Source organism: Enoplosus armatus, chromosome 9 (genome assembly GCF_043641665.1).
Source record: "Enoplosus armatus isolate fEnoArm2 chromosome 9, fEnoArm2.hap1, whole genome shotgun sequence".
In the NCBI taxonomy this organism is placed as follows: Eukaryota; Metazoa; Chordata; class Actinopteri; order Centrarchiformes; family Enoplosidae; genus Enoplosus; species Enoplosus armatus.
Window position 1 is genome coordinate 24,318,345 of NC_092188.1, and position 70,629 is coordinate 24,388,973.

Here is a 70,629-nt window from a genome sequence, read left to right on the forward strand (position 1 = left end):
CAGGATCCCGATGGAGGTGTGGGACATGTCTGGGGGGCGCGGGGGGGTGGGGGGGGGGGGGGGGGGTCGTCGCAGTCCTAACAACAGTAGCAGCACTAAGGGGACTACTGAGCTGTAAACTGTAATCAACTCACAATCAAGGTGCATGCGTAAAGCTAGCTAGTTCCCAGGCCGGTGCGCTTCTTTTTTTCTACCCCTCTGTTTTGTCACTCAGTCGGATTGATGAGGTTTTATCCCTCTTATATACTGGCAGTGAGGCTGAGAGGCGCCTCTTTAGTATGAAGGGGGAAAGCAGGAAAGTTCAAACATCGGCCGGCTGAAATTTTGCAGTCCAGCCTGAATGTGTGTGGGGATTAGCCGTTAAAGCTACAGCAGGCAATATTATTGAATTATAATTTTGGTTGAAATAACATCATTTTTACCATTGCATGTCAATTGAATTGAATTTCTTTTAAAAAATGCGTGTCTGTGAGCACCTATCTGTATTTAGCCTTTTAAAAAACTGGACCAGGTGTGAATCCATAACGACAAATAATATTGCCCACTGTGGCTTTAATCGAGAAATCGCCTCCTCTACATTTCACTCAACAGTCTATCAAGGAACTTGTAAAAATATCCAGGTGGTTTAGCAAACCAAATTCCACAACACTGTGATTTTCAATAGATTTCGCCTCTCATCGCCTGTGCCCATAAAATACTATATAACTACAAATACACGCTTGCTTGAATAGTGACCTCAACTAATTTCTGCGTTCTTTGTCACCTGAGTTTCAGCTCATTGTTTAGCCGTCTCTCATTGTGTTATTTCGGTGCTGTTTTCACCGGAAAAGCTCTAAAAATTAAACTGTACACTACCTGCTCGGCACCAAACAGCGGACAGACACAGTGAATAACTACACGTCAACTTAAAAGGTGATGATATGTTTCGGCTGCCCACAAGTGGCCAGGAAAATCCGTTATTGCAGGTTTAACATAAATAATAACACAAATGCATGTTGGGTGTGGTTAGAGGTGCAACAAAGAGTACTCCTGACAACACTCAAAAGTAAGTGTTTGTGCGTTTTTGGTTGTGAGTTTGCTCGATTAACAGGCGTGTCTCGCCCCGTCACAGCCGTGGTGTGGTGGCCGGCGCTTGGCCTTCGGGAACTCACAAAGATGGCGGCCAGAGGTGAACACAAATCCAAAGCCATCAAATGACCAGTCCGTCCAACCTTAACCTCAAACAGCTCAGCAAAAACCACTCATGTTAACAGTCTCATTTGATACTCGCGAATAAAAATGATGATGATGATACAGTATCATGCCCCCCCCCCTCCCCCCCCCATCTCCTCTGATTGTCTACAGCATAGAAATCCCAAACTGCACATTTGCAGCATGAATGCATACGCAGTTGTTACATTCAAGTAATGCCTCCCAGCACGCCACAGACTTGTAGTACGGAGGGAGGTCAAGTATATGGCCAGTGCTGCTCTCCAGCTGAGCTTGTTCCATTAACCCGTAGCAGAGTGCAGGCAGTTAAGGAGACAATAGGCCCTGTAGCCCGGCACATCAGGAAAGTCGATACCACCAGGGGAGACCGGGGAGACACAAAGCCAAGCATCGATCCAGCAGGAAGCCCAAGACTAAGCGTTACTCCCCACCTGGACTTGTCACAGTGACAATGTCAGCAGCTGGAACGGTCTCCTGTGGTCCATCATATGCCCAAGACAACTACAGGAGGTGGTGATAAAGGCAGGTGGAGGGAGATGTTGTTGATGTGGGGGGTGTTTCATTATGCTGGCCCCTTAAGAAAATAGCATTTTTTTTTTTTTAACCATGAAAACGTGTAATCATGATTCACAGATGACTGAAAATAGTCGGTTTTATTTATATAGCCCAATAACACGACACCCTTTATCCTTAGATCCTCAGTGAGTACCAGATTTGGCTGGTGACATCCGGCTACACTTAATCAATGCTGTGAGGCTGTAATTCCAGATTTGTCACTTCCATTGTGCTCTTTTTAATAATTCATATATTTATTGATTTTGCCTTTAAAAAAAATGTGCCGACAGCGCTGGCGATTATTGTCGCCATTAATTGCAGCTTCAAAACTTCGCAACTTCCCGAAGCCCAAGTCAAGATATACTGAGCTTACAGCGTTCTAAAACAGAGAAAAGCAGCAGATCCTGCCATTCGGGAAACCGGAGCCAGAAAGGATTTGTCCTGTTGTGACGACTGATACGATCAAATGATTTTCAAAATGGTTTATTGGCAGATTAATATTTTGGTCATCAATTAATCTACTAATCTTTGTCGTTTATAGCACACTCATCATATCTGATGTATAAGCAGCTAATGAATGCTTGATAACACATTATGACATAGTTGTAATCATATATAATCATATGTCTTAAATACAATTTTAAAGCTGCTGTACCATATAAATGATGGCCGCTTCCCTATTTTCATTTCAAGTAGGGGATCCTATGTACCTCTAATGGTTGAGAAAATGAACCAATCACCTTTCAGGGCCCCCCCCCCTGGATCAACCTGTTCTCAGGATATGAAAAAAAAAAAAAAGAGATACCTTAAAGCAAGAACGTGCGTCCCGCGCCCCGACCGAGATAGAAATCTAATGGCTTTCTTATATTTGTCACATGGCGGCATGTGTGCAAATCTTCAGCTCCAATGACAGCACTATTACGTTAGGTCACACTGAATCACACCAAAATCAGTGTCCTCTGAGACAAAGGGGGGGGGGGGGGGGGGTGGCAGGTGACAACGAGATCTATTTTCTCTGGGCGCATTGTTTTCTGACACTGCATGTGAGCACGAATACGCTGAATGTGTGTTATCACTGTGATGTGTTTTACCAAATGCAGCTGCTTTAAGTCTAACAACACGGAATCTTTCCAGAGAATGAAACCTGCTTGTCATCCCTTTCACCGAGGAGTGAGCGATGTTGCAGCACTGAGCAGCAGCAGCAGCAGCAGCAGCAGCAGCAACAGCAACAGGGGGAGTTTATGAAAGTGAACTGAGAACACCCTCCGAATCGCAGGAACGCCACCGCCTTCTTCTTTTTTTTTCAACAGGGGAAGCAGATTGTTTAAACTCGCTCTGTATTTCAAACAGGCAGACACAATGCTGCCCCCCCCCCCCCCTTTTTTTTTTCTTGACATTCCATTAAAGAGGCTGGTTTGCAGCTTCCACGCAGAGGCGAACTGTAGCTGTGCTGCAAGAGAAGGAGGAAAGAAAGGGGGTGGGGGGTGGGGTGGGGTGGGGAGGGCAATGCAGGTGGAGAGTTAGGGCTAGATTCATACTGCCATCTAGTGTCGGCTGAGGCATCAACAGGTGCTGTCCATGGTGCTGACCGTGCACACAAAAATAGATCCGATTAGTAGTCCTCCGAGGGGTGGGGTGGGGGTGGGGGGGGGGGCAATCATTACATTGTGTATATATTCAAGGTAGGTTGCAGCTAAAGCAGCCACAGCACAAAGATCACTGCTGTTCAGCCGAAGGCCAGGCCTTCCAGATTTGGGCAAAAGATGTTCCGATATATTAGACGAGCCTAATTGCAGGATGCAAGGATGCCTCACAGCCTCTTCCATGTGCACGAGGAATACCAACCACCCGCGTGCAGACAGCTCAGCCGCCCCCCCCCCCCCCCCCCCCCAAAAAAAAAAAAAACAGGTTGAGCCTAATAGATTGTAGAACTAATTCATCCCTGGTTCAATTTGAGGCCAAGGGCTATGTGCAGTGCAGTCCATAGAGAGATTATTTTGCATTTGTTGCCTGCGGTGAAGACTTGGTGGTGGTGAGAGTTAAAGTAGGTCATGTCATGTAGGGGATACCACTGGGATGCAACAGTGTTTGTTGCGGTACATGCAACGTGCAATGCTGTCTGTGCCAGTGTAAAACAGAGAAACTAAATCCTGGCGTACATTTTAAAAACTACACATAGCAATTTATTCAGAGGGGTACGCCTCCCCGGCCACAGGCTGGGAAACCCGATATGACATGTCACAGGGACATTTGAGCAGAGGATGATGTCTACACCTGACCTCTTTTTTTTTTTCTAGTACTATAGTCAGGTTGACCAACACATTGCTTCATTACAAGGTACATCATGGTCCCCAGAGGATAAGTACGAGTGTCTTCGGTGACCCCTGTGCTTTTCCTCTAGTGCCGACATCAGAACAAAAATGAACTTGCACACAAAGAATATCAAAAGTCAATGCGATTTGGTTTACTGGTAACATAATACTTCCCTGAGGATGACCTCTATCCATTTTGGACACTCCCTGAGCTTTTGTTTAGCACCCCCCCCCCCCCCCCCCAGGCCAAAAAATAACCTTTACAAATGAAGCAGTTTTCCAAACGTGGAAAACACGGTAAAACATTTTGACTCCTAGCTTGTAAAACGATTAACTGTTGCATTGCATCAATATTCAAGGATAAGGGTGGCAATATTATACACTCCATTCATGTTTATTCATATACTATATTTACTATTGTTAGCACATTTCATGAAAAGCAATAAAAACTGACTCCCCCACTCTGTCCGTTGCACTTAAATTGACCATTGGGTTCCTAATGAAGAGGTAAATCTTTAAAAACGGATTCCATTTTTTAAAAAAGGCTCACTATCCTAAAACTGCTGGCCACTGTAGTTTATAGCAAACGTCACTCAGACAGCAGGAATACAATGCATCTGTCGGCGACTACTTTCAGCGGTGGATTCGGCACATCCGGTGGATTCTAGTGAGTATTTGGGGCAGCAGGACGGTGATTGAGTCAAAATAAACCGCAATGCCCGCGTTCACGGTAAAGAAGGAACGTGTACCGAAATGCCGAATATCATTATGCTTTCAGGTTAGCAAGATTTATTTGCAAAGGAAAATGCAATGTAAAGAGCACTTCTGACAGGGAGTAAAAGAAAAACTGAACTGGTGATGTCAGTCATACCTTGGGTTTATTTATTTGGGCGGGGACAGAGCACGTTGATGAACATCAGTATGCAAATACAAGATGTGAACATGCAGGAGTTGCTCATTTACATCCACAGTCCCTAGGCAGGTAACAGAGACGGAAAAGATTGCAAGTGACAATGTACAAATACAACTGTACAACAGCGATGGGTTCAAACACAAAAGGCCTTGTGTGTAAAAAGTTTGTAAAAACAAGCATTTCTCATTTGCACATCCAGAAACAAATGAGAAACGTGCAGTTCTTGATCACGTTGTTTCTACTTGCCTTCTGTTACTAACTACCCCAATAGTGTCATAACGTAAAAGGAGGATTGTCTAATCGAGGAACATTTCGATAGAGATTGTAGGAAAGTTCCCACTTCCATTCTGCACTTCGGCACAAATGACCCTTTATCAGTTCCATCCTGTGGATCCCTACCGGAGTGCGATAATATCTGTGCAATATTTACCACATTATTATTCATGTTCAAAGGGATAAGCCTGCTAACCTTAGACTATATATATATATATATTTATATGTATATATATATATATATATAAATGAATTCCATACTGCACGTAGCCTTTGTCAGGGCTTTGTGGCTGCCCAGTGTCTCATTGCTCTGAAATAGATCACAGCAGTTCAGCCATACACTGATCCACAGCAGAGGCACACACACACACACATCACCATCATTCTTTTTGACTGGGGGGGGGGGGGGGGGGGGCTGTGTTTTTCTGAGGTCATGGAAAGATCAATGTTGACTCCATGGCGTAATCATCTGAGGAATAAGATTAGCATATCTTAGCGCCGATTGAGTTGTCTCACCGGCTGCAGTGGGGAGGGGTGATTAAGGATTGATTGTCCCGGCAGGAGCAGTTGTGAAATTCGGGAGACAAGGATGGAGAATGGAGGGGGGGGGGGGGGGGGGGGAAGGAGAGCAGAAAGACAAAGAGAGGAGAAATAGTTTGACTGCCTCTGAATGTGGCAGATGAAACCATTTTTTTCTTTATTCCAAATGAATAACCATTCTTACTCATAATTATTTAGAGGTTGTAGTTCTTCTTGATAACTATAACAATTTGTTAATAGGAAGTCTGACAGGGCAAGAAACACAAGCAGGACAGTTCAGGGCAATAACTTTATAGTTACCTGAGGGAGGTTGGTTACAACATGCCTGCTCGTGCTTCCTGCCCCAGCAGACCTCCTTTGACTCTGCAGTTTGCTGCTTAATCTGAAAGACTTGTCTTTGCAGCAACTCCATTTCAAAATCTCCTTTTGAAACGAAACAGAAAATTCAGTGGTGCAAAATACTTTCCGCCTCAATCACTGTAAACTTGTACTTTACTCGAGCGTTTAAATTCTGTGCCACTTTAAACTTCTACTCCACTGCATTTTGGAGGCAAAAAAAAAAATGGTACGTTTCACTGCAACCCATTTATGTGACAGGTTTAGTTATTAGTCGCTTTGCAGATTCAGATGAATACAAAAAAACAGTGTGAGATATACATTCACTTATATATATATATATATATATATATATATATATATACACTACTGGTCAAAAGTTTTAGAACACCCCAATTCTTCCAGTTTTTTATTGAAAGCAGTTCAAGTCCAATGAATAGCTTGAAATGGTACAAAGGTAAGTGGTGAACTGCCAGAGGTTAAAAAAAAAAAAAGGTAAGGTTACCCAAAACTGAAAGATAATGTCCATTTCAGAATTATACAAAAAGGCCCTTTTCAGGGAACGGGAAACGGGTTAACAACTTAAAGCTGTTCTGCAGCAGTGGAGGTTGATCGAGCCTTGACAGTTGGTGCTACCAATTCCTACAGGTGTCCCAACTTTTCTTGATTACTTACAACCCCCTCTGTCTGCATAAAAGGAGTGTTGGAACACACAGTGGTACCATACCCTCGTGAGCATTATTTGAACAGTACTGTACTGCAGAAAGTGGTGTGTTGCTATAAAAATGGCGAGGAAAAGGCAAGGCTTCGAGCTGCAGGCTTGCCTGGGCCATGAAACACCGCCAACGGACTACTGAAGACTGGAAGAAGGTGTTGTGGACTGATGAATCAAAATTTGAAATCTTTCGGTTCATCACGCAGGATTTTTGTACGCCGTCGAGTAGGCGAAAGGATGGCTCCTCGGTGTGTGACATCAACTGTCAAACATGGAGGAGGAGGCGTGATGGTCTGGGGCTGTTTTGCTGGATCCAGGGTCGGTGACTTGCCAGTCTCCAGACTTAAACCCCATCGAGCTGGTTCGGGATGAACTGGACAGAAAGAGTGAAAGCAAAGCAACCTACAAGCGCCACACATTTATGGGAACTTCTGCAACAGAGCTGGGAAGAACTTTCTGACAAACATTTGATTTCCACAGTAGAAAGAAAAGCCACGAGTGTGTTCAGCTGTTATATCTGCCAAAGGTGGCGACTTTGATGAGTCAAAAGTTGGCCACGTTCGTGTCTTTATGTCAAACTGGGAGCTACGATGAGACGAGGTACAACCATAAAACGAAAAATTATTTTTCCCCTGAAATTTGATTCGGCCAACCATTAAGCTTTCCTCAAAATCCTCACAGAACATTTAGTAGCTGTTCTAAAGCTCACACCACCGTACCATGTGGTCTCCACGAGCAGCTGGAGTTTACCAGTTGTGATGGATTAGTGGGTCAACCTTCTTCTTTTTTTTTGTTGTCTTTTTTTTAACCACTTTGAGGACTTCTTGTTATTTTTGCCGTCATGAAGAAATGATTGACGAAGATCTCTTGGCTTTTCAGATATTTTTGAGTGTGCGGAGTTCCTCATATACAATAAAAAAAAATTGCCTGAAAGTTTGGTTTTTATCAAATATTAAATGCCTTGTGCTAAAAGGTTAGCACTCTGCTAAAGCTATGGGAGAGGGTGGCATGTAGCAATGCTGCCGTCCTACTCCTCAATCAGTTAGCTTGACGAATACGATGAGTTTATAGATAGAAATGATGGCCACGGCTGTAAAACAACAATACCCAAATAATAATAAACCAGAAATATATACGTAGACCCCTCGTATAAACACGCCTGTTAAACGTCATGGAAATGCTACTTGTGAATTTTGTTTTTCTGGGTGGATTTATCCTGCGCTTCGCCTTGCTTTACCTGCTTTGAGCTAATTGCCAGAAGCTGGCCTGCCCCCATCGGGAGCAACTTGAGGCTCAGGCGTCTTGCCCGAGGATGCGTCCCTTCTACAAACTTGCTCCGTCGCTCATTCTTTATTGTCTGGGTGTTTGTTCATAAATATTCATAAACGAATTCCAACCTCTGACTTTAACTGTCTCACAGGGGACAGCAAAAGGGGGGCTCGTCCAACGCCCTGTGCCAGTTGTTGTCAGAGAATATAAAGAGCCCATTACTGTGTACTGTTTGAGTCGTTGCGAATGTCATTAACTAACCCCAGCCACATCATCAAGTCCTTGACACAACCTCAAAGTGCGTTTTTTGTGGCTCTCCTGTGGGCTAAAGGTTACATCACGTTCATTTACTGCAGCTATTACCTGCTTGTTCGCGCCCCCCCCCCCCCCAGCTGCCATTACATTTGGCTCAGATCATCAGAGTGTGACTGACAGATGCCAGCGGTGATTAGATCCAGCGGATTAAGGTGGGTGCTTGCTGCCTGAAATACACCTCTGCAGCTCTCAGATGTCAGCCATGAAATGAGACAGACACTCCAAATGAGGGAACAGCTCAGGCTAATATCCCATTACAAATGCTGTTTACTCCGGGTGTCTGGATTTAGCCTGGCTGCCCATGACTGTGTCTGGCCAGGCTGTGTGTTGGGAGGAAGGAGCCCTGCCAGAATCATTTCCCCTTGAAACCTAAAGAGACATTCCCAACGTTCGAAGCAGAATGCTCCATATCTCATCCGGGCCAATTCCCTGTCAGTAATGTCTGAAATCTTCCCCCCCTAAACGCAGGCTGAGAGGCAGTCACAGAGTGGCGCCTTCTATTGCTGGGGAGTGGCAAAGTGCCACAGAGGCTCACCTCGCAGCCAAAAAAAATAAAATAAACAGCAGATAACATTAATTAGCGAGTCCTTTGTCCTTGTGCCTTTGGACGGCTTCCTCTTCCTTTATGATGAAAGTGAAAGCTCGCCAACCGAGTTCATCATTGAGAGAACATCACACTTTTGGATGTCACCGTGATGGCAAACAGCCTCTGAGTGCACAGTGATTACTGCCCAGTTAAAAAAAAAGGTTTCTGACACCCTGTGACAGCGCCACCTCCATGCTGCACCTGAACTCTACGCTCAGACATTCGCAGCATAACAGCGTGAGATTGTGAAGTCATTTGCAGAGCAGCCTCAGAAACAGGATACCGTTAACAATGATGAAAATCAACATTTTGATCATGTTTACTGCTCGATGTCGGCAAACGGCGATTAAACGTCTGAAGAATTGACCGCGGCGTCTGTGGTTGCTCTCTGAACATGCCGATGATTTTGCTGATTCTGTAGTGGAGCTTAACATGTTGTTGTTGTTGTAATACTAGTGTTGGCCACAAGAGGCTGAAGTGCACCATTACCCCATGTTCTAAATAGGGCTAAAAGCTAAAAGATGTTTTCCTCCAGCTCAGTTTTTTTTAATTTCTCCATGAACTCTACACACGAGGTGTATATATAATCATGTATAGTCTTTCTAATGACAAATATCTTTATCACAAATGATTTGACCGTGACATTTTACTTGCCGTGGGTGCCATCAATTCTGGAGCAGTAAATAGATGATGTATTTGGGATATCTTAATCTTATATACTATATGGTACTATATGATACTGATGAGTAGGGGTCTTCAGTTTACTGCCTGGCTGGAATTGTATGGCCAATATGGAACCGGCAAACTTTGGGGGGGGGGTCCTTTAGTTAAAGTGAGAAGCATAATTACAATGCATTGAAAGAGCGAGCTAAAATTGGGTCTTTGTAACGCACGGTGTGCAATCATTACTGCGTTTCACACGAAAGCACAAGGTGCACTTTCATCTGCAAACTAAATCAAGTTTAGCTCGCTGCTTGCTTGGATAGCTTGGGTCATATTTTTTCACACCTTACCTACGCACAGGCGATCCGGTTTTGGATTTCTCCCCCAACAGCATGTACTGTAGGTCTGATGCTGTCCCCTGCAAAAACAAGAAAGCGCTGTTCAGAGTCAACTATTGCTGTTCCTTAAGCATTTCATTCATTAAATAAATAAACAACGCTTATTAACCTTACATGGCCTCCTCCTCCTCCTCCTCCTCCTCCTCCAACGGCATGGCTCACACCTCTAGGATGGGACTGCCGGACCCATAACAAACAAACAAGAAATGAGCCGACTGGCCTCAAGCGTAATTCCGATTGGTCTAAAGCACATTGGCTCTCAAAGTGAGAGTCCTTGAGGGAGAAGCAGTATGGTTTGTATTAATATTCCATTCGCTAGACGTTAGCGTTAACGTATAAGAATGTAGATTCTGATCAGAGGTTTCACCGCACTCTTTTAGAAATAGGAGGATGGTTTTGTTCTGCAAGAATAAAGGACAACAAACAGTGATTTGACATTTTCCGGATTAATCCTCTGAGGATCATCAATATCCATAACCAATAAAATGTGTCTGCTACTTCTTAAGATACCCTATCACGGACCATAGAAAAAAACGTGTCTCTGAAAACAACAGGGGATGCATTCACGGTCCATACTTTGGACATTATTTACAGGCTCAGAAGAGCCTCCTCCGTCAAAGTGCCTTGCCTCAACGCTGCCACTGGTAGTATTCATAACCCAGACGATGAACAGAATTTTTAGTCAACAGGCGAGTGAATCCAAATTCTGAATGATCAGGCAGCTGGGGAGATGCTAACGCTAATGCTAGGTGACCAGGAAAGAGGTTAGAGCAGCTCTGCGCAAACAGCCAGAGGTAGGAAGTGACAGCTGGATTTTCCAGACAAAAACGACACATGCAACCATGGTAACAGTACAAAATAAAGATGGTGACATGGTGGTACATAAATACATTTTTACTTACAAAAACTTGACTAAAATGTGAAAATACAAAAAAACAATACTGCTGAATATACCTTCTGGCCACCAGTGGCAGCATTGGCTTTAATTAAATAGGCTTTTCTGAGTAAATCATGTTTTTTTTTGTTTTTTTTGCACCCACCTGGTGTGGCTTTTTTAACTGATGAATAGCTAACCACAACACATTCTATGAGTTGCTCATGACCGAAATGCCCAAATTATGTTGACGGTGTGTAACATTTAACTACATACGCACACGTTTGATCATTCTTGTCAGTATAAGTAGCCGTGGTGGTCAACTTCTAAATGGTAAACGGAGGACGTTTGCATGCCGCCGTTTTACCTTAACGGACAAAGCGCTTCACAATTTGGCCCCTGGGGGGGGGGGGGGGGGGGGGGTTCAGTTGCCTTGCTCACGGACACGTCGACATCTGATCCCACAGCTGCCCTGTTGTCAGTGGCTTCTGACAGTGATGCAAATTATGTTAAAGTTCAGGAGCAAACTGCTGCTTATTTTGTCATAAAAAACGGATATAAATCACCGGCGGGTGCACTGGCTCCGGACATGTCCGCATCTGTTTGGTGGCACTCGGGAGACGGCGGCTCCGACGCGTCCTGCCAGACGCAGAGCGTGTTGTCTGTCAGGGTCCAGGCCCTGTGCGTCTGCTGTTTGTTGTCTCTGCTGCTGTTATTCTCTCTGCAGTGGCGTGATAAGCTGCTAGGAGCTGATCCACACCTAGCCTCTGTGTTCAGGCTGTTTGTTTTTGATCGTGAGTCAGCCCCACCGCAAGGACGAGACAAATGCACAGCTCTGACCCCTCTGACCTCTCAGATAACTGCCTCTTGCCCACTTCCCCTCTCTCCTCTGCCGCTTTTTTTCGGCGTACACTATAAATACTTCTTCTGATTGGGTGTTTGGGGTTTTTTTTTTCTCGTCTTCTGTCTGACTTATGATGAAATAGTGTTGCCCGTGATGTATAGTCATGTAGTTTGAGTATATAAGCTAGACACCCTCCCCTCTTCTTAACATTTATTATCATTTTAGTGATTATTTTGTGTTGTGCTTTCCTTTCATGTTCTGTCATGGTCTGGTTTTTCGTCACATTTTTTTTAACTATGACGTGTTGATTGCTTTTTTTTGCTTAGTTTTGAATTACGAATGCATTTCTTCTGCATTGCATGCATACATGACCCACACTTATGTGGACTTTGTGTCCGGGACTGCCTTGTTCCTGTCCCAAGTAAGCCAGCATTCTGACCCCCAAGCCAAAGCTAATGTGCAAATGCCTTGCAGTACCTGCTAAACCTTTTTTTTTACAAAAACATCTTTAATGTTAAATATCACATCATCATCATATTTCGACACAAGCAGCTGTCCAAGGACCTTGCCTGAAAAAAAAATACAGGAATGAATCAATTCAACTAATTGATTAAAAGTGGGCGTGTGCTCTTGAACGACTTCCTCTTCGGCTCAGAGGGCGCGCGCTCCATGAACTAAAGATATTGTCAACCATTTCACAAAAATCGCAACCCCAGCATAGAGAATACTGCTTATTTTGAAACCATTTTGAAACCTAAGTATAGTAGTATATATACTTATATACTGAAATGAGATTTTTTTCAATCATTGAAATTTGGCTGGGTGGTTACATGGACTTTAATGTCCAATGATTGGTGTATGACCAAAATGTAGCTGGTTGTAGGGCTGTACCTGACTCGGATTCGGCTGTTCAACACGAATGTTCGACGCTTTGTTCCTTTATTGCAACGCTTTATTGAACTGCCAGATTTTTTTAACGGGTTTCGGCGGGGGCGCTCAGAGTGACCGCAGCGTTCAGTGACATAGTTAACAAGCCAAGTCAGCCCTCCGAGCTGATGTGAGCTAACTACGCTAACGACGGATCGGAAATGTTCAACATTTTGAACATAGCCAGAGGCTATATCGTATGAAGTTGCTGTGAGCAACCGACTGATGATGTGAATCTTTGACTTTCAGAATCAGAAATACTTTATTGATCCCCGGGGGGGGGGAATTATACAGTACCGGTGCTCCCATTCAAGAGTAGAAAGTAGCATAAATTAAAAAATAAGAGTATGCACAAAAATAAGAAATAAAAAAATATACACATTTACAATACCTAAGTGAAAAAAGTAAAGAATAAAAATAAAAAATATATACAATAACAATGTATATATATATATATGTATGTATATTTCAGGGGGCAGCCCTAGCTGGTTCCAATAAATGTTGTGCTAACCGTGCAGTACTCCACCACTTTTTAATGATATACAAATGCACAAGCCTTATATGAGCCGGAGCATTTCCTCCACATTCAGAACAGCACTAGCTGTAGGTCAACAGAGTAAAAATATTTACGCCGTGCAGGTAGATGCAGTTCGTACTGAAGTCAAGCTTTTTCTGAGTCATCAACAGTGTAAGCAGCGGCACACCATCAAAGAGTAGAGCTCTCCTGTCTTTGACTTGTACGTGGTAAAACATCACAAGTGGAAAAACCTACATTCGGAACCGCCGGTTGTCCGTTCAAATAGAAGACACAAATACATACAATTAAACATTTAAGCAACACCATGTCTCATTCCTCTGTGCGACAGTCAATAATGGATGAATCAGACACTGAAATGGTGGGGTGGGAAAGGCTGACAGCATGGCAATGTCGCTCCGTTTTAGCCTTTAGATCAGCCAGCATGTAACACAAAGTGACAGGCAAAGCCGACTCCAAAAATCAAAGCCTCCTTTAGCTTCCACATTCTGCGAATGGAACTATTTGAGTGGCTTAGAAAAAACTTCAAAGCCGGGGAGAAGGGGACTTTTTTAATTTCAGATAAGGCCCCGGAGCTGAATGTGAACTGCTGGAATTGTAGAAGTTCACATCTTAATCGACGTGACCAGCTGAATTGAGGAGCGAAAAAACTCATCTTCCGAGTCCTGTTTTTCTTTCTCCCTCTTCCCCTTTTTTTTTTTTTTTTTTTTTTTTTTTTTTTTTTTCAAATTTGTATAATCGAAAGATGTTGGCAAACCTCGGTGGGTAGAGAGAGACTGAGAGAGAGAGAGAGGGTATTGATTTAAAAAGAGCTTTGGTTTGTGCAAGATACATTTACTTTAGTTAAAATGCAGCGGTATCATCGCCTCCATTGATTTCAGTGTGACGCCGTTGTCATTATCAAGCCAAGATAATCTCTCCTAAGTCGGCCTTCCTGCATGAGCGGTGAAGTCAGTAGCTTTCATTGTATTAGGCTATCGACTGCAGCTTGTTCTGCTGTCTTCATGTGTGGCGCTGTGTGTGTGTGTGTGTGTGTGTGTGTGTGTGTGTGTGCGTGCATTGCGTGCACTGCTTGTTCTAACCCCACTTATTTCTTTCCTTGTTTGTACCGAAGGTCTGACTAAGGACCAAAGGCCGCAGTCGCACAAACACACACACTGTCACCACTGTTCCATATAAATGAGCCCAGTGAAGCAGGAATAACAGGTCTGCCATACAGATGGGGGGGCGAGGGGGGGGGGGGGGGGGCATGTAGAATATGTTATTATAAGCTTTTATAACTCCAAAAGGTGGAGACATGTGTATCTATAATCTTTACACCATCTTTGTAGGATTGAATGGTGGCTGTAAAGAGTTAGTTGCTAGTTGCCGTGACAGACGATGAAGCCTGTGGACAACTGAAACTGTGTCATTGCAAACAATTTCGGTGGTGAGAAAATTGGCACTGTGAATTTTGTTTCCGTCAAATCTCCACGGAAACGTCTTGAACCACTTAATATGCAACATATATATACTCTTATTTTCCAAACCCTTGGCTAAACACATTGCTCATTGCTCTCTTTAATGAAACCTCCAAAGGTCTAACAAAATGCCGCTCGGCCTTGTCTGTCGGACCACCCACTTTGATCCAGACTGAAAGTTCTCACTCCGCTCTCGTCTCGGATGTTTGTTTCTCTCTGCGCACAATTACGTATGTCACGGTACGGAGTTTTTTTTTTGTGACATCACAACTAGTTTGGAAGCCGGTCCTGGTCCAGTATGCGTCCCACACGTGTGAGCTTCCAGCGCGAATGGACTTGGACAGTGAAGTCGGAGACATCTTGTGTCCAGCGCATTTGCATATTCATAGATTCTGGACTTTTCAATTAGGGTAAAGGAGCAGATTCTTTAACCAGTTCATTTAACTTGTGGAAAAAACATATCAGACACAAAATAATAGTGGTATTTTATATATGTCTGAAAAAAAAAAAACATAGGGATCTTTGAATATCTCAACAACTATTGGAAGTATTGCCACGAAATGTTACGTAGACATTCACGTTCCCCAGAGGATGAATCCTACTGACGCCGACGTGATCCCCTTACTTATCATTTAGCAGCACCGTGGGGTGGACATTTGACTTTTTAATCTAGCTCCGCCCACCAGTTACGTCGCATGTTCAATTTCTCCTCAATAACTTGGTCTACGACTGAATACATGTAAAACGAATGATATTAGCTTCAGTTGTACTTGTGTGTTTATTCCCCAGGTTCGTCTTCACACCTCCTCCTGCTAGCCTCCAGCCTGGCCTCCTGCCGCGGGGCTCCTGCTCCGCCTTCCACCAGTCCGCCTGTCCTGCACCCTGCCTATGGTTATAATTGTAATATATGCATTTGGGGCACAACTTCCATCTAGTGGATATATGCGTCCATGGGGGTCCATGGGGGTGCACTACACTATAGTTGAGCAATCACACCTTCATACTTATCGGAACTAAAACTCATTGACATTTGGTACAACAATCTACATTGCCACCTCTTTAGACTAGACTCAATCGCCAAAAAGCTGTGTCAGTCCTCTTCCAAGGAAACTGCAGTTGAAGGCTGTTAGCACGAAAGCTTCTATTTAGCTGCTTCTCCTTGGTGTAGACACAATGCAGGGCACAAGAGCACGGGCCGTGCGTTACAGCGCAGGGACTATTACCAGAAGAAGGCAAGAATAAGAAGAAAAAGCAATAATGAGAGCACATCAGTCGGAACGGGATGTTATAAACTGGAAGGGAAGCCGCGAAGCAAACGCGCCGAGAATGTAACCATCTTTTTGCTGAAAAACAACAACCAATCAGTTGTTCCCTCTCAGACTAATTTCATTGGACTCCAGTGATTATGGGCCAAAGAGCTAATTTCCTTTGTGAAAAAAAAACGCTCTCTGCTTCTTAAGCAAACTAATGGCATGGGCAAGCAGCCACACACAGGCATTAGGCGTAGTTAACAATGGGTAAATATTTCTCCGCTGCTCAGGATGGAGCGAAAGGGGGGAATTGAGGGCTGTGCTGCATGGCACAACCACAGGCACGGTGGAAATGTCATTTTAATTAGTAAATGTTCATAAGAGATGCTCATGACTTGTTCAAAAATGTAATCCTCAAGTTCCTCTCTCTCTCTCTCTCTCTCTCTCCACCTACAATTCATTTAAAAAAAAACAATATATATCTTTTACTAAATAATTACAGGATTCGGCAGGATTTTGAGACTCCATTGTTTTCAGAAACGGCAAAAATGAATTTATTATTAACGGGTTTCACGATAAACTGCGTTGTTTGTTTTTTTTACATTGCCAGTTTCATCTGCCTCATAGAGTGAGAGATGGTGAAAAGTACTGAAATGTTGTTGTTGTTGTTGTTGTTGTTGTTGTTGTAACATGCTGATGATGCTGGGACAAGAAACCCTGAACTAACAAGAACTGGTTACACATATCCACCTAAACTGGAAGGATGGTGAACTCCTTGAAGCATCTGGGTATGACGGACTCAGCCAGGGACAGGTTGAATAACATTGTGAACACCGGCGCTAGTCGGTCAGCGCATAGTCTGAGGACCCACCCACTGATACCTGGTCTGGTCCTGCTGCTTTCTAGATGTTCACACAGATTTGAAGGCCCTCCTTAGGTGTGAAAGGTAAACCCATCCATCCAACTTCTGCTTCAGCTGCTTTTGCTTGCTGGCTGCCGACGGCAACAAAGCGAGCATAAAAGTTGTTTAGCTCACCTGCTTAGAGATGCATCGGTACTTGACAAGGAGGGTTTGTAATTTGTGCTTCTGGGATTGTCCTCCTGGAAATGTCCCTTTTTGCCCCCTTTACTGCTCTTTTTACCTTGTAGGCCTCTGCTTTATAATTGTCCATGTTGCCAGACTGCAGCTTTAACTTGTAGGGCTGCAGCGATGTGTGTTTATGGCATCTCGGATTGGTTCTGGTAATCCATGGTTTCTGGTCGTGGAATGATTTAATTGCAGTTTTGGGTACAGTTGCTTCTGTTTTACGAATGAAATCCACCACACACTCAGTGAATCCATTGATGTCGTCGGTGATGTTGACGGTGGGGCCCTAGAATGTTCTCCAGACTGTCATGTTGTGCAGACTGTAGGGCGGCCTGGCCATTTCCTGAACTCTCGCGTCACTGGGGGTATGCGTCATAGTTTGTTTACATACTTTGACCTCAGCAAGATGGCCACACGTGGGCAGCAATTCCACTCTGTAGCCATTTTTGAACATCAACCAGTGACCCAGAAGTGTTTTGTGGCACAGTCAATATGTTGATGGACCTTCTTAAGGTTAGCCTGATTGAAGTCTCCAGCAGCAATGAGCGCAGCATCAGGACTACTGGTCTGCGAGCAGTTAAAGTCCTTCCCTTTGTGACTTTGTGGGGATTCGAAACACGTAACTTTATCGTAAAGATGATTTGGGACAATGGTCAATGCAAACAATGAAGTCAATAGACATTAAAGTCTGTTTAAGTTCTGTAAAGAAAGATCAGTTTTTAGTCCTTAAACTAAGGAAGGGAGATGTGGTATTTTGAGCGGTCAACCAATCAGATGTCCCGATGAGGTAATTCACTTATTATGTACATTGTTGATGTGTTGAGGTGAAAATAAAGCAGTTGTATCCTGTACGTTGTTGGGGAATTTGTGTATGAATGAATGAAAATACGATAAGAATAACATGCCTGACTTTTGCCCACATGAGCACCCACAACAACGGTACATACATGAGATGTGCAGTAGTCATACCATCAAACCACACACTGTGGAGTGGCGGGTTCCCAGTACTGACACCGGTTCCATCCAGAACGGGTAACCAAGGCGATTCAAAACTGGTAATTAAGTGACTCAGTTTGTCAGACCAATTTGTAGGACTTTCAAATGAGATCCAGTTTGGGACCGATGTTGAAGCAGTATTACCTCAAAACAACAAACTTGTCTTCATGTGGGGAGTTTTCTGGGTTTGCCGCCATGCTCTGCCTCGCCTGCGGCTGCTTAGCTTGTTTCATTATGTCAGAGTGTAGCAAAACAACCCTGTAGCAATCATAATCCTGTAGTCTGTGGCAGTCTTTGGAAAACTCCAAAGAAAATTCCATTCCTGTGCTTTCAAAGACGGGCTTTCACACTTCAGAGATGGCTGACTTAGTAGCTGCAGGCGAGGCGCCGGGGAACCCACACAGCATCCGCACACACTACAGAGGAGAAATAATGCGGTCCTCTGGACAGACGGAAAACAGTTTTCTTTGGGGGGGGGGCGGCTTTGGAGCTGCAGCACGAGACACAGGGCAAAGTCCTTTAACCTTGATGTAATCGCCTGGAGTGACGGAGCCTCTCGCACGTCTCTGAAAGCGAACCGTGGATTAGTCTGCACCCCGGTGTGTGGCAGAATCTGCCCTCCGAAAGGCTGCCTAATCGTCAGAAATATGTGTTGCTCTGAGATTCTGCCTTGGCGGTCGAGTATTCAGGAGGGCTTAAGTGCTGTAGGCTGGAGCTCGTCACAGAACTACTTACCGTCAACATCTGAGATTGCAGAGTTGTGAATAAGATCAACGTGTGCGGTGTGCACATGGCTGCTTATATGCAGAGCGTCCCAATGGCTTTCACGAGTGTAATTAGAATTCAATCTATGTACAGTACACACACGCACATATGCACACCCACACACGTATATATACCATCGTCAGCTCTTGCTTCTCTGCATCTTGTGGTGTCTCTTAATTCCGCCCCCCCCACACACACACACTCTATCAAGCAGTCTGCCATCCCATCGCTCTTCTTTTTCCTGGCCCCGTTGATTTGAAGCATGCATATTGATTACATTTCCATGTGTCACTGAGGCCTTTACCTCAAATTGGATCAACAGGTCAAAAGATTCAGACTATGTGTGTGTGTGTGTGTGTGTGTGTGTGTGTGTGTGTGTGTGAGAGTGAGTGAGTGGGTGGATGGTGCTGCTGCTGCTGCTGCTGCCGTGGCATGTGTCCCCCCCACATCATTTTGTGAATACAGATAAACACTGGCTTTGAGACAGCGCATTTCATACACAGATTAGCCTTCAGCACAACACTTCTACTGGCTGAGTGCATTTCTCTCAACCTGTCGTCAAACAAATTCTCTGCTGAAGGTAAAAAAAAAAAAGAGAAAGAAAGAAAGAAGAAAAATCAAGCTCTCACAATAAAATGCCTACATGTTGTCACTATAAAGAAAAAAAAGTGTTTTATGATTTATTACAAGTCATGCCACTATGGGGGAAAAAATGTTGTATTGCACTTTGGCAAACTAAAGGCACTCTGAAGCTGGATTTACGGTTGCTGCAGTGTTGCTCAGTGGCGTCATTGCTCACGTGCATTAGGCTACGAGTAAGTTATCGAGGGCGCGTGCTCGCGCGCCTCTGAACGTTTGTAACTAGGCGACGTGCGGGACACGGCATTTCAACATGGACGCCTCTGAAACTAGACTGGCCGAGCAGGTGCGTCATTTCAAGCACCTCCACAACCCTTCCACGAGAGAGACAGCCACATGTCTCTGAAGTCATGGAAGGGAGGTGGGGGGGGGCAGCTAGCCTGTCTTTGTCCAAAGTTCAAAAATATACCTAACAACACCTCTGAAGCGCACTAATGACCACACTGAATCATGAACTGTAACAATTCGTGGTTACATACCACAACGATTTTAACAAACAGTTTATCCATCGGCCCAGGGGTTTCCGGCCGGTTGCTTAGCAACCTCACAGTGTATCGACAGGACTCGCGGCGTCCGTGTTCCCGGCTGCTGCTCACCAACAAACAGTTCCAACAGATTCTCCTTTTCTCTCTTTTCGATTTGTTCAATTTGTTCAGCCAGGAAATCAGACCGACATCTGACAACAAGCAGCTTTTGATGGTACATAAACTGGCATAACCAACAGTAAAGGCAAGAGCAATGTCTGCAGGCTACTGTAGGGCCCCTAAAAAGAGAAATTACTGTACAGTTACACAATTAGGTTTTCAGTCACATAGGTAGTCATCAGAATGTCTGTATACAGTACTGTATAAGCTGTGAAGAGATTTCAGCTATAGTCTGTGTTTCAGTACATGATGGTATGTCTTTTGTACTGTTTTTATACTGCACCAGAGAGGTTACCCAGGTTCGGTTCAGTTGTGGTATTAGTTTCTTTTGGTAATTTAAATTGCAGACTGTTATTTTGTGCAACGCAAAAGTGAAGGTTCAAAACTGTTGAGCTATCTTGCTGAAGAACATCTTGAGGTTCACTTATTGCTTTTTCCACGACTCTCAATTGCATGTCGCAGTCTTAATTAGCGGACACATTGTCACATGACCTACGTGGAAAATGCGAGTCACGTGACAACAGGTGGTCGCATAATGGAGGACGGTGAATCCCCGTCTCAGTTGAACAAGATGAGCTGTGTTCAAAAATTGCCTGATAACGTCAGTGTGTACAGCGTTACACTGCAAACTAAAGGAACGGTTAACCAGCAGACTGCTCTCAAGTACTCAATACTTCCTCTCTGCATCACATGACTGTATCACATGACCGGTCCCAGCTACCGTTGAATGAAAATACTTGAAAATGTACAATGAAAATGTGTTAAATGTTATATCTACGGTACATTATATACGTTGCACCTCTTAACGTCCTGACTCTCCATCGTTCGTAATTATTTTACTGCCATTGCACAGTCTGAAGACCGCAATGTCGGTCAAAGCAGATGACCCCCCCCCCCCCCCACCTAGAGTCTTGGTTCTGCTCGAGGTTTCTGCCTCTTAAAAGGAAGTTTTTCCTTGCCAGTATCACCAAGTGCTTGCTCATGGTGGGAACTGTTGGGTCTCTGTAGAGTATGGTCTAGACCTGCTACCGTTGTTTGTTTGGTTACTTTTCATTGTATTGATCCATCTAATTAAAGGGGGTGGGGGGGGGGGGTCAAACTCTCCTTAGGGTTCCAAAAAGGCTTGGGCCACCCCTGTTGATACACAGTAAAATTTGATGCTGGGTTCATTTTTTTTCCCCAGGAAACCAGCTACTTGCAAGACCCCGTGATCTATGACTACATTACAGAACGTAAACGAACCAGCGGAAGTGGAATAAAAGTGCATCTGCATCAGTTGTGTCTGCAACTTAAAAGACTATCATTCTCTCCTCGGGAGTAGCAGACAGCCAGGCACTGACGTCAGCAGCACTCAGTCCGCTGGATCCCCACCACCGCTCTCTCCGGGCCTCCCAGTCTCCTGAAGTAACACTGCTGCCGGCCCGCGCAAAGCACTCACAGCATGCGGCGTTTTTCCAAATGTTTTAGTGCTCTTACGTCCAGCGGATGTGGCCATCTGTCGGTATCAGCCCGCTGCCCTCTCAGAGGTCTCATTATGTTGGTCGTGGTGCTGAATATCAAACCAACCGCCGTGCCCGCCCGCCGGAGCCACCACTGAGCACAGGTGTGCGCGTTAGCATGGGAGGCACACACACACACACACACACACACACACACACACACACTCATTTGCTCACACACTATTAAGCTGTAAGGTCACTCAGTAGAAAAGCAAATGCACACGAATGTCTTTCGTGAAGTAAATGGAACTTGAATGAATAAGCGCAGAACAGTGGATCATTAAAGTATAACACATGCTAATGCATTTTAGACATTTTAAGAACCATACTAATGGTTTTGCTTGTTTATCATATCTAGTCATTTATCATATGAAATCACATTTACATTACCGCTGACCTTTTTTTTTTTTTTATGCAGTACTGTTTTACAATATAAAATATTGCATAATTGTTTTGGGGATATTTTTTGCCATTCATGGTTATAGATCATACTGGAATGACAGGAAACATATTATGGCTGAATGGAAGGAGTTGAAAACATTTAAGAAAACTGGACACTATGGTAAACTATGATATGTTGGTATATATATATATATAGGATATACTGCTATTACTATTATATGGTACTGTTATACGCCATACAGAGGAGTCAGTTTATCTGTATAATATTTTAAATTGTATACATTTATTGTTGGTTACCCTGTGAATGGATTATTAGTAAATGAGATTATGAGATTTAAGCTATTTATTCATTTTGGAATCACAGTTTTTCATATATAACCTGGATAGGTTAGTCACCTACATGGTTTGCATATACACATAAAGCTAATATTCCAAATTGCAACTGTCAATAATAATGTCAATAATGTCGTAATTTCTAAAACAGCTAGGGCTGCAACTAACATTTATTTCCATTATCGATCAATATGCCGATGATTGTCCCATTGTCCCAATTTCCCAGAGCCCAAAGTGTCGCCTTCAAATTGCGTCTTTTGTCCAAACGACAGTCCAAAACCCCAAAAGACTCTTCAATTACTGTCATAAACGACAAAGAAACGCAGCAGATCCTCACATTTAAGAAGCCGGGACCAGCAAACGTTTGACGTTTCCGCTTGAAAAACTGACTGAGACGATTTATCGGTTATCAAAGTAGTTGGAAACTAACTTTCTTTCGATCGCATAATCGAATAATTGAGCAATCATTGCAGAAAAATTGTATGTTTTCATAAGCTCATTGTCATCGATGAATACCTCTGCTCTGCATCTAATGTGCATCCATGATGCTCCCCATCTCCTGGTGACTCCTAACATGTGCTGGAGCTCTCGTAAATATAGGAGGCCTTCCCTAAAATTGATAAAGTTGATAAAAGGGTTTTACGCCGCCAGCTTAAAGTGGGAACAAAACATTCGCCATTCTGGGAATTTGTGTCCATGGGGCGGGATGAGATTCAGTGTCAGTTGGGGGCCTTGTTGATGACATCAGCAGCAGTTGAGAAGAAAGTGTTGGCGGAGGGAAGTGTTTCAGAGAGTTTTTTGTCTGGGATGGGAGGGGTCAGCCATAATCTTTCCTTTCCCGCCTCAGAGACACGGAGGTGTGCAGATTTTTGGAGGGATGGCAGTTGGCAGTCCGTCACGCTCTCTACCCTCATCCCGACCACAGGTGAGCCCAATAAGGGTGGTGTCATCCACAAACCTCAGAAGCTGACTGATGACTGGCGGCGCAGCTGTCGTCGTCTACAGACCTGGTGGAGGTGGCTCAGCGCAAGGCACTCAAATGACTTCAGGCCAATGAGTCTGTAGTCATTAAGTCCTGTGGTCCTTGGTTTTTTTTGGGGGGGGGGGGGGGGGACAGGGATGACGGTGGAGGTTTGGAAGCAGGCTGGCACATGGCATGTCTCCAGAGAGGTTGTGGAGATGTTTGTGAACACCAGAGACAACTAGTCAGCACAGTGGCTCAGGGTGGAAGGAGAGACCAGAGTCTGGTCCGGTCTGCTCTGCGGGGGTCCATACCACTTACACTTACAGTCAAAGACGAGACATGATGGTATTTATAATATGAAAGAGCAACAGAAATGAGTCTCAGTTACAATTTTATGTGAGAAAAAGAAGTGTTTGAATGTGAATGTTTCTTTTAAGTCCATTTAGCTTCATGACAGAACTCCCGCGAAACATTTGCAGAAAGCATTCCAGTTAGACATATTTTCTTGTATTCAAATGGGAGTTTATATATATACGACCAAGGATGCTGCTGTTCAACAGCCCCTCTGTGTGCGTGGAGAAGTGATACTACGGCTTCCCGGAGAACTGCAAGGTCAATTAATTGCTTCTTATTCAGGCCATCGATTCCATAAAGTGGTTTGGCTGAAAAGGCAATTTCAGAAACCGATTCTGACAGTTAACTTTGGCTCAACCTTCGAGGCAATTTAGAGCTGTTTAACATGCGTCAATAGGAAATATTTGTCTTCATATGAATGAATTGCATGATGCAAGAAATCAATATTTGTGACTTATCTTTTCCCCCTTACTGTGTTTTCCGAGACAAAGAGATCACTGGGGGCTGGAAGCTTTCTCTCCGGCTCTGACACGTTCTCTTCAGTCGCCATATTTGATTTTTTTTAATATAAGAGCTGAAAGACAATCCCAGGAAGGATTTGAGACTGCTAACCTGGGGGAAGCTTTGCGGCAGGGTGCTTGCTTCGCCATCCCCAACATCCCTCTGCCTTTAAGCATCTGTCCACATGGTGACGACAGTGTGATACAGATGAAAAGTGGAGCTCGGGTTTGGATTGTTCGTAGCAGACTTCTTTCGCCAATGAAGGCCGAGTGAGACAGTTGAAAGCTGTGGAAAAAGCTAAAAGGCCCTACTGTAATTGTGCAAGTGCAACTATCGAGGTTTCCGCCTGTGATGTGCCCAAGTCATACCCTCCCCCGCCCTCTCTATGCCAAGTAACGGTTCAAATTGAGTTCAAGTATCTTGTCACTCAAAAATGAACTTTAAGTGATCAATACGGGTCCAGACTTCGCACCTTTAAGACTGCCAGGAAGAACAGCGTGTGGTTCATCAATAAGCCCTGCACTGAAATACGACATACGCCCTGTCGCTCCAGTTGCTCCATCGTGTTTCACAGGTCATGTGGGTTAGCAGAAGGTTTGCTAAAGTTAAGTCTAACCACTGCGCTTTATGCCCTCACATATTGTTATCCAATAGCTAAGACGATGTTCAGAGGTTGACCTTTTATGGGTCTTCGACACCGCGAGAGCAGGGGGGGGGGGGCGAGGGTACCCTTTTGGGGGTCTTAAGTCTTTGTTTGGTCTTTGTAGTTTGGAATTATTTTTGCTTTTTGTTTACTTTAATTGCTCCTCTCTGAGATCGTCTCAGTAGCCTCCCTCGGGTAAGAAGACTCCTCTCCTTGAGATATGCCGACAGTAGATCATAATCTGGCTTTAATTGGTGAGTGTTGATGAAGGTTGCTGTGTTTATATTGCAGTGTACAACATGGAAGGACGTGTTGATTGGGTTCAGTTCGGTTGTCTGATGATTTGCTGCCGTTGCGTTGTGTTTGGAGCTAAGGTTAAAGTTCTCTGAATGCTTGGGGCAAATTCAAGCATGTGGACCTCCTCCAGCATTGATCTGTTCCTTCAGGATCTTGCCGGAGTACCACCAATCTCCAAACACCCACTGCACACAGATATTTCCGTTGATATCCGGCTGGCACATAGTCAGTTAGATGATGGACTGGTTATTGATTTCTCGTGAACTGGGTGTGTGTGTGTGTTTTGTGCTTGTGGGTACCGGATGGACACACTCGCAATAGCCTTAGAGAGCCGAACCTATACAAAATAGAACATACTGTAACTCCAGATTCTATGAGTGGCCTATAGGCACAGCCCTCTAAGGCTGAAGACTTTTAGTCTAACTTATGTCCACTTACCACGTGGCCCCCACCTCTCCCTCGTGGTCTCACCTCGTGGAAGTTTAGCTAAAACCAGACAATCGGCTCCCAATAGCAGCTTTTTCTTGAGCTACTTAAATGACCCAGAGGTCAGAGGGCTGCGCCCTTTAGGGTACGTAGCTAATGTTCGCGCCTGTTCAATTTGAAAGAGCAACGCGGCCAATGGGGAAAGTCCCAACACTCGACCGACCAATGGTGTGACTTCACCACTCACTCACTCACTCACTCACTCAGTAAGTCACGGGCGGACTTTCGTGTCTATAGGGCTGGCCCTCCGCTTTGCTGCAATCCAGCCAAAAATGTCAGGTCAGGAGATCTGAGATACTCAGATTCTTCACCTGCATTTTTGACTGCATGCACCCAGTTAAAGTTTTGTATTCCTGAGCTATAGATAATGCCTCCAAAAAATTTTCCTGCCTCTGAGGGGCCAGGAACTATCAGGTTGGGTTTGCAGAACTAAACATCCCTAACGGAGAGAAGCTGATATAGGGAAAAACTCCTGACAAATCAGAAGAAAACAACACTAAGAATGAGAGAGGGTTGAGTGATGGAGAGAATAAGCACTTCTTTGCAGGCTCCCCTTCCACCTCTGCAAGTCTCCTTTCCAGCACCCATTCAAACGGCCCTGTGCAATAAATTAAAAAAGTCAAACAATGATCTTGTTCTTTCACACAAAGCCGTTGTCTTTTAATCTGGTATCTGGTCCAATCTCCCGAAAAAAAGAAATTGTATTTGAGGTGGGGCTGCTAAATCTTGGAAGGCTATCCCTATGCTATCACATAATAAAAAAACTACGCTGAGAGTCTCCACCGCGCTTTGGTGTCACTTACTGACGAGTTGCTTCTGTCCTCTGTTGTCTTTGTCGGAGTTTGACACACACACACACACACACACACACACACACTATTTACAAGCACGAAAAGCAAGCAGGCGAACCAGACCAGAAGCGTCGTGTTCCGTCTGTCAATCAATCTCCGTTTCAGTGCTTCTTCTAGCTGCTTGGGCAATGTTGCCAGGTTGGTTCAAAAAATGTAATCGTTAGCCAGAAATATATAATATCAATATTTGGGGCCAAATTTTGTCAACCCATCCAAGCGCAATTTTTTACCGACATGAAACCATCCTACAGTCACCTAAACGCTCGGAAAATCGCCATATCTGGCATTTTCAACTTAAATTTACGCACACACCACAACAAAAACAAAAATGGATTTCGCAATTGGAACGCCCTTAATGGACCACAGGGTATTGTCCCTCTGTGCAGACATGCGATCCCACATCGCCTGAGCCTCGTGGAGTGTTTTATGTCCTGCAGAGGACTGAGGACTGAATATCAGCCACGCCAGGCAGATAATATCAGCCACCCAAACAAACAGTCGCTCATTTTGTGGTTGTTAGTACTTGTAAAGACGTTTTTTCAGTAGCTCCAAAGAGATTGTGAGACATGTGACACATTGCCACAAGGAAGGATGCAGTGGGGAAACAAGCATTGAATATGGGCTTATATATATATATATATATATATATATATATATATATATATATATATATATATACAACTAAAACCTGATTATTAGAAATAAAAATAAAGCAATTAGGCTATTAGATATATGCAAAAGATTATGGAACAGGTGGAGTAAGCAGCCAAAGTAGATATTTTAGAATCAGGATCACTATTGTATGATGATTAGTGATGTCAAAGAAATCCCACCTCTGAACTGGACCTACTGTATGTGGCAGAGTGCAGTGCATCCCGGAGGCGGAGTACCAGGATCAGTCCAGGAGCTGGCTGCATAATGACACTGATTACACTGCGGCCGCCAACTCGGTGAAAACCGCGGCGCACATTCGCAACCTTTGTCATTTTCTTAGTGAATGTCTCAGCCAACTCAGTTGTGAATCAAAACGGCGAAAAGGGAATATTTTTGTATTTAAGAACTCCAAAAAGATGTCATTTTTGTCATTCCCGGAGTGTGAGGGGTTCCCCAAATAGCGCACTCCCACTTCCGCTTCTCTGCTCAGTTGCCACCTCCCTAAAATGTGCAGCCTGTAGAGCAGAGTCAGCAGATTAAGGCTTTTTTTTTTTCCATTTCATCACGTGACAAAAAACGGCAAAGCTATTTAAATAAATGTGGCAGCGTAGTTCAGAGGCAACAGTAAACAGTAAATGTGTTTTACCATCGATATCAACGCAGGGCTCTCTCATGCATAAATATCAGCTCTGCCATTATCCCCGCCCCCCCCCCCCACCTCGTTGTGGTAAAAAGTTTGGACAAGATAAGGAGGCTGAGAGATACTCAATCTGAAAACATGTTCACATGGCATTGCACAGAAAAGCAGCACATGGTGGCCCTCTCCTTTGCCCATAGGACTGAAGAGCGAGCGGGTCAGAGGGAAAAGACAGGTGGGAAATAATAGAAAAGATATGACTGACCATCCAGGCAAGGGGGGGGGGGGGGGGGGGGGGAGTGCAGTCAGAGAAATGGGGATAAGATACTGTAGGAGAGGAAGAGAGAGAGAGAGAGAGAGATGTAGCGGCGGCGGCAGAAACTGTTTGCTTGAGAGTGCCTTTTAATCAGCAGAGAAAGCACCGGCGAATTGGATAAAACGTTATCTGGGAGCTGGAAAAGTGGATGTGGAATTTATGGTACATTATGTTCCCGCTATAAACAAGTGCTCCGCGAATTTCAGCTCGCAGAAGTCATTCATCACGCACAGCTCAAAGCGGTTCCCTTTCCTTTCCTTTGCTTTCTTTTTTTTTTTTGTTTTGTGCAAGCCGCCTGGAACCGGGCCCAGACCGGTTTTGAGGCTCCGAGACGCACGGAGCGCTGCAAAAAGTTTGACGGCGGGAGAAAAAAACAAAAAAAGGCGCTTTTTCATTGTTCCAGGAGAGATGGGGTTTTTTTTTTTTTTTATCTGTGATGAACATATGGTATTATTTGTCTGAGTGGACAAAAACGCTCAAATGCACACAGACTTGGTGGTGCTGTCAAACTGGGTGTTCTTTGGGTGGGGTTACTGTTCCTGGTGGATGTGGGTTCGCGCGGATTGTTCAGCGTTTTAGAAAGTGCCAAATGAGGAGGTGACGTCATGACAGCTGCCCAATCTGCCTCTCTGTCCCGCTTATCAGCCACATTCCCACTTCCCGGGGCCCCTGCATCCCTATTAAGCTACATTTCCATTGTCTCCACCTGTCCTCCACCAGATGCCCTCAGACCCTCCCCACATCCTCCTGCCCACCACTGACTCATTCCCCCAATCACCCTGTCAGTACATATACCAGCCCCCCCCCCCCCCGCCTTTGCTTTCCAGCCACCTGAACCTGAGCCCTAATCTCTGTCTGCCTAACTGCCTGTGCCTTTTACCCGTCCTGCTCCCGTTCACCTGTGAGCCAAATGCGGGGCAGAGAACACTGTATCAAGTGACTTTTTCCTATTTATGGGGTGGCGGGCAAATGGATTTTCTCTTCAATATGGTCAAGAAAGGAATTCCATGCTTTGAAGAAAGTCTTTGTGTGTGTGTGTGTGTGAAGGTCACAGGGCATGAGACCCCCCCCCCACCCCCACCTACCTATGCTATAAATGCATAACAGCCCCCAACAGGTCATTTGAAAGACTCGTGTATTGGCAAGTATTGAACAGTCCTCCGCCTATACTCACTGGCAAACCTTATCTCCCTGCCCGCTCTCTGCCCGGGAAGCTTTATTAACATCTGCAGCGCTCATTCGTCTGGAGCTTATTTTCCTGTTGTTCTTCGTCGTGCTTTTTTTTTTTTCTCTTCCTCTGTTTCCGGCCCGTTTTGATTTCCTCTCACCCCCCAACCCCACCCACCCCACCCCCATGTGCGAGCATCGTGATACGGACGCCCCCCCCCCCCGAGCAGTAAATAGTGGTGCGGCAGCACAAACAAGATATGGTGATAGGAGGTTCAGCGCCGAGCATGAACATTACAGATGGGCCTTTTTTTTTTTTTTCCCGTGGTGGTCCAGCGCAGGTCTCACCATTCACCAGCGCCTTTTTTTTTATTTTTTTTTTTATCTCTATTTAACCTTGAGGAGTGCAGATAGAGAGCAGCGGCTGCGGTTTCACTCCGTTGACAGACAAAAATCTAATATCCCGTGGCCAGCGCACACAGGAACATTCATTTTCACCAACCCCTACCCTACCCCCCCCTGCTCCTTGCTTTGCTTACTTTTATGGAAACACTGTGTTCAAAGTCAAGGACCAACTCAGAACAAATGCTTTAGAAGTCCGATTTTGGGGCAGAAAATGCGACTCCAGCCAATAAAGTACAATGTTTAAATGTGTGGACAGATCAGCTTGAGGACGGTGTGATCTTGAATGGATCCTTAGATCATTAAGCTCGGTGGACCTGACTGAGCGAAAGGCTCGGAAAACTGTCTGCTTTCATCTCTCGCTCTTGGGGCTTTTTTTTTTTCCTGCGTGCAAATTTCTAAAATAGATTCGTTGGATTTGAAATGAATTTTTCCACATTAAGGAAATTGAAAAATGCAGCCAGAACATGTATACTGTATGTGCATATGAGCAGAAGTGAGAGCGTTTGTGCATTTTCTCAGGTTTTTCGCAACGTACACAAACAGCAAGCCAACCATAAACATTAGCGAATACAGAGGAGACTAATCAAATAATACACGGGGGGGGGGGGGGGCTCTCCCACCACAAGGCTCCGCAACCTGAGCGAATTCATACTTCCCTGTTGGGGCCACCAAAATGAGCTTTTACCAGTTGGGAAAAAAAGTGCACTGGAGGAGGACCAGGGGATTCAGCTAGCGCGCACACGGGTTTGCCTCTCTCTTGCACTGGCTAGTGTAACTGTAGCTCACCCCCCCCCCACCCCCCGCAAGGACGAAACCAGAGTGAAAAAGGTCTGAATGGAAAAAGTGACAAAATGACACGGGCTTACGGTTGTAGCGCGATAAGGGAGGATGATGATGATGATGATGATGATGATGAACAATTCCACATCTTTCACAAAAGAGCTGACTCCAATTTGCGCCCCCCTTTCATTGAGAAAGGCCCGGTATCGCGGGTTCGCCTCACCCCTGGGTCACGAGCGGGCTCTCTGCCGGGTCTCGAGGGTGACACTAATGGAACGTTTTCGTGAGGACCGAGCAATTTACTTCCGTATCAGCAGGACGCAGAGCACGGCAGACTATGGGACAGGTGGATTCTGGCTGCCTTTCATGTCATTTACACAAAGCTAAGCTAAGCTCGGCTGAACTCTCAGTCTCTCAGTTTTGTCTGGAGAAAGCCAGGTCCTCGCTGTACTCCAGATGCTGCTTCAACCTGTGACTTCAGGTCATCAGCATCAGTCATTTGACATTAGATATATATATATATATATATATATATATATATACGTTTGCTGTGAGAACCTCCAGGCTGCTAAAGTCTAACGTTTAAAAAGGTACAGAGACCGTGTGGACAGATCAGCTTGAGGACGGTGTGATCTTGAACGGATTCTTCGATCATTAAGCTCGGTGGACCTGACTGAGCGAAAGGCTCGGAAACTGTCTGCTTTCATCTCTCGCTCACATGGGGCTTTTTTTTTCCCTGCATGCAAATTTCTAAAAGAGATTCGTTGGATTTGAAATGAATCCCAAACCCCCCCCCCCCCACCCCGGCTTCCCACATTAAGGAAACTGAAAAATGCAGCCAGATTTCCTGCAAGAATCTCCAGGCTGTTAAGTACTGGGAGTCTAATGGTACTGGTGTGTTTTTCGCCTTTATTGTGACAGCAGAGAAAGAGAGAGAGAGAGAGAGAGAGAGAGACAGGAAACATGGGGAGGGCCAGAATCAAACTGGGGGACATTGCAGTTTCTGTATATGTTACGCTAGGTGGAACATTTTGAGCTGTTTCACAGAGATGTTCTGTCAGAATTCAAATGAGCTCAGATCAGCTAGAGCGCAGGCTAGATGCACAGGAAATTAGATGGGATTGTGTTTATGTGGTTTTTTTTTGTTTTCCAAATGAATATCTGTGAATAATTTATAAGCTTCCTATTGTTGATCAGCAACTACATCTCCCCACTGCAAACCCCCCCCCCCCCCCCCCCCCCGCCCTGCTATCTAACCTCACCTGCTGTGTAGTTAGGCCTGATCTACAATAAGCGGTGGGCGCAACTTTCCTTCATGACTTCTTTCAGCATTCTAATAAAAGCCCATTTCAATCTGCTCCTGCGTCAGATTTCTCCATCTCGCCGTGTTGTGTACACGCGTGAGTCCATCAGATCCAGCTGACTGGCTGAGCGTCGGCAGCTCGCGTGCCGCTCATATATATATTCATTTATTCATTTCTGGCTTTGTCTGTCAATGGAGCGGCGCGCCTCGTTGGATACTCCGCCGCAAGAGGCACGGCCCACACTCCATGCTGCAGCACAAATAAAAACATGGCGGGAGGCGCTCCCTCCCGACCTATCTCAGGGCGTGGGCCTAATAAAAGAGATATAAGTAGCCTGTCATCAAACCCATGTGGAAATGACTGCGGCGGCTGTTGTTGCTTTTATTTTCGTCCGCAGCCATGAAATGAGAAGTTTGATTGTACTGAGGGCGAGGCGAGAGATCCCTCATTCGCTAGAAATGAAAGTCCGAGCCCGTGGGTCCTGTGCTGGGCACAGCAGAGCGTGGGTCTGCCGGCTGTGGCTTTATTGCTCCCGTGTTTTCATTATCTCAGCAAGGTGTTGTTAAAAAATCGGCCAAGTTTCTGTGTCAATAATAATCTGAGACGCTAAAAATGATCTCGGAGCGGGCTGCTTATAATTCGCGCATAATCCACGCAGCTGCAAGGGTTGGTTCAGTCGCAGAGGGGGTTCCCGAGAAAAGCCGTAGAAACTGTTTTAAAAATGAATTTTCAGCCGCTGTGTACAGCGTTTGGGTGTGATTATTGCATTTGTCGAATTATTCTGATGGCATCAAATGTTGTATTTGTATGCTGAAATTTACAGTCTGTGCAGCTTTCTGTCCACTCGCGTCCCTGGGTCATACCCCCCCCCCCCCCCCCCCTCCACCCCCCAACTCAGCTGTGTCTGTGAGACTAGAGAGAAAGCTGTTTTTAACACCTGCACCTGAATCGCTGGAGTTCAGTTTCACTCCCGTGTTCCTGTTTTCCGTTTGTCTTGTTTTGCCGATCACTTTTAGCCTCACCGGAGCTGCATTACTGCCGATGCAAACCAAACCTCTCCCCCCCGAGCCCGTTGCCTGTTGCTTCACATTAAAAGCTTGCCACTGGCGCACCTTGATCAAGCAGATGCAGTAAGTTATTTGGTCAGCAGATTAGTTTTGAATGTTGCTGGGAGTAGGTATGTAGGTATGTCAAAATGTCCCAAAATGTCATATTATCAAAATACTATCATATTTCCTGTCTGCTTTTAGCTCAAATTCAGATTCTGACTGTTTCCCTGCTGCCTACATTACATTATGACCCCAACGGAAAAAAAACGTGCCGTATCTGTGTAGAGACCATACCATTCTCAACGGCTCTGACTGTGGCATTTCACCCAGCATTCATATCATCAATCAATCAAACACTTTGTGATTGGACAGAGAGAAAAAAAAAAGGGTTGCATTAGAATTCTGACAGTGAAGTTACCCCCTCATTCCCTCGATTAAAAAAAAGTGTTTCAGTGAAGTCGATTAGCCCTCTGAGAGAGAGCGCTCTCGCGTTATTATTTACCACATCTGAGCCGCGGGTGTCCGCTGTTGGTCCAGGAGACGTCGCTTCCGTTGACGACAGGAGAACAAATGCTCCTGAGCCCCTGCTCTATCTGAAGTAGAAACATAAGAGCAGAATGCCACTCCCCTCACTCAGCCACTTTATGGCTTGTACCAGCCACTTCACTTCCTATAATAAAGTCTCCACTTTGCACAGCATGAAAATGACATTTGCCATTATCGAGCTCCCTCTGCCGCTATCAGGCCAGAGTGCCAGAGAAAAGCCCGGCCAATTAATCGGAGAGCATTTGCGAGGTTTTGCACATTCAGGCGGCTTTTTCTTTGAGAAGGAGGCGCAGCGGAGCACTGAGTGAAGGAAGCGGCAGAGGATCTCTATCAGCTCGACGGAGGCTCCCGTCTGCTTTTAGTCAACAGCGTCATAAAAGCGAGGGGACAGGAACGGTTCAATGTCTACAGCGACAGGTCGCGCTGTGCGCTGTGTGGCGCGTCATGACAGCTAAATGTGTGCAGTCGTGTTCGACCCCTGTCTTTGCTGTTAAGCACTCGCTGTTGTGTCATTTTTTTTTTTTTTAACATTTCACCTTTGAATCGAACGGAAATCGAAATGATGTTTGGTTTGTCGCTGGTTTGACGTACAGTTACCTGACCTGGCTGTCTCGAGTGGTTGCCGATTTCTCGTTTTTGAGTCTCATGGCCGCATTAAACCACTAGGGGCACATTCTCTGTGCGTCAAGTATTGCACCAAGTCACCTTCAAGTACCTATCTAACACAGAAGACCACACATGGCACCGTCATCATACATATAGACATATTTACCAGTACTACCCCCAGACTGTATATATAGACATATTTACCATAGACATATTTACCAGTACTACCCACAGACTGTATATATAGACATATTTACCATAGACATATTTACCAGTACTACCCCCAGACTGTATAAATAGACATATTTACCATAGACATATTTACCAGTACTACCCACAGACTATATAGACATATTTACCAGTACTACCCACAGACTGTATATATAGACATATTCACCATAGACATATTTACCAGTACTACCCACAGACTGTATATATATAGACATATTTACCAGTACTACCCACAGACTGTATATATAGACATATTCACCATAGACATATTTACCAGTACTACCCACAGACTGTATATATAGACATATTCACCATAGACATATTTACCAGTACTACCCACAGACTGTATATATAGACATATTCACCATAGACATATTTACCAGTACTACCCACAGACTGTATATATATAGACATATTTACCATAGACATATTTACCAGTACCACCCACAGACTGTATATATATAGACATATTTACCAGTACTACCCACAGACTGTATATATAGACATATTCACCATAGACATATTTACCAGTACTACCCACAGACTGTATATATAGACATATTTATCAGTACTACCCACAGTACTACCCACAGACTGTATATATAGACATATTTACCAGTACTACCCACAGACTGTATATATAGACATATTTACCATAGACATATTAACCAGTACTACCCACAGACTGTATATATAGACATATTTACCATAGACATATTAACCAGTACTACCCACAGACTGTATATATAGACATATTCACCATAGACATATTTACCAGTACCACCCACAGACTGTATATATATAGACATATTCACCATAGACATATTTACCAGTACCACCCACAGACTGTATATATATAGACATATTTACCAGTACTACCCACAGACTGTATATATAGACATATTCACCATAGACATATTTACCAGTACTACCCACAGACTGTATATATAGACATATTTATCAGTACTACCCACAGTACTACCCACAGACTGTATATATAGACATATTTATCAGTACTACCCACAGTACTACCCACAGACTGTATATATAGACATATTTACCAGTACTACCCACAGACAGCAGTATAGATCATAACACCCTCTATGTTAGCGGAAAATTCAAAGTACGCATCAAATAGATTTTTCCCAGAGATAATTTCTGTCATTTTAGGTAGCTCTTATCACACTGATGTTCAAATGTTCATTTTTCTGATAAGTTTGGTTTTAATTAGTCATTTGATGCTATAAGAACGGAGTGAAACGCTATGATTGACAGCCACGATTGACTTGCGATTGGGTCGGGCGGGGGTATGGGAAGGGCCTCGATACCGCGGCTCCACCCCCTGACCGCCACTGCGCAGACTCTCGCTCCAAATGACATCACCAGCGAAAGACGTTTTTTTTTTTTTGGTACAGTGGGAGGAAGTGGAGAGCCGTCGGCCATCTTCATATACAGTCTATGGTACCACCTGGCAGAATGGTGCCGATGCACGGAGCCACGTGCCTGTAGGAGCATCCCATTCATTGTTTTGTTTTTTTTATTGTTTATTCCAATTTTTTTTTTTAAACGCAACGTACAATACTTTGCTCGCACCTGTGACTCTGGACAGAACATGTGGGTTTGAACCCCTGTTTCAGATCTTAGATCTCAGACCCAAAAACTGAGGTACGGTTGGCCTTGGTCTAGGGGACCGTTGCTGGCTGCTATCTTCCGATTGTTGACTCGAGATGCATTACTTCGCTAATGATGGACGCGACAACGCGAGAGTGCAGTCACTGATGATATAATTGTTCGGAGTGACTATTAAATATCAGTTTGGTGGTGACAGAGTAGAAGAGGGCAGGCTCATTTATCTGTTAACGATGTTAACGATAACTTTTAAGTAGTGACAAATAGTCCTCTATAAAAGACATTATAGAAATGAGTGTGGTGTGTGTTTGGCCTCTCCTTCATGCTGTGTCCATCTGGTGTGTGTGTGTGTGTGTGTGTGTGTGTGTGTGTGATGCTGAATGGGAGTGTGGTCGATGAGCCTGCCATCCAGACCAAAAGGCCAATGATCCTCTCAGTAGGTGGATGTCCTGATTGTGGGATGGAGCTGTCATTAGTCATTGTCCCGGTCGCTCACCCCTACCCACCATCCTCTCATTTGTGTTCCATCTCCCCGGCCAATCATATGCCCATTAGTCTTCATTTCTCCTGTTATGGCCGAGGCCTGCTCAGTCCAATCAGCTCCTGCTCTCATTTTCTTCACATTGGGTTTATCTACAGAATTGACAGAGCTGGCAGCCCTCCAGCCACATACTCCCCCCATCACTTACTGAGCCCTAATAACACACACACAGACACACACACACACACACACACACACAAACAGACACGTCCAATACATATAAACATTAACAATGTGTCTTTTTCAATAAGACTAGCGTGTCCGTGTATTGCTGCTCGCAACTTTCTCGAGATATCGCCCATCCAAACAACTTCACTGCACTCCCAGAGGTCATGTTGTTTTCCCGGAGCAAGCAGGCACACTGCGTCTGGAGCACATGGCGTATCACCGAGACGGGAGACCTCCGAATGTAACGCTTGTTGCATCTCCAACAACCAACCCAATCTGCACAAAGGAAAAGACAAATCGAACATCATGTTACTAAGTTGGCTAATTATACTGTTGTTACACTAACTGATTATAATGCTATAGACTACATAACACACTTTTGCATGCGTCACCTCTTTCTCATCGGCGTGACATTTGTCAGGGAAACACAGGAAAGGCCATTGAAGGACTTCTTGGCGTGTGTTGCACCCCGCCATAATCCTCACTCTAAATCATAATTTTGGGACCTGGCAAACCGACACACTCTTGCCGGGACTTGCACCTGGAATCTTCCAGTGGACGGACGCGTTCAGCAGTTGACATGGATGCTTGAAGCGGCTCCAAAGAGGAAGCGTTTCGGTGAATCAGCCTCGAGCTTAATGTGGTTACTGAAGGACCATTCCTGATCAAACCCATGTGGCATTTGTGATTCATGGTTATATTTAAAGGGGGCGCGCTATACTTTAAATGTCTGCTCAAGAGTTTTTACTATTTACTTCAAATTTGGTCACCGCAACCCTCAAGCATGCCTGACTCCAAATTGATCCCACCTATGTGACATTCATGAGGCACAGGGACAGTGCCACTTATATTTAAACTACGCCTGTGATGTCTTGGCATTTTCTTGGCATAGTCATAAGAAAGGTCACTGGGGAGGGAGGTAAACCTCACCTCGGTGCACTGAGAGTACCGTCACCAGTGACTTTTGGTTGTCGTGGCTAACATGTTATGAAAAGCCAAACCTGCATTGCGTGTGGTTTGTGACCAATGTCACGCTATATCAAGAGACCGAAATGTGGCCGTAAAAGGTGGAATAATTTCAAGCTTTGTCTGAAAACTGTATCATTTTTTATTTATTATGACTTTCTGATATTTTGCTATTACTGTTTACTGTTATATTATCACGGTAGTAAATCGCAACATTCACACATAACTACATAACTATGTAAAGGTGTAAAGTCCACACCAACCAAAATATTGTCACAGAAAATGACGTTGGATTGTAGGACAAGTCCCAATGGTGGGGACACATTCATTATGGCTTTCATGCATCATGGAACTGAGAGAGAAAGACACACAGTGTTTTGAATGCCCCCCCCCCCCCCCAGGCCAAAAATGTGTCTCTGTGGCGCAATCGGCCAGCGCGCTCGGCTGTTAACCGAGAGGATGGTGGTTCGAGCCCACCCAGGGACGGTGACTTGTTATACCTCCGAAGCTCGAGGTCCGTGCATCATTTCTGAACGTTCACCTTGATGTCCAAGTTGTCAAACAGTACCTTGCAGCTGATCTTGCCAGACTCCCACAACTCAGCCCTTGTTCCAGAGACCTCAAAGGTGTCGTCCTAGGCAACAGTGAATCTGTTTTTCTGTCATGTGACTTTGCTTTCATTACCTTTGTTTTTGCTGAAAAAGGACTGAAAGACGTTAACAAGCTGTTTTGATTTCAGTAAAACGTTCATTGACACTCCTTCAAAAGAACAAAGGGCATGGCGCCGTGGCTTAGTTGGTCAAAGCACCTGTCTTGTAAATAGGAGATCCTGGGTTCGAATCCCAGCGACGCCTGCTTGGTTTTTTATATAGAATTTCACCACTTCCTGAGGAGTAAAACAACTTGACTGGGTAAGAACACCATCAAGAATGACTTTCGTGAGACTTGATACCGAGAGATCTCAAGCGGCTACCTGAAAGAACTGCCAGCTGTCGGCGCTGTGGCTTAGTTGGTGAAAGCGCCTGTCTTGTAAACAGGAGATCCTGGGTTCAAATCCCAGCAGTGCCTTTAAGTCTTAATGTGTTCATGGCAGCCTCTAGGTCAGTTATGGGACCGTCACATTGGACCCTGTTTGAATCATCTTAGTAAAGCCTTGTTTCTAAAATTGGCCCTTTGTTGTGTTATTCCTTACTGACTTCACTTCTGTAGCCTGCTATACGCTGTAAGTTCTCTCTTAAGTCACTAAACGATACGTTGAAAGGAGTTCCTTTGATAATAAAGCTCTCTTGATGTTTGGTTGCACCACCGAGACATAAGGTTCATTTTAACTACACGGATGTAAAGTCCACACTAACCAAAATATTGTCGCAGAAAATGACGTTGGATTGTAGGACAAGTCCCCCCCCCGCCCCCCCCAAGCCAAAAGACATGTCTCTGTGGCGCAATCGGCCAGCGTGCTCGGCTGTTAACAGAGAGGATGGTGGTTCGAGCCCACCCAGGAACGATGCCTTATTATATCTCTGAAGCACGAGGTCCATGCGTGATTTCTGAGCGCTGTCCAAGTTGTCAAACAGGACCTTGCAGCTGACCTCGCCAGACTCCCACAACTCAGCCCTTGTTCCAAAGGCCTCAAAGCTGTCTGCTTTTCCGATACCACATGCCGTCCTAGGCAACAGTAAATCTCTTATTCTGTGATGTTACTTTGCTTTCGTTACTTTGCTTTCATTACCTTTGTTTTTGCTGAAAAAGGGCTGAAAGACGTTAACAAGCTGTTTTGATTTCAGTAAAACGTTCATTGACACTCCCTCAAAAGAACAAAGGGCATGGGGCTGTGGTTTAGTTGGTGAAAGCGCGTTGTCTTATAAACAGGAGATCCTTGGTTTGAATCCCAGCGGTGTCTTTAAGGCAGCGTACAGGTCAATTATGGGACCGTCACATTTTACCCTGTTTGAATCATCTCAGTAAAGCCTTGTTTCTAAAATTGGCCCTTTGTTGTGTTATTCCTTACTCACTTCACTGCTGTAGCCTGCTATACGCTGTAAGTTCTCTCTTAAGTCACTGAACGATACGTTGAAAGGAGTTACTTTGATAATAAAGCTGTCTTGATGTTTGGTTGCACCACCGAGACATAAGGTTCATCTTAACTACACAGGTGTAAAGTCCACACTAACCAAAATATTGTCGCAGAAAATGACGTTGGATTGTAGGACAAGTCCCAATGGTGGGGACACATTCATTACATCAAAAGGACATGGCTTTCATGCATCATGGAACTGAGAGAGGAAGACACACAGTGTTTTGAATGCCCCCCCCCCAAGGCCAAAAATGTGTCTCTGTGGCGCAATCGGCCAGCGCGCTCGGCTGTTAACCGAGAGGATGGTGGTTCGAGCCCACCCAGGGACGATGCCTTATTATATCTCTGAAGCACGAGGTCCATGCGTGATTTCAGTTGTCCCAGTTGTCAAACAGGACCTTGCAGCTGACCTCGCCAGACTCCCACAACTCAGCCCTTGTTCCAGAGACCTCAAAGGTGCCGTCCTAGGCAACAGTTAATCTGTCATGTGACTTTGCTTTCATTACCTTTGTTTCTGCTGAAAAAGGACTGAAAGACGTTAACAGGCTGTTTTGATTTCAGTAAAACGTTCATTGACACTCCCTCAAAAGTACAAAGGGCATGGCGCCGTGGCTTAGTTGGTCAAAGCACCTGTCTTGTAAATAGGAGATCCTGGGTTCGAATCCCAGCAACGCCTGCTTGGTTTTTTATATGGAATTTCACCACTTCCTGAGGAGTAAAACAACTTGACTGGGTAAGAACACCATCAAGAATGACTTTCGTAAGACTTGATACCGAGAGATCTCAAGCGGCTACCTGAAAGAACTACCAGCTGTCTGCGCTGTGGCTTAGTTGGTGAAAGCGCCTGTCTTGTAAACAGGAGATCCTGGGTTGAAATCCCAGCAGTGCCTTTAAGTCTTAATGTGTTCAAGGCAGCCTCTAGGTCAATTATGGGACCGTCACATTGGACCCTGTTGGAATCATCTCAGTAAAGCCAATTCTAAAATTGGCCCTTTGTTGTGTTGTTCCTTACTGACTTCACTTCTGTAGCCTGCTATACGCTATAAGTTCTCTCTTAAGTCACTAAACGATACGTTGAAAGGAGTTCCTTTGATAATAAAGCTCTCTTGATGTTTGCTTGCACCACCCAGACGTAAGGTTCATCTTAACTACACGGGTGTAAAGTCCACACTAACCAAAATATTGTCACAGAAAATGACGTTGGATTGTAGGTCAAGTCCCAATGGTGGGGACACATTCATTACATCAAAAGGACATGGCTTTCATGCATCATGGAACTGAGAGAGGAAGACACACAGTGTTTTGAATGCCCCCCCCCAAGGCCAAAAATGTGTCTCTGTGGCGCAATCGGCCAGCGCGCTCGGCTGTTAACCGAGAGGATGGTGGTTCGAGCCCACCCAGGGACGATGCCTTATTATATCTCTGAAGCACGAGGTCCATGCGTGATTTCTGAGCGCTGTCCAAGTTGTCAAACAGGACCTTGCAGCTGACCTCGCCAGACTCCCACAACTCAGCCCTTGTTCCAAAGGCCTCAAAGCTGTCTGCTTTTCCGATACCACATGCCGTCCTAGGCAACAGTAAATCTCTTATTCTGTGATGTTACTTTTCTTTCATTACCTTTGTTTTTGCTGAAAAAGGGCTGAAAGACGTTAACAAGCTGTTTTGATTTCAGTAAAACGTTCATTGACACTCCCTCAAAAGTACAAAGGGCATGGCGCCGTGGCTTAGTTGGTCAAAGCACCTGTCTTGTAAATAGGAGATCCTGGGTTCGAATCCCAGCAACGCCTGCTTGGTTTTTTATATGGAATTTCACCACTTCCTGAGGAGTACAACAACTTGACTGGGTAAGAACACCATCAAGAATGACTTTCGTAAGACTTGATACCGAGAGATCTCAAGCGGCTACCTGAAAGAACTGCCAGCTGTCAGCGCTGTGGCTTAGTTGGTGAAAGCGCCTGTCTTGTAAACAGGAGATCCTGGGTTCAAATCCCAGCAGTGCCTTTAAGTCTTAATGTGTTCAAGGCAGCGTACAGGTCAATTATGGGACCGTCACATTGGACCCTGTTTGAATCATCTCAGTAAAGCCTTGTTTCTAAAATTAGCCCTTTGTTGTGTTGTTCCTGACTGACTTCACTTCTGTAGCCTGCTATACGCTATAAGTTCTCTCTTAAGTCACTAAACGATACGTTGAAAGGAGTTCCTTTGATAATGAAGCTCTCTTGATGTTTGCTTGCACCACCCAGACGTAAGGTTCATCTTAACTACACGGGTGTAAAGTCCACACTAACCAAAATATTGTCGCAGAAAATGACGTTGGATTGTAGGACAAGTCCCAATGGTGGGGACACATTCATTACATCAAAAGGACATGGCTTTCATGCATCATGGAACTGAGAGAGGAAGACACGCAGTGTTTTGAATGCCCCCCCCCCCCCCTCCCCCCCCCAGGCCAAAAATGTGTCTCTGTGGCGCAATCGGCCAGCGCGCTCGGCTGTTAACCGAGAGGATGGTGGTTCGAGCCCACCCAGGGACGATGCCTTATTATATCTCTGAAGTACGAGGTCCATGCGTGATTTCAGTTGTCCAAGTTGTCAAACAGGACCTTGCAGCTGACCTCGCCAGACTCCCACAACTCAGCCCTTGTTCCAGAGACCTCAAAGGTGCCGTCCTAGGCTACAGGCAACATATTCCAAGATGGCGCCGCGGATGGCTGCCTCGGTCTGTTGGAGCGCATTGTTTTGCCTCGTTTTGTCTGTAAATAGCGTTTTCTGTTTTGGTTCACGGAGCTCTTTCACCAGAGAAGAGCTCATGAACATCAGGGGAACAACTCCAGTGGATTTGTTTCCCGAGTTTCTTACTCCTTTAACTGTTTTATGGGACATTCTGGTCAAAGGTGCTCTCACCTTTGCAGCTCTACGTCGACGTAGAGGGAAACGTGCCGGTGCGCTCGTGCGTCTTCGCCGGCGAGGACAACGCACACCGCTACCCGGAATATTTCTCTCTAACGTGCGCTCACTGGGGAATAAGATGGACTCCAGCTGCTGATGAGGAGAAACAAGGACTTTTATTCATCTGCTGTTTTGTGCTTCACGGAGACATGGCTGGGGGAAAGAACTCCCGACGCGGCGCTGCAGCTGGACAGATTCCAGCTTCTCCGAGCGGACCGCAACGCGCACCTCTCCGGCAAAACAAAGGGTGGAGGTATTTGTTTCTACATCAACAGCAGCTGGTGTAACGACGTGACAGTGATCCGACGGCATTGCTCTCCTTCCCTGGAAACTTTTTTCATAAACTGTAAACCTTACTACTCCCCCCGTGAGTTCGCTTCATTCATTCTGGTCGGTGTTTACATTCCACCGGAGGCCAACGTGCAGGACGCACAGCGCGCACTCGCCGATCAGATACTGGAAACGGAGCGGACCAACCCGGACTCCTTAGTTATTGTCCTCTGTGACTTTAACAAAGGTAATCTCAGACACGAACTCCCAAAATACAAACAGTTTATTAAATGCCCCACCAGGGAGGGGAACACTCTGGATCACTGTTACACCACAGTCAGTAACGCTTTTCACGCCGTCACCCGCGCTGCACTGGGACACTCTGACCACGACATGGTCCACCTGATTCCCACATACAGGCAGAAATTAAAACTTTCTAAGCCTGTTGTGAGAACTTCGAAGAAGTGGACCAGTGAAGCTGCAGAGGACGTGAAGGCGTGTTTGGACTGTACTGACTGGGATGTTTTCAGGACTGCTACCAACAGTCTGGATGAGTACACAGAGGCTGTGACTTCATATATCAGCTTCTGTGAGGACTGCTGCGTACCAACTCGGACCAGGGTGAGTTACAACAACGACAAACCCTGGTTCACAGCAAGACTGCGACAGCTGAGGTTGGAAAAGGAAGAGGCGTTTAAGAGTGGCAACAGAGCTGAGTTTAAGGAAGCCAAGTACAAGTTTAGCAAGGCGGTGAGGGAAGCTAAACGACTGTACTCAGAGAGACTACAAGACCAGTTCTCCTCCAACGACTCTGCTTCTGTGTGGAGGGGGCTCAGGCAGATCACCAACTACAAGCCAAGAGCCCCCAACTCTGCTAACGACCGACGCCTCGCCAACAGCCTCAACGACTTCTACTGTCGCTTTGAAAGACAATGGGACAGTCCTGACACCATCCCCCACACCATCACCCACCAGCTCCAGCCCAACAGCCCCAACCCCCTCATCACACCTGGGGCTGAACTCTCACACCTCCTACCACCACAGCTGCCCCCCACAGCGCCCCCCACTCCTCCAGCATCGACACCCCTGTCTGTCCTTGAAAGAGATGTGAACAGACTCTTCAAGAGACAAAACCCGCGTAAAGCTGCTGGACCAGACTCCATCTCCCCATCCTGCCTGAAGCGCTGCGCCGATCAGCTGTCTCCGGTGTTCACGGACATCTTCAACACCTCACTGGAGACATGCCACGTGCCAGCCTGCTTCAAGGCCTCCACCATCTTCCCCGTCCCCAAAAAACCAGGGCCCACAGGATTAAATGACTACAGACAGAAACACGTCTCAGACTCGCGGACGATCAGCACCGGCTCCCCTCAAGGCTGCGTTCTTTCTCCTCTACTCTTCTCCCTGTACACCAACAGCTGCACCTCCAGTCACCAGTCCGTCAAGCTCCTGAAGTTCGCGGACGACACCACCCTCATCGGACTCATCTCTGGAGAGGATGAGTCTGCCTACAGGTGGGAGATTGACCACCTGGTGACCTGGTGCAACAGCAACAACCTGGAGCTTAACGCTTCAAAGACAGTGGAGATGGTTGTTGACTTCAGGAAGAGCGCAGCCCCCACCCGCCCCCATCACCCTGTGTGACTCTCCAGTGGACACTGTGGAGTCCTTCCGTTTCCTGGGCTCCATCATCAGCCAGGACCTCCGGTGGGAGCTGAACATCAGCTCCCTCATCAAGAAAGCCCAACAGAGGATGTACTTCCTGAGGCAGCTGAGGAAGTTTAACCTGCCACAAAAAATGCTGGTTCACTTCTACACTGCCATCATAGAGTCCATCCTCACCTCCTCCTTCACCGTCTGGTACGCTGCTGCCTCCACCAAGGACAGACGCAGACTGCAGCGTATCATCCGCTCTGCAGAGAGGGTGATCGGCTGCAACCTCCCATCTCTTCAGGACCTGTACTCCTCCAGGACCCTGAGGAGAGCAGGGAAGATCGCTGCCGACCCCTCCCACCCCGGACACCATCTGTTCGACCCCCTCCCCTCTGGCAGGAGGCTGCGGTCCATCAGGACCAATACCTCCCGCCACAAAAACAGTTTCTTCCCCTCTGCAGTCAACCTGACAAACTCTCACTGACCCCCCCCCAGAACACAAACACAAGCTATACGTTATATTAACGTACATCACCCCTGTCCCCACTGCGTTACACTAACGCACTCACCCCCCTACTGGACACTTTATCTGGACACTTTACTTTATTCTGGTCACTGCACTGTTGTTATTTATCTTATCTTATTTTTATTTTTATTCTTATTCTTATTTTAGCTTTTATATTCTACTTATTTGTTATCAAAACAATAGCACCTTCAGACCCCAGCAAATTCCTTGTAATGTATGTTACTTGGCAATAAACAGTTTCTGATTCTGATTCTGATTTGATTGATAATAAAGCTCTCTTGATGTTTGCTTGCACCACCCAGACGTAAGGTTCATCTTAACTACACAGGTGTAAAGTCCACACTAACCAAAATATTGTCACAGAAAATGACGTTGGATTGTAGGTCAAGTCCCAATGGTGGGGACACATTCATTACATCAAAAGGACATGGCTTTCATGCATCATGGAACTGAGAGAGGAAGACACGCAGTGTTTTGAATGCCCCCCCCCAAAGCCAAAAATGTGTCTCTGTGGCGCAATCGGCCAGCGCGCTCGGCTGTTAACCGAGACGATGGTGGTTCGAGCCCACCCAGGGACGATGCCTTATTATATCTCTGAAGCACGAGGTCCATGCGTGATTTTTGAGCGCTGTCCAAGTTGTCAAACAGGACCTTGCAGCTGACCTCGCCAGACTCCCACAACTCAGCCCTTGTTCCAAAGGCCTCAAAGCTGTCTGCTTTTCCGATACCACATGCCGTCCTAGGCAACAGTAAATCTCTTATTCTGTGATGTTACTTTGCTTTCATTACCTTTGTTTTTGCTGAAAAAGGGCTGAAAGACGTTAACAAGCTGTTTTGATTTCAGTAAAACGTTCATTGACACTCCCTCAAAAGAACAAAGGGCATGGCGCCGTGTTTTAGTTGGTGAAAGCGCGTGTCTTATAAACAGGAGATCCTTGGTTTGAATCCCAACAGTGTCTTTAAGGCAGCGTACAGGTCAATTATGGGACCGTCACATTTTACCCTGTTTGAATCATCTCAGTAAAGCCTTGTTTCTAAAATTGGCCCTTTGTTGTGTTATTCCTTACTCACTTCACTTCTGTAGCCTGCTATACGCTGTAAGTTCTCTCTTAAGTCACTGAACAATACGTTGAACGGAGTTACTTTGATAATAAAGCTGTCTTGATGTTTGGTTGCACCACCGAGACATAAGGTTCATCTTAACTACACGGGTGTAAAGTCCACACTAACCAAAATATTGTCGCAGAAAATGACGTTGGATTGTAGGACAAGTCCCAATGGTGGGGACACATTCATTACATCAAAAGGACATGGCTTTCATGCATCATGGAACTGAGAGAGGAAGACACACAGTGTTTTGAATGCCCCCCCCCACAGCGAAAAATGTGTCTCTGTGGCGCAATCGGCCAGCGCGCTCGGCTGTTAACCGAGAGGATGGTGGTTCGAGCCCACCCAGGGACGATGCCTTATTATATCTCTGAAGCACGAGGTCCATGCGTGATTTCTGAACGTTGTCCAAGTTGTCAAACAGGACCTTGCAGCTGACCTCGCCAGACTCCCACAACTCAGCCCTTGTTCCAGAGACCTCAAAGGTGCCGTCCTAGGCAACAGTGAATCTGTCATGTGACTTTGCTTTCATTACCTTTGTTTCTGCTGAAAAAGGACTGAAAGACGCTAACAAGCTGTTTTGATTTCAGTAAAACGTTCATTGACACTTCCTCAAAAGTACAAAGGGCATGGCGCCGTGGCTTAGTTGGTCAAAGCACCTGTCTTGTAAATAGGAGATCCTGGGTTCGAATCCCAGCAACGCCTGCTTGGTTTTTTATATAGAATTTCACCACTTCCTGAGGAGTAAAACAACTTGACTGGGTAAGAACACCATCAAGAATGACTTTCGTAAGACTTGATACCGAGAGATCTCAAGCGGCTACCTGAATGAACTGCCAGCTGTCGGCGCTGTGGCTTAGTTGGTGAAAGCGCCTGTCTTGTAAACAGGAGATCCTGGGTTCAAATCCCAGCAGTGCCTTTAAGTCTTAATGTGTTCAAGGCACCCTCTAGGTCTGGGACCGTCACATTTTACCCTGTTTGAATCATCTCAGTAAAGCCTTGTTTCTAAAATTGGCCCTTTGTTGTGTTATTCCTTACTCACTTCACTTCTGTAGCCTGCTATACGCTGTAAGTTCTCTCTTAAGTCACTGAACGATACGTTGAAAGGAGTTACTTTGATAATAAAGCTCTCTTGATGTTTGGTTGCACCACCGAGACATAAGGTTCATTTTAACTACACGGATGTAAAGTCCACACTAACCAAAATATTGTCACAGAAAATGACGTTGGATTGTAGGACAAGTCCCCCCCCCGCCCCCCCCAAGACAAAAGACATGTCTCTGTGGCGCAATCGGCCAGCGTGCTCGGCTGTTAACCGAGAGGATGGTGGTTCGAGCCCACCCAGGAACGATGCCTTATTATATCTCTGAAGCACGAGGTCCATGCGTGATTTCTGAACGTTGTCCAAGTTGTCAAACAGGACCTTGCAGCTGACCTCGCCCGACTCCCACAACTTAGCCCTTGTTCCAAAGGCCTCAAAGCTGTCTGCTTTTCTGATACCACATGCCGTCCTAGGCAACAGTAAATCTCTTATTCTGTGATGTTACTTTGCTTTCGTTACTTTGCTTTCATTACCTTTGTTTTTGCTGAAAAAGGGCTGAAAGACGTTAACAAGCTGTTTTGATTTCAGTAAAACGTTCATTGACACTCCCTCAAAAGAACAAAGGGCATGGGGCTGTGGTTTAGTTGGTGAAAGCGCGTTGTCTTATAAACAGGATATTCTTGGTTTGAATCCCAGCGGTGTCTTTAAGGCAGCGTACAGGTCAATTATGGGACCGTCACATTTTACCCTGTTTGAATCATCTCAGTAAAGCCTTGTTTCTAAAATTGGCCCTTTGTTGTGTTATTCCTTACTCACTTCACTGCTGTAGCCTGCTATACGCTGTAAGTTCTCTCTTAAGTCACTGAACGATACGTTGAACGGAGTTACTTTGATAATAAAGCTGTCTTGATGTTTGGTTGCACCACCGAGACATAAGGTTCATCTTAACTACACAGGTGTAAAGTCCACACTAACCAAAATATTGTCGCAGAAAATGACGTTGGATTGTAGGACAAGTCCCAATGGTGGGGACACATTCATTACATCAAAAGGACATGGCTTTCATGCATCATGGAACTGAGAGAGGAAGACACACAGTGTTTTGAATGCCCCCCCCCAAGGCCAAAAATGTGTCTCTGTGGCGCAATCGGCCAGCGCGCTCGGCTGTTAACCGAGAGGATGGTGGTTCGAGCCCACCCAGGGACGATGCCTTATTATATCTCTGAAGCACGAGGTCCATGCGTGATTTCTGAACGTTGTCCAAGTTGTCAAACAGGACCTTGCAGCTGATCTCGCCAGACTCCCACAACTCAGCCCTTGTTCCAGAGACCTCAAAGGTGCCGTCCTAGGCAACAGTGAATCTGTCATGTGACTTTGCTTTCATTACCTTTGTTTCTGCTGAAAAAGGACTGAAAGACGTTAACAAGCTGTTTTGATTTCAGTAAAACGTTCATTGACACTCCCTCAAAAGTACAAAGGGCATGGCGCCGTGGTTTAGTTGGTCAAAGCACCTGTCTTGTAAATAGGAGATCCTGGGTTCGAATCCCAGCAACGACTGCTTGGTTTTTTATATGGAATTTCACCACTTCCTGAGGAGTACAACAACTTGACTGGGTAAGAACACCATCAAGAATGACTTTCGTAAGACTTGATACCGAGAGATCTCAAGTGGCTACCTGAAAGAACTGCCAGCTGTCGGCGCTGTGGCTTAGTTGGTGAAAGCGCCTGTCTTGTAAACAGGAGATCCTGGGTTCAAATCCCAGCAGTGCCTTTAAGTCTTAATGTGTTCAAGGCACCCTCTAGGTCAATTATGGGACCGTCACATTGGATCCTGTTTGAATCATCTCAGTAAAGCCTTGTTTCTAAAATTGGCTCTTTGTTGTCTTGTTCCTGACTGACTTCACTTCTGTAGCCTGCTATACGCTATAAGTTCTCTCTTAAGTCACTAAACGATACGTTGAAAGGAGTTCCTTTGATAATAAAGCTCTCTTGATGTTTGCTTGCACCACCCAGACATAAGGTTCATCTTAACTACACGGGTGTAAAGTCCACACTAACCAAAATATTGTCGCAGAAAATGACGTTGGATTGTAGGTCAAGTCCCAATGGTGGGGACACATTCATTACATCAAAAGGACATGGCTTTCATGCATCATGGAACTGAGAGAGGAAGACACACAGTGTTTTGAATGCTCCCCCCCCCAAGGCCAAAAAGGTGTCTCTGTGGCGCAATCGGCCAGCGCGCTCGGCTGTTAACCGAGAGGATGGTGGTTCGAGCCCACCCAGGGACGATGCCTTATTATATCTCTGAAGCACGAGGTCCATGCGTGATTTCTGAGCGCTGTCCAAGTTGTCAAACAGGACCTTGCAGCTGACCTCGCCAGACTCCCACAACTCAGCCCTTGTTCCAAAGGCCTCAAAGCTGTCTGCTTTTCCGATACCACATGCCGTCCTAGGCAACAGTAAATCTCTTATTCTGTGATGTTACTTTGCTTTCATTACCTTTGTTTTTGCTGAAAAAGGGCTGAAAGACGTTAACAAGCTGTTTTGATTTCAGTAAAACGTTCATTGACACTCCCTCAAAAGAACAAAGGGCATGGCGCCGTGGTTTAGTTGGTGAAAGCGCGTGTCTTATAAACAGGAGATCCTTGGTTTGAATCCCAACAGTGTCTTTAAGGCAGCGTACAGGTCAATTATGGGACCGTCACATTTTACCCTGTTTGAATCATCTCAGTAAAGCCTTGTTTCTAAAATTGGCCCTTTGTTGTGTTATTCCTTACTCACTTCACTTCTGTAGCCTGCTATACGCTGTAAGTTCTCTCTTAAGTCACTGAACGATACGTTGAAAGGAGTTACTTTGATAATAAAGCTGTCTTGATGTTTGGTTGCACCACCGAGACATAAGGTTCATCTTAACTACACGGGTGTAAAGTCCACACTAACCAAAATATTGTCGCAGAAAATGACGATGGATTGTAGGACAAGTCGCCCCCCGCCCCCACCAAGCCAAAAGACATGTCTCTGTGGCGCAATCGGCCAGCGCGCTCGGCTGTTAACCGAGAGGATGGTGGTTCGAGCCCACCCAGGGACGGTGACTTCTTATACCTCCGAAGCTTGAGGTCTAAGCATGATTTCTGAACTTTGTTCACCTTGATGTCCAAGTTGTCAAACAGGACCTTGCAGCTGATCTCGCCACACTCCCACAACTAAGGCCTTGTTCCAGAGACCTCAAAGGTGCCGTCCTAGGCAACAGTGAATCTGTTTTTCTGTCATGTGACTTTGCTTTCATTACCTTTGAAAAAGGACTGAAAGATGTTAACAAGCTGTTTTGATTTCAGTAAAACGTTCATTGACACTCCCTCAAAAGTACCAAGGGCATGGCGCCGTGGCTTAGTTGGTCAAAGCACCTGTCTTGTAAATAGGAGATCCTGGGTTCGAATCCCAGCGACGCCTGCTTTTTTTTTTATATAGAATTTCACCACTTCCTGAGGAGTAAAACAACTTGACTGGGTAAGAACACCATCATGAATGACTTGATACCGAGAGATCTCAAGCGGCTACCTGAAAGATGCTATGAGTATTACATTAACTTATATACGCTTGAGAGATTGAATGGTGATAGCCCAGGAAACAATTAAGGATGGACATTTCAGACCAGACTATTTCCTGGAACAAAAGTGTTCAATCCAAACGTTACATCGCTGTTGCTTGAAATGTCGGCACACTTACACGTCTCCAGTCTCTCCGGTCTCTCTTCACCTGTTGTTGAATGTACTGTAGAGACGGAGTGTGAGCTGGACCCAGCATGCCTTTGAGTGTACTAATGGGTATTGCTAACAAACAGCTCTCACTCAAACATTGCACTTCCTTGGCTCAGCAATACACCCGCCAAGTAATGGAGTCGATCAGACGAACGGTTGAGAAGAAAAAACGACAGATAGACACGCCGACAGAAAGATTCCGTCCTTCATAGTTGGATACCTTTGATAGGGTCGTGGTTCTCTCACTGACCAGAAGACAAAGCTGTTCAGGAATAATCTTATGACACCAGGATGAGGTGGGAGGTTTAGTGCCACATTTTGCTGACAAATGATCTGATTTGAAGGTAGACCTCAAGGGGTCTACTTACCGGACCAACTAGAGCTGTAGCAGAAAAACACCTGAGTGTATTGAATCGAGCAAGGATGTGGGACCATGAACTGCAACGACCCCAGGACCTTAGTTACATGACAACTATCTGGTAATCCTAGATACTGCATCTCTAGTTCAGTGAAAACTCAAAGCTGTGCATGAGAAGTAAAAAGTATATTTTTTAATTATGATATTTTCAGCTGGGACTAACCTCTGTTACTGCAATATATTGTTTTAAAACACTGTCATCCATTAGTTTTACTCTTGAAGTAACTAAAGCTTTTTTTTATCCACAAAAATTCTACTATAAGCTAAAAATCACAGGTTTTACACGTCATGACCTCGGAAAGTCGGCTAACATCTGAGCAAACCCTTTCCTGTCTACACATCCAGCATACACAGATTCTAAACATGATCATTCATTGAGAGCCGCGTCTCTGGAATTGCTGAAGGATGCTGAGACGCCGCAGACGCAGGCTTCAAAGGTGACGAAGTCAGTTTGTCCTGTGCTCAGGTGACTCACGTTACTGTCAATTTCAGCGGTGCGCCACAAGGCAGCTGTCCCGGAAAAGGACATAGACGGCACACGGCCGCCTTACACGTGGGGACACGGCGAAATGATTGCCCTGCAGCGTTCATTCGACTGGTCCCCAGCAGACCCAAGTTGTCGGGTCCCGGAACAAGCCAATACTGAGAAGAGGCCCCAGTCCTTCCCAAATGCCATTGACTGTTCTTCATATTTCAGATTCCTTCTTTGACATTGAAGTTTGCCCACTTGGTAAACTCCTTTCTTTCTTTTTTTTATCTACCCATCAGGTGAGACATTTTTCTTTTATTCTTGTTTTTTTGTGTGTGTGTGTCTCTTCAGAACAACATCTGAAACTGATTTGCATAACTAAACGCCTCTGTGCAACACAATGTTGTCGCTGCCTTAATTTCTCACGTCTTGACTCAGCGCCCATCGTGAAATGAGAGATGGATCTTAAATTGAAATAGTGTTCTTTCATTATGCCGTCATCTACTCAGCACAGATGGAGAGAGGTTACAGGAGCAAATGTCACTTATTGTTTCCACTGCATTCCCTTTATTTTTCCCTCGAACACTCTCACTCATCATGGCTTTATTTGTGCGAGAGATGTGATTGTTGTGTGTCGAGCTCTGTTTTCTCGGCCTATGGAGCGGCTGCTCTGAGGGGACCCCCACCAGCCGCTCACAACAAATGAGATGTGGCATGGCAATCTGCGGTACGAGTCTCAGGTCATAATAAGTGCCCTCATACATAAATTACCTAGTTAATGCACAGCTAATCATCCAGACAGATGGAGGGCAGCACCCGCCGGCGATATGTATGTGCAGTTACATTGCATGAAATAGGATTGACATCAGCAATCAAGACAATAATGACAGAGGCCCGCGTGTGTCTCCATAGGCAACTCTGTGAACTACTTGCAGGGTACATGTGCCCACAAAAGGAGTTGACAGTGTTGGACAGCCCTTGAAGCCCAACTACTATGTATAACTTTTTAAATGTACAAAACGTGCATTATTTCTCATAAAAATCTGAGATATGCAAAGACGTAAAAATCAGAATCAGAAATACTTTAGTGATTCCCGGGGGCGGGGGGGGGATTACACAAGTTACAGGTGCTCCCATTAAAGAATAGAAACGTAGCGTAAATTTAGAATGAGAAGTATGTGCAAATATAAGATTTAATTAAACAAAGGTTTTCAGCAGCAGGTGGCTGTAGTGAGTCACTTCTTTAATTGCCAGCCACCGTAAAACATAAAAGGAGTACGAGGCAGGGTGGGCAGGGGGTTAGCAGGCCAGAGAAAGTGAGAAACGGGGGGAGTAAGACGAGAATAATTACAGTAACATTACTGTTCATGGTGCATGCATGGTTGTGCGTGAGAGCCAGGTTAATTTCCAACTCAGAGTCTCTCTGAGTTAATTTGTTGCCGCGACTCAGCACTGAACCAAAGAACGAGCCGTGACTCAGCACTGAACCAAAGAACCAAAGAACAGGTGAGAGCCGCGACTCAGCACTGAACCAAAGAACCAACAAACAGGTGAGAGCCGTGACTCAGCACTGAACCAAAGAACAGGTGAGAGCCGTGACTCAGCACTGAACCAAAGAACGAGCCACGACTCAGCACTGAACCAAAGAACCAACGAACAGGTGAGAGCCACGACTCAGCACTGAACCAAAGAACGAGCCGCGACTCAGCACTGAACCAAAGAACCAACGAACAGGTGAGAGCCACGACTCAGCACTGAACCAAAGAACGAGCCGTGACTCAGCACTGAACCAAAGAACCAACGAACAGGTGAGAGCCACGACTCAGCACTGAACCAAAGAACGAGCCGTGACTCAGCACTGAACCAAAGAACCAACGAACAGGTGAGAGCCACGACTCAGCACTGAACCAAAGAACGAGTCACGACTCAGCACTGAACCAAAGAACCAACGAACAGGTGAGAGCCACGACTCAGCACTGAACCAAAGAACGAGCCGTGACTCAGCACTGAACCAAAGAACGAGCCACGACTCAACACTGAACCAAAGAACGAGCCGTGACTCAGCACTGAACCAAAGAACCAACGAACAGGTGAGAGCCACGACTCAGCACTGAACCAAAGAACGAGCCACGACTCAGCGCTGAACCAAAGAACGAGCCACGACTCAGCACTGAACCAAAGAACGAGTTAGTTTCATTTAGTGCAATACTTTGGGGAATCATTTTATAACTCTAGAATGTTATAACATTGACACTCATTTTATTCTCTTATGCAGCGATCATGCAGTACATTGCAGAATACCGGTGTTAACAACTAACCCACCAGGAATGTTCTCTCTCAAACAACCCAAGAAACGCTGTTATCGAATAACTGGTCTGATACTGCATCTCCGACACTAAACTGTATAAATGTTCAATTGTATAAATGATGAACCTTCTACGTACAGTATGTGCAGGGGTTACGGCAAGTGTCGTCATTCACAGACGTGGATCTGTGGATAAGAGGAATTCCATGCCACAGCCCCAAAATCTGTACAGAAAAGTACCTTAAAAGTAGAATAAATCCCATCTTCCATCTTAAAATACAGTACAGCCGTAAAGGTTTGACGTTTAGCATCTCCACTCTCTCATCTTCGTTTCTCTCTGCCTCTCTTGTGTTCATGTCCTTTGACAAGCGTTCCCTTTTTCTCCTCACGTTTTTTGCTTTCCTCTGCCACGGTGTTACGCCACCCGACTGGAAAATTAGCTCCAACAGCCGCTTATCTCTAAATTTGTGACCTTTTTGAATTTGAAACCTGGTCCAAAAATTCCCCTTTGAACAAAAAAACGACAACGCATCTCCACAAAGTTGACAGAAAAGCTTCATTTAAACCCAAGTGAATATTCATTCACACTTCCTGCCCTTGTGCGTTTTTTTCCCCCCGCCTTCGTGAATACCTGCCCCGCCCTGATTAGTTTCGCCTGTCCCTCGTTAGTCTCTCACCTGCGTCCTCCCCCCCCTCCTTCTGTGCCAGTTCGTCTTTGTCCTTCGTGCTGAGCGCTCCGGCGATTTTGCTAGTGTTCTTTGTATTTCTTGACTACTCCTATTATCTGCATTGTCCGACTGCTCCATCGTGTACCGAACCCTGCTCTTGCTTATAACCTGCCTGAGTCTGAGTTGTGTTTTTATCAGTGTTATTTTTTGGGGGAAAGCACCATTTTATCTTGGTTCATCTCTGTGCTGACCAAGCACAAACGCTTCTAATTTGCATTCAATTGTCAATTGGACCAAGAGACACTGAATTATATATATATATATATATATATATATATATATATATATGTATATATATATATGTATGTATTGTTAGCTGTATTTTTATATATTCCCCCCCTTAACGTACATCAGTATCTGCAATCTAGTGGGTTTGAGACACTTTGTATTCATATATTTTAGGGCCTCAGGTACCCCGCTGTGATGGGTAAACGTTTACGGCCCAGAATAACAAGTATGTTGTTTGTTACGTGCGACACCTTTTGTATTACTGGTTGTTTGTACATTGCAAAGCCCCCCCAGGGGACATTGGATTTTAAAGCCCCTACACACCCATAGTCCACCCACACTTGTGAGTGTTTTCACTGATGTTGGTTTCACAGTTTTGTCAGGATTTACATAAGTGTAACAGGTGCATCTTTTATTGTATCCTCTGTCAGGGTGGGACTAGGATTGCATAGCCAGACCCATCTCAAGCCATTATCACTCTGGGATAGGGGAAACAAACGCTCTGGCTTGTTTGTATTTCTTTAAACCGATCACAATCATAGTCTTCTGGGGTTTTTTTTTTTGTTGCCCATATTCTTTTTTAGAACTTGCATTACGCACGTTCAGTCACAGCTGGATTCAGCATTTGTTTATTTACTATAAATGTAGTAGTTGGTCTTCAATCCAGTTCGAGGTAGTTGTAGGATTTAAAAAAAAAAAAAAAAGTACTTAATTTGCTTTCTGGAACCTGTAAATATCCTGCATGGAGACACACACACACACACACACACACACACACCCATTGACTGACACACACACACACCATTCCAAAGATGGAGTACATAGGGAGCATATTCACGTCGCAGTCTCATCATGTGCGGTGATATTAAAGACTCTGGCTTCATTATTGGGGCTGACGTGTGCTGCAGATTTAATGGGAGTCCATTTTGTGTGTTGGGGGTGGGGGGTGGGGTGGGGGCACGGTGTAAATCGAGTGTGCAGGGTAATTTCAAAAGAGGCTGTGGAAGCAGGCTGACACTGCAGTAAAGGGATGAGGTATAGAGTGAGCCCCGGGGTGCCTGCCTCCTCAATAGAAGTGTCAGCCTGACTTACCGGGGAGGTTTTACTGCCGATCTGACTCAGTCAATGTCGACGCTCCATCGAGGAAGCATAGATGTAGTTGCGTCTGCCAAGTGTGACAATGACAATGAAATTCTGTCTTCCCTTCACACACACACACATAAACACACACACACACACACACACACACACACACATCAGTGAAATACTACCCTTGTGAGGGCTTTTTATGGGCGACATTCACAACCATGACCCTTAAAACTTAAACCCTAAGTAAACCTAATCATAAAGGACAATTTCACAGACTTTTATTCCTTTATCTCTACGCATCAGTCCGCCTTAAAATGCATCTGGAGCTTTAGTCCCAGCAACAAGTCCTTAAGCTCAAAATCAAGGATGTCTTGATTGCTTCACAATTCACATTTCAACTCGCTAGAAACCAGTAAAACGACCGTTTTCGAGGTCACTTTTGATGGACGCCCGTAAGCTCTGGCAAGCAAACACGACACATATTCCAGTCAGAAACAGCAGCAAGTAGCAATGACAATGCTAACACGGATAAAACGGGGAACTGGGGTTGGAAGCACAGGAGCCCCCAGAACGCAAGCAACGTCAGCAATGTATGAAATTGCATATTTTACAGTGAAATCGCAGGCTGCTCGACAACTTCAAGTGAGCGCACAGCCCTATGCTGGTATAGCAACGCTAGTCTTTTCGTAGCTGGAAAGCCTAAACTACGTCCGCTTACAACATTTTGTCTAAATTGATTTCCATCCATTTTTGTTTCAAGGTGTGCGTTATGTCGTGCCATGAGCTCACAACGTCTGAAAATAGTCCCATTTCGAAGGTGTGGGGGGGGGGCGGGGGGGGGGGGGGCGGCAGTACAAGTCACCTCTGCAAGGTTCGACCCCATTCTCGGTTTCCAAACAGGCACGCGACTGATGGGTTGAAATTGCATGGTTGCATTGGATTGTGTTTCACTGACAATCCGGGCAACTTGGGTGACGTCAGACAAACGTGCAAAACGTATGGATCCGACAATTATTCACAATCTCCTGTCTGACATTCCACACCTGTGATCAGCAACTGCCCCCTGCACTTGCCAACGATAAAGGCGGCTTTCCTTGTGTTTGGGTGGCGATGACACCGCCAGATGTAGGAGGCGGATGCTGATACGAGAGGATGCTTTCCGGCCTGTACTTTACTGAAGGTGGAGTCCCGTGGTCCCATTCCTACTTCCAGGAATGTTTTTGATTAACCAGTGAAAATTGCTTAAATTAAAACACCTGACTATGTCCCAACATTTTTTTAGTGGACCACATAAATCCTGACGGTGGATACAGATTTAAGTGAAACTAAAAACTTTGGTAAAAAAAAATCCCAGAAGGGAAATGCCTGTTACATCCTGGTGCCGCTCCAATGATTTAAATAATGAATTAAGTTACCTGTGATGTGCGATCCCTGTCTAATGGCGCGCTACATCTCTCTTTAATTAGAGAGACCGTAGATGGAGCGTGACTATCGTTCACCACCCATTAGTCATAGGCCTTAATCCAATTGTATTTTTATGGGTGTTTCAATATTCTACAGAAACATATTGTATAGCAAAGTGAAAGAGGCAAAAGGAGAGGTGTGTTGCCACTGCCAACATAATCCACCATACAACCAAGGCAAGACACCACACAACTGTAGCAACAGAAAATATGAATCCGCTTCCGATTTGAATAATAAATTATCAATATATGTTCCATCATTTATAATGATTCATTCCAGCTTCAAATTTGGTCAGTTCTTGTTGTGCTACATGTTCTACATTCATTTACACTCACAAGTCAAGTACCTTAAAAAAGAAACAGAACATTTTGAATTCTGTTTTTCAAAAAAGGGAAAATGACCATGTGTCTATCTAAAAGTGGGTAATCTAATAAACAAAAAATAACCAAAAGTCTTATTCCTGTTTTCTGGACCTTTCCTCACTGTGACTGCTGCTCACATATTGCTGGAGCGAAAATCATCATCATCATCATCATCATCAGACATTTTCCTGATTTCTGAGGAGTTTATGAGAGATAATACACCTTTACTATGAGGTTCGCCAGTGATGACAGAAGGCCTGTAGCCTATGTAATAATCATATGGGCATTAGAGTTATAGGCCACGGTAGGCAACGGACAACACAGATAACCTGAGGAAGTACGTAAAGTGAGGACTTTTTTTCTACCTTTGTCTTAATAAAAGACGGAGAACATTATGGATAACCCAACAAATATATGACAGGTATCATCTCAAAGTTGCCCTTACAAAATCAGGGAAAGGGTGGAGGGTGCTGTTGTTTGAGATCCATTTGAGATCCAGGAAAAGAGTCAGGTTCACAGACCTAGTCGCTTCTGTGGACTGGCAGGCATAGATCGTCACAGACCCTCTCTTTAGAGATTTACAAGGCCCCGCAGCTGAAAAGAAGGAGAGGTAAACACCTCTAACGAAGAAACCACCTTGCTAATTCTCCTGGTCTACATTGAATCAAAGAAAGGCGGCAAAATTGTGGAAACATATGCATTCTGTGGACCCCCGGGAGCTCGGCAACGTCTTGCATTCTTAAGCAAGGCTGCTGAATCTTCAGGGGAAAAAGGAACTGAACACACAATGAACTTCATTAAACAAGCGAAAGGTTGCCTTCGCAGAGGCTTAGAGGTCAGTGGAACTGAGGAAGATAACTTTCGTCAACTTGCCAAAGGTTTACATCCAATAGGGCATCCCGGCAACAAAGAAGCCCTGTAGCAGGACACTGAAAAACGCTCCATATCTCCGGGAAGTGAAGCTATGCCATACGTTGATGCTGAAATAGGGCTCCTTGTAATAATGTTCACGGGGTATTTGAGCCGCGGAAAGTTATCCGCAGTCAAAACAATGGCCCATATGCTGTGAATATAGTTCTTGGTCGGACTGTTAATGGCCCACTTAGAGAACACAGAGACAGTGGATTAGAGGACAGTGAACAGCACCAAGTCACAGTTAATCGGATTTCAGTGGGAACTGTGGGGGGAAAAACTGCTGATGCAGCAATGCAATGCCAACTTCCCTGAGCATTGCGGCAGTGACAAACTGTCACAAGACGACATGCAGCTTATCAACGCTGTGTCCAGTTCAGTAGCACTGAATCTCAAGCAGAAACTCCCAAATACCCCCTTATTCCCCTGGGAACACACAGACTATATCAGTGACCTGTTAAAAAAAAAAAGGAAGTTGCAGTCAAGGAGCCAGGAACATAGCTAGCCCGACTGCACTGCCCGCTTTCAGGTAAACTTCGCTCAACAAAGAACTGCTTCGGGGTCCAGACCCGACAAAGTCAAACTGTCACTGAGAGCGCTGACGCAGTTTAGAAAGCAGCGCGTTTGCGGTGATGACGGGGGATGTCGAAAGCTACGCACCGTCAAGTGAGAGCTCCAGGAGAGGACACAGGCCTCCTGACTTCCTACGGAGGCCAGATGGAGATCTGACACAGGAAATGGCGGAGTACAAAATGGATTCACCGCCTCTGCTTTAAGGAAGAAAAACGGCTGAAGATGACAGAGTTGGAGCGTCGCCTGAAGGTGTAGACGCAGTTCTAAGCGATTTTTTTACATTGATGACTTTTTAAGGTCAGCCAGCAATGACTCCCATGCCCTGAGTAATGGACAAGCAATAGCCAGGCTTTCCTAATGGCCGTTACAGAGGGTGGTTATTTCCCTCCCCCCCCTTCCCTCCTTTCCCAAATCCTGGTCTTACATTGTTCCTTTTCCTCTCTCTTAATTGCCTTCGGGAGGTTTGGATGGAAGTGGCGCTCTGGCAAGCCCGTCCTGGCTCAGGCTGACTCTCACCCCTTCACAACCTAACGCATTGGCCTCAAGCGCAGCAGCGATTCGAACCATGACCCCAATCATTTCGCTTTGGCTGGCCTGCATGCGGGATCTCAAGCCCGAAGATGTCTCTGTTCGAGCCTGCCAGAGCGCTGGGTATCTGACGTGAGCGAGTGGCTATTGGCCTGAGTTCTTGATGCATGGCTCTCAGTTCAGCTGTTAAAGCCTTTAATTGGGAAGATTATTTCAGACGTTTGTTTTTGCTGTTGGTCAATCTCTTCATAATTCACAGGCATAGGCGCTGAGGGGGGGGGCGTTTTGTGTTTTGTCCTCCACTTCAAATCATGCCATCTTCTTTTACAGTACCTGAAGGTGTGCACCAACAGCACTGACAGACTGGGATATTAAATCCCAAATACGGTTTCTCTCTGTCACGTTTAAATTCCTTGCCTTGAAGTTTGAGGAGTGCCTCTGCACCTCGTCGGTCAGGAGTTGTTGCTCGTGGTCTGAAAATGTAATTTTTCTCCACCATTTATACTTTGCCCCATGGATAATTGCAATCAGACGCAAAACAAGGGCAAATTGCACTCAGCTGCAAAATTTTGTGGGTGTGTTTGCCCTGGAATATCATTAGCGCAATGTTCTTTTGTGAATCGGACCTTGAGAGCAAACAGAGCTGGACAGGAGGACTGTCAATCTGGAAGAATCAAGACTATCTGGGGCCAGCAGGACAACAGGACAGCGTGAACCTCCACGAGGAGCATGAGGATGAGGTGTCATTGTGCACCCTACAGCTGGTACTGACGTAGGAGTGTGTCCAGGGAGTGTCCTGTAACCAGATTGGCCACCCCATTATCCTAAACTAGAATTGGCCATCTGCCTGGTCAGATCACCTTAGATTGAACTGTTTGATGAAAAAAAAGCCAACACAAGAACAGGCATTGTCTTCTTTTGTATGTAGCCTACTTCTGTAGGTACAATTTCCTTTTGACGACTTGAATGAAAATAATGAAATATGGAAGCTTTATATTGCATTTTTATGAATGTGTATGTGTGAATGTACTTCATGCCACCCCTGCAAAAGTCAGTGCCCCACTTGGGCCACCCCAGTCAAAAAAAAACATGCAGAAAATCCAAGCGAAGGCTCATGAACAAAGTTTGAGTTGCAAATTGCAAAAGAACGAAGGGAGATCGACATTTCAGTTCAGTTTGAATGGTAACAATCCGCTCAGCCGCTGTGGACGCATCAATGTCTGAAGTCAAGAAAACTGTCTTGTCCGCAAATCTGAGGGCGTAGGTTTCCGGGAGTATAACAGTAAACTATGAGGTGGAGGTGATTTCAACATATTGATCCATGGAAACATACAGTGAACATTTGGCCGAGGGGGGAAAAAAACATTGCTGAGAACACGAAACCCCCTCGAAAGGCTTCCTTAATGTTTCATATTAAGAGGGTATTGAGTTGGGGAGCACAGGACCCCGAGAACATAGATACACTCTCCAATACACCGCAGGGGTGTAAGCGGATCGCTGCCCCATATGCAGAAACAAATTGTTCAAGGAAAAAAGGTACAATCACATATAATTCTGCCTGTTTTGTTATTTGCTTAGTTTCAGCTTCTTACTGTGGCTGTAAATATTTTGAGTAATCAGAAGTCCTCCTGTCTTAATCATTAGGGGCTATAATTGTCGACTCGTCGAATCGTTACTAGTATCGGAGGATTATCAGCATTCGCATGAAATCTCACGAGCCGCTATCAGACCAGGAGGTGCGGTGCAGTTATATGACAGGATGCCTAACTATTTAATGTGAGATTTACACCAACAGACATGACAAATTAATAATAATCAGTGAAAAGCTGTCTTCACGTACGTCTCGCAATGTGTTTCGATGCCTCAGCGCCGGCGATAGAGCGCTACAGCCGGTCAGACAATTCATTATTGGTGACCTCGAAATAGCTTTTTAGCCATAATTGAAGTATGAATTGGGGCGATTCCAGATTTCCTAAGCTATCAGAGTCTGGCTGAAGTCATTACAACACATTTCACGAGTTTAAAGCCTCACCAGTGGGCCCTAGAGGGCCGCCGCGTTACTAACGACACACGGCGTGTTTTGGATTTGCACATATTGACAGCTTGCAAACATTATGCAAGAACCATGCATTCAGACGTTTTTGCATAATGCAAACTCAGTCAAGACAGTAACCCACCGTCGTCAACCAAGCGTAGTGCTTCTGAATACACAGGATTTCGCTCTATGGGTTTTTTTTTGTTATCCTTGCAGCTGTGTGTTTTGCAGCCACACTGCAAAAAGCTGTTCAGATTCTTCTTACAAAAGCTGACCAATTTGTTTCACCATTGCATTTCATATTGTGCATGTCAAAATTCACACGCGGTTCACCAGCTTTGTGCCTCTTTCATTTTCCTTTAGTGGCTAACTTTGCACTTTGGCGATGACATCTCATTTGGGGGAAGGTTCAGCCTATTAGACTTCAGTCCACTGAAGGTTGCACCGTCGCGGGCCGCGTCTCTCAAAGGAGACAGCCCCCCGAAATGGGACACAGCTTAGGTCTCTCTCAGAGTAACACAAACCCTCACCCTGATCAGCTCTGCCTGACTCAAACACATACACTATCAAATACAAATCCCATTTAAGAGATCTCGTTTGGAGGAAAGGGATTGCTGCGCTGACTTGGTAAATGTCTCTTTGCACTCTAGTGAATGTGCACCGGTGTCACGTTCTGCCTCTCTGCCCCTTCCTACAGCCACATTCCCACATCCTCAGACCCACTCATAGCCGTTCTCCACCAGATGCCCTCTGTACTCGGTGTTAGCTCTGGCATCATGGATCGACCGCCAGTTATAGGCGCAGCGCTGTGCTGCTTTTTACAGATCACCAGAAATGCCTGCAGTCTCCAGCGAAGTAAAGGCAATAATTGCAACACACCAGCGCTCATCAGTCATTTCTGATTGAGAAATTTCTGTTTGTAATCTGCGCCATGATTACCATAACTGTTATTGTTACGGGTTTATGACACCTCGCAAAGCAGCAATTTTTCTCATGCATTTGCAGAAGATGTTGGAAATAAAGACATCACACAAGCTGGACAGCACAGCAATCTAAGTAAACATCAACTGCAAGTAGTTGTGTGACATTTTTCAGCATAATATCAAGCTGTCGATGAGATTTTCTTAAGAGACTATCTGCTAACGAGGCGAGTGAACCTATAAGATATATTATAAAAATTGAAACTGAAAAGACGTGTCGTCCGTAAGTTTCATACGGATGAAATTTAGCATTTAAATTGATGTGTGAACTGAAAAGTAATGTGCTTTGGCCCTGGTGAACAAATTCATTAATCAAAATAACCACAGAGTTTTATGTACCGCCAGCCTAACCATGGTTGTTCCATTTGTTCTTGCACCAAATGCATGACTGCAATGCATTGTGGGTGATATACACCTGTGGTGTATGTACCTCACGACAATGTGACCATTATATTGCGGCAATCAGAAAGGCACATTTCCAGGATATATTGTAGCTTAATTTGGTTAATATGTCATCACTTGGAAGCCGCAGTGTTATCAGGTAGTTTAACTGCACAATTTGTACATATATATTTATTTTTGTCCCCCGTATTTTTTACATCTGTATTTATTATTTGTATATTGTTTTTCTTTTTTTTTTTTTTTTAAATACTTCTAATTCTTATCGACACAGTGCTTGTCTGCTGTGTGTTTCTGCACCTTTCTGTCTTTGCTGCTGTGACTTGTAAATTTCCCCCGCTGTGGGATTAATAAAAGTCTAAGTCTAAGTCTAAGTCTAGCCGGAAACACGTCTCCAGATGAATCCTCCTGCAGGGTGTGGACATGGGCGACTGTTAACAGTTACCCATTGCACCCTCCTCTGCGCAGATCCATGTATTTTTTTTTACATGTATTTTGTAAATGTATAACTCCGGCATTAGTCTGAACTTCTGACCACAGCAGATGTAGCATTTAAGTATAGTGCATAGAATCGTGCTGTTCTGCTGCGCTTCACTCAACAGCAGGTGTTATTCACATGGGGGCGAAAGCAGAAGTTAAAAAATTAACCATCCGAGCTCATGACCACAAAGTCCTGTGAGCCTAAATCGTGGTTTCTGTACGCTGCTGTCACAATGCTAGCACAGAAAACATACACAGAGAATTCCCTGTGACTAGCTGAGGCTTTAACGTGTCTAAATTTAAATGTCTTGCACTTCCTCTTTCATCGCAAAACAGAGAGTGGTTATCTCTGGTGAAAAACAGCGATCATCCAGCACACAAAGACAGAAGTCAACCACGCGCAGCGGATAGGTGAGACTGGCGTTGCACATTTGGAGACGGCTGTGACGGACAAATTTGCCAACTTAAGAGGTAAGGTGTGAAAGGCTACAGCCGCTACGTATTCACTGCAGTTACACACATGTAAAGTGTTTTCATCAAGATGTTTTTTTTTTTATCATAGATAACCTCGACCCGGCACGCGGCACACAAGAGATGCAGTTCTTGTTTCGTTTCGCTTTGGTGTTGTCAGTCGTCCTGACCTCCGCTCTGCAGACCCTAGACTCGGACCAAGAGCTGCAGGACAGCGGGTTCGGTCGACCGCCGCCTCGCCACGGCCTCAAGTTGCTGAAGTGGTACGTCCGGAGGTGCCTGGACAACAACATGGTGGCGCTGTGTGATCCCATCCGAAAAGAGTACGGGTTTCATGAGTTTAAGAACCTAGGGCCCAGGCGTCTGCTTCCGGTGATCAAGGACAAAAGGCAATACAAGTACTACACCATCGGAAACCTCAACGCCCCTCATGCCAAGGACCTGCCGGATGAAGTCAGGAAGTACTACAACCGCAGCGACCCCGAAAGTAACAAGGACAGAGTTTTGGTGAGATACAACAACAACAATAAACACATTGAAGAGATCTACGCCTCCGCACACTATGAGGCCAAGGAGACGTACAAAATCGGCCCCAATCTTCTTGCCTCTCTGCGACGTCGAATAGCATCATCATCACCGTCATTAGCATGGGAATGTTTTAAACAGTCTTGATGAACATATTTGGCTGCTAGCTTCCTTTTTTTTCTCCTTTTTTTTTTGTAGTCAGAATGGAAATAAAAGTGCTAGACTAGCTTTTGAAGAGCTTATGCATGAGGCTCGAGCGTGAGTCATGAAGGTTTATGTAACCCTGCACACCCTGCTTGCTTGTAGGATAAACAGTATAGAATGCTTTGGAGGAAGTTTCTTTGACCCAATAAAATAATTAATCCTTACTGATATTTTCGTTCATGCTAAGCGAGGCAGAGGTTTCCCGTCCTCGGTTCTCTGTTTATGAGGGCAGGTCTATATTATGAAGGATGTCGTTTACATCATTGTGATCTGGTTTGCTGTCTGATGTACATAAATCAGTGGCTGCCAACATTTTTCTTAACCTCCGAAGACCCAAGTTCTATCTTAATTTCTCTTTGCTATCTTGGCTTATTGGGACCTGATAAGTATAAAAACTAAGCATCATCTGTTGACATGATGTGGTTCCACATACGGGGACAATTTTGAATTTCCATATAAGCAGAATTAAGTATTATGGTATAACCCAAAATGTGATGTGCCAGGTCTTAGGAGGTTAAGGGACCCCTATTATTTTACCGTGGTATATCCATTGACACATATCTTTCAAGTATTCATTGCATAAAAAAACAATAACAACAAAGAACAAATAAATAGCGATACTTAATACCTGCAGGAAGTTTGCGTAAAACTAGCAATTTGTGTATTCGTGTAGCAAATTGTGTATTTTCATTTGCTGTGTCAGACATATCTCTTTTCTTCTGCGGGAGTTTCTTCGTAAGTATATTCGAACTCTTTTATTTTCAGGTCTAGGTTGGTTTAGTGTGCTGTTTGTAGGACGATTATGTCTTTAACCTCCTAAGACCTGGCATCCACATGCGTGGACATCACATTTTGGGTTATACCATAATACTTAATTCTGCTTATATGGAAATTCAAAATTGTCCCCGTATGTGGAACTACATCATGTCAACAGATGATGCTTAGTTTTTATACTTATCAGGTCCCAATAAGCCAAGATAGCAAAGAGAAATTAAGATAGAACTTGGGTCTTAGGAGGTTAAAGACAAATTCCAGTTTATTCCAGCTTGGGTCTTATTTTCCCCGATTCGGACATCTTTTAGTTAAGGTAACACGGTCACCGAGTCTGATGTCCCAACTCACCCAAAATATTGGAAATAACCCCTTATTGCACATTCATTCTTTTTCAAATCGCTCTGGCTTAACCTAGTTGTCTGTTTAAAACAACCGACCTGTTCAGATCTTTATGGGACGTGTAAATGGACAGTATGAACAGGAGGAACGATTACAGCAAGAAAAACCTGTTTCGTGTACACGCCTGAATATTCTTTTATGACCGACTTGAAAATTGCGAACACATATTTTAACCCTAACCCATTCCCAAAATAAGCTCTGTGACAAAACAAAAGTTCATGACACTCACACGTTTTGTTCAGCGAGATAATCTTCACTAATGAACACCACTTTTATGACTTTTGAAGCGTAAACGGAATCGGCAGAAGTAAAAAAGCTAACGTTAGGCTATAAAGGAACTCCGCCACGGTCGCATCGCTACAACGTCACCACCGCTGAACTTCACTTTCAAGAGACTATAGATAGATATAGATATACAGACAGATAGATATAAACACAACGAGGATGTGAAGGCGGCACTAGTGAGTAGATGACTTACTCGTTAGCAACCGCCTTTTAAAAGCTTCAAAATTCACGAGTGGGGGGGTGGGTATCTACTGACGCATTTTATGTTGCAGAACTAAACATGAAAATCTCTTCAGCTTGTGCGTAACCACAGACTTTATTTCAGGAATCTAACCAAAAAACCCATTGACTTCCAGACGAGGGAACAGGAAGTGTAAAAAAATATTTTCAGGTTTTTCGGATTCATTCCTGCAGCACTCTATTCGCGCAGCCGTGACCCAACCACTGTCGTCTCATTTTTTTTGGCATTTTTTTTTTTTTTATTTGATGGTAGAGATAGAGAGGAAATGCAGGGAGAGAGGGGGGCGGGGCATTGCCAACCAGGGACAATGCAGTTATGTGGTATGCATCTTAACCACTAGAGAAGCAGCCACAGGCCATGCAGCTACAGTTTTACAAATTGTGGCTAACTGCCAGAGATGGTGTACGAAAATACCTGAACTTTCACCACCTCGGGCAGTCAGGAACAATGAACTGGAGCTATCCACGCGGTAGAGAGTTGATGTCTGCTTTATGTCTTTATAGTGGCAGTGTTGCCCCGATTCGGAGTGAGCTTGATTTTTACCTTCAGAAGTATAGAAAATCACCGAGATGAGACAAATTGTGGATAAGATGACTCTGCTTTCTCTGTGCAGATCACAGAGGGAGGAAACAGCAAGCAGCTGTATTGAAATAAATGAGAAAAGTGCAGGGAATAAACGTAATGAATGAGGTTACGGAAGAGAAATGGGTGAGTGTGTTGTTCGCTGCTAATTTCTTTCTGAGGATTACAGATGTCATTACCTTACTGCCAAGGTCAAAAAGTACCGCCCAAAAAACACAAAAACTCTCGATACGAAGGTTCCACCGAGCTTTGGAAATCTGTATGAACTCCAATATCAGCTTGAAGAGCAGGCAGTCGATCAAAATGTTGACTTTAATGAGTTGTGAAACAAGGTAGCCTACACCTTCATGGCCAAAAGGCACAAACTCTTGCAAAGCTCACTTTCAATATTATGATGACAAAGCACCCCTCGTGCCTGCAGACCTCAAAACCCACAGAAAGGCCTCATTCATCTTCTGTTCTCCTCTGTTGCCAATGGGAGGACACCATTTGGAGCGCTGCGCGCTCGCAGGTTGAATTCCGATTTGATTTGATGCCCGCGCTGACAATGGAGCCGGGCTCCTGGAAGGGCCGGCGAACAGGGGGGGGAGCGATCCGAGCAGATAAGAGAGATTTATGGGGTCCTCGCTTTTGTGCAGGAATGTGTTGAACATTAAAGATACTGTGCCTGATTTAGTTATAACACCCACAGGAGCCGCAAAAAAAGAAAAAAAAAAACCCAAGATGTCCCCTCAGCTTACTGTTGATATGTTAAAGGGTAACTACACCTTCAAATCCTGCTAGAACCCTCTCTCCCGGCATGACTGTAGGAGGCGTGTCAGGTGGAGATTGATTCGAATTTCATGACATAGAGCTAAGTCCCAATCATAGACTGTATATAAAGATGGCCGACTGATTAAAACTAAACTTGTAAGAAAAATGAACACTTGAACAAACTGTGTTATATATATAAATAATAAACTGTATATATATATATATATATATATATATATACACATGCAGATACATTGTTATTGTATATATTTTTTACTTTTATCTTCACTTAGATATTGTAAATGTGTATACTTTTATCTTTATTTTTTATTTTCGACTTCTTATTTTTATATTTTGTACATACTTTAGCTCTAAATTTATGCTACTTTCTACTCCTGAATGGGAGCACCGGTACTGTACCCCCCCCCCCCCCCGGGGATCAATAAAGCATTTCTGATTCTGATTCTAAAATGACAGAAACCGTCTTTTATATACAGTCCATGGTCCCAGAGGGTCGACACTTTGTCAGCACTGGCACTGCAAGGTTCAGGGCTGAGCCATTTTCAACCCGTGAAATGCCAGTTTTTATAGATTTGGTAAGAACACAGCACAGTCATACAAACTCTAAATAAAAAACTTGAAAACTGAACTTAGATTTCAGTCCTGGTTAAAGAGCTACAGCACATATGTGCTTGGAACATCGTTTGCCCTGTGTTCCCCTTTGAGAAACAATGAGAAACCAAGAGGGAGAAATATAATATTTCATAATTTTTGGTGTCATGATGGCTCCATTCGACTCATTTGAACGCTGTGCCGGTATCCGTCTGTGTAGGTGGGTGTCCTCTTTCGATACAGCCACATCAAATCTTGCATGAAGCAGCAACGTCAGCCTTGTGTCATAAGCCGTTTGGCGACTTTCTTGCTAGATTTAGTGACTTTTCAGACCCTCTTACCAACTTCATTTCGAAAAGCGAGAAACATAGCCTCATCAAATATGTTGTATCATGATTAATTCCCATGCAGTCATTCCACGGCTCTTCTGCCGACAGCGACGGGTCTTTCCTGCGAATGTCCACACCCTAAGCAAGTAAGGCGGATTTCCCCAGTGACGATGGAAAAGGCATATGGAGGTAATTTCACCGAGCAATTATGTTTAATGGCTGCTGCCATACAAATGCTGGTGATAAATAGGCATATGCACAACTGTTGTGATAATCAGGTAACTATTCACATTCAAGTCACCATTCATTTCTGAACATGCAGTTTTAAGTAATTGGAACACACTTGACACGTTATTTGATTTCCCCTGCATTAATCCTTCGATAACCTTTTATTAATAATAATATTATATATATATAATCAGTGGCGAGCCGTGCATTTCACACCTAGGCCTTCAGTGATGTCCTACACTGAATGAATCCACCTCTTAATACCATCATTATGACGCCATGGCTCTCGAAACCATACATTTATACAGAAACAAACATAGTCGAGTACAACTACTCTATTTCCGGAGCATTTAAAATCAATACACCCGCATTAACAATTAAGAGTAGTAAAGTAAAAGTTATATGTTCGCTTGGATACTGTCACAACTTAAAAATAAAAGGCAATCAGTCTACAAAGTTTTAAGTTTCACTAAACAGCACATTGTCGCACCCACAAAGATTTCTTGGAGCCTGGCAACACATGACAGCCGAAATATGATTGGATGAAAGCTCTAACATAAATATACAATGCTGGAAGCAGCGCAACCAAGAGGAAAGCTATGAAATGAAGAGAAAAGACTATGAGGAATAATTTAATACATATTTATGAAAATATATAAATATTAAATATTAAAATGAAAATGTATGTTCTGATGATGTTTAGGCCAGCAGAGAAGGCCTTGCTGGCCCTGACGGCTCACCACTGTATATAATATATAACATATAATATTAATTCACATTACTCATTTCTACAGCACATAACACTGTAGAAGCTTTTCAATTTTAGGGTCGTTTCGCCAAAATATTTTGATCGAAATCATTAGTTTGGGACACGTTTTGCATTTGGTGCAGCACCTCTAATTGTTCCCAGTTTATTTTAGCTGTAACTGAATTCATCAGAGGTTTACTGGTTTGTGATTCCATTTGTTAGTTCATTAGTTTAAGGCCATGGTAAGGTTTGCAATTAGACAGTCAGATGCATCAATTCCATTTAAGCAGCCCCATTACAGTCAGCTCAAGTCCATTTTATTTATGTAGCCTCGGGGGAGGGGGGGGGTGGGGGGGGCTTCACAGTCCGTACAGCATACGACACCCTCTGTCCTTAGACCTTCGCTTCAGGTGAGGAGAAAGTCACCTAACAGAGAAAAAGCGGAAGAAACTTCAGGAAGAGCAACGAAGATATAAGGAAGATATGTTTTGTGTGTGTGTGTGTGTTTGTGTGTGTAGTGTGTCAGTTCATGACATGTGGACAAGCAAGTCTCTGGCTCCATAAAACAGCCGTATGCAGATAATGGCGCTGATTTACACACTGCGCCCTTTTTCCCTGTCCCCTTGTTTTGTTCATCTTCAAATTGGCTTGAATGGAAAGCAAATTGAAAGCAGCTCTTAGCGGGAGGCTGAC

The 70,629-nt window shown here is 44.8% G+C and overlaps 1 protein-coding gene and 21 non-coding genes across 22 annotated transcripts; all 22 read left to right on the forward strand.

Annotated features, from left to right (window-relative positions):
- Window positions 1-37,846: 37,846 nt before the first annotated feature.
- Window positions 37,847-37,920, forward strand: trnan-guu (transfer RNA asparagine (anticodon GUU)). The gene has a single exon. It is a non-coding gene; the product is annotated as a tRNA-Asn (tRNA).
- Window positions 37,921-38,214: 294 nt separating this feature from the next.
- trnat-ugu (transfer RNA threonine (anticodon UGU)) lies at window positions 38,215-38,288 on the forward strand. The gene has a single exon. It is a non-coding gene; the product is annotated as a tRNA-Thr (tRNA).
- Window positions 38,289-38,428: 140 nt separating this feature from the next.
- trnat-ugu (transfer RNA threonine (anticodon UGU)) lies at window positions 38,429-38,502 on the forward strand. The gene has a single exon. It is a non-coding gene; the product is annotated as a tRNA-Thr (tRNA).
- Window positions 38,503-38,864: 362 nt separating this feature from the next.
- Window positions 38,865-38,938, forward strand: trnan-guu (transfer RNA asparagine (anticodon GUU)). Its single transcript has one exon. It is a non-coding gene; the product is annotated as a tRNA-Asn (tRNA).
- Window positions 38,939-39,763: 825 nt separating this feature from the next.
- On the forward strand, window positions 39,764-39,837 carry trnan-guu (transfer RNA asparagine (anticodon GUU)). Its single transcript has one exon. It is a non-coding gene; the product is annotated as a tRNA-Asn (tRNA).
- A 273-nt stretch (window positions 39,838-40,110) lies between these two features.
- On the forward strand, window positions 40,111-40,184 carry trnat-ugu (transfer RNA threonine (anticodon UGU)). Its single transcript has one exon. It is a non-coding gene; the product is annotated as a tRNA-Thr (tRNA).
- Window positions 40,185-40,324: 140 nt separating this feature from the next.
- trnat-ugu (transfer RNA threonine (anticodon UGU)) lies at window positions 40,325-40,398 on the forward strand. The gene has a single exon. It is a non-coding gene; the product is annotated as a tRNA-Thr (tRNA).
- A 442-nt stretch (window positions 40,399-40,840) lies between these two features.
- Window positions 40,841-40,914, forward strand: trnan-guu (transfer RNA asparagine (anticodon GUU)). Its single transcript has one exon. It is a non-coding gene; the product is annotated as a tRNA-Asn (tRNA).
- Window positions 40,915-41,221: 307 nt separating this feature from the next.
- trnat-ugu (transfer RNA threonine (anticodon UGU)) lies at window positions 41,222-41,295 on the forward strand. The gene has a single exon. It is a non-coding gene; the product is annotated as a tRNA-Thr (tRNA).
- A 140-nt stretch (window positions 41,296-41,435) lies between these two features.
- trnat-ugu (transfer RNA threonine (anticodon UGU)) lies at window positions 41,436-41,509 on the forward strand. Its single transcript has one exon. It is a non-coding gene; the product is annotated as a tRNA-Thr (tRNA).
- A 458-nt stretch (window positions 41,510-41,967) lies between these two features.
- On the forward strand, window positions 41,968-42,041 carry trnan-guu (transfer RNA asparagine (anticodon GUU)). Its single transcript has one exon. It is a non-coding gene; the product is annotated as a tRNA-Asn (tRNA).
- A 3,368-nt stretch (window positions 42,042-45,409) lies between these two features.
- trnan-guu (transfer RNA asparagine (anticodon GUU)) lies at window positions 45,410-45,483 on the forward strand. Its single transcript has one exon. It is a non-coding gene; the product is annotated as a tRNA-Asn (tRNA).
- Window positions 45,484-46,292: 809 nt separating this feature from the next.
- Window positions 46,293-46,366, forward strand: trnan-guu (transfer RNA asparagine (anticodon GUU)). The gene has a single exon. It is a non-coding gene; the product is annotated as a tRNA-Asn (tRNA).
- A 277-nt stretch (window positions 46,367-46,643) lies between these two features.
- On the forward strand, window positions 46,644-46,717 carry trnat-ugu (transfer RNA threonine (anticodon UGU)). Its single transcript has one exon. It is a non-coding gene; the product is annotated as a tRNA-Thr (tRNA).
- Window positions 46,718-46,857: 140 nt separating this feature from the next.
- trnat-ugu (transfer RNA threonine (anticodon UGU)) lies at window positions 46,858-46,931 on the forward strand. The gene has a single exon. It is a non-coding gene; the product is annotated as a tRNA-Thr (tRNA).
- A 357-nt stretch (window positions 46,932-47,288) lies between these two features.
- trnan-guu (transfer RNA asparagine (anticodon GUU)) lies at window positions 47,289-47,362 on the forward strand. Its single transcript has one exon. It is a non-coding gene; the product is annotated as a tRNA-Asn (tRNA).
- An 824-nt stretch (window positions 47,363-48,186) lies between these two features.
- trnan-guu (transfer RNA asparagine (anticodon GUU)) lies at window positions 48,187-48,260 on the forward strand. Its single transcript has one exon. It is a non-coding gene; the product is annotated as a tRNA-Asn (tRNA).
- A 491-nt stretch (window positions 48,261-48,751) lies between these two features.
- Window positions 48,752-48,825, forward strand: trnat-ugu (transfer RNA threonine (anticodon UGU)). Its single transcript has one exon. It is a non-coding gene; the product is annotated as a tRNA-Thr (tRNA).
- Window positions 48,826-49,271: 446 nt separating this feature from the next.
- Window positions 49,272-49,345, forward strand: trnan-guu (transfer RNA asparagine (anticodon GUU)). Its single transcript has one exon. It is a non-coding gene; the product is annotated as a tRNA-Asn (tRNA).
- A 726-nt stretch (window positions 49,346-50,071) lies between these two features.
- Window positions 50,072-50,145, forward strand: trnan-guu (transfer RNA asparagine (anticodon GUU)). The gene has a single exon. It is a non-coding gene; the product is annotated as a tRNA-Asn (tRNA).
- A 288-nt stretch (window positions 50,146-50,433) lies between these two features.
- Window positions 50,434-50,507, forward strand: trnat-ugu (transfer RNA threonine (anticodon UGU)). The gene has a single exon. It is a non-coding gene; the product is annotated as a tRNA-Thr (tRNA).
- A 13,872-nt stretch (window positions 50,508-64,379) lies between these two features.
- Window positions 64,380-65,118, forward strand: LOC139290229 (uncharacterized). The gene has a single exon (XM_070911940.1). The coding sequence runs from the start codon at window positions 64,380-64,382 to the stop codon at window positions 64,926-64,928; it is 549 nt and encodes a 182-aa protein (XP_070768041.1). The 3' UTR covers window positions 64,929-65,118.
- Window positions 65,119-70,629: the final 5,511 nt, after the last annotated feature.

Coding starts and splice junctions, on each gene's coding strand:
- LOC139290229 (XM_070911940.1), top strand. CDS start 64,380: ATGCAGTTCTTGTTTCGTTTCGCTTTGGTGTTGTCAGTCGTCCTGACC.